General features: G+C 49.6%; 3 protein-coding genes across 4 annotated transcripts; all 3 read right to left on the reverse strand.

The window, feature by feature from the left end:
• Nucleotides 1-2292: 2292 nt before the first annotated feature.
• Nucleotides 2293-15225, reverse strand: Txn2 (thioredoxin 2). Its single transcript, XM_028778907.1, has 4 exons — nt 15140-15225; nt 13816-14078; nt 11190-11313; nt 2293-3107 (listed from the first exon to the last, which is right to left on the reverse strand). The coding sequence occupies exons 2-4, from the start codon at nt 14076-14078 to the stop codon at nt 2994-2996; spliced, it is 501 nt and encodes a 166-aa protein (XP_028634740.1). The 5' UTR covers nt 15140-15225; the 3' UTR covers nt 2293-2993.
• A 14026-nt stretch (nt 15226-29251) lies between these two features.
• On the reverse strand, nt 29252-42390 carry Foxred2 (FAD dependent oxidoreductase domain containing 2). The gene is made up of 8 exons (XM_028778937.1): nt 41891-42390; nt 39948-40199; nt 38936-39202; nt 38608-38774; nt 34912-35077; nt 33546-33787; nt 32160-32330; nt 29252-29647 (listed from the first exon to the last, which is right to left on the reverse strand). Exons 1-8 carry the CDS (start codon nt 42388-42390, stop codon nt 29415-29417), a joined length of 1998 nt encoding a protein of 665 aa, XP_028634770.1. The 3' UTR covers nt 29252-29414.
• A 2845-nt stretch (nt 42391-45235) lies between these two features.
• Nucleotides 45236-57719, reverse strand: Eif3d (eukaryotic translation initiation factor 3 subunit D). 2 transcript variants are annotated; one of them, XM_028778827.1, is made up of 15 exons: nt 57584-57719; nt 55000-55132; nt 54696-54741; nt 53829-53965; nt 53204-53289; nt 52628-52700; nt 51174-51286; nt 50376-50508; nt 49578-49725; nt 48808-48938; nt 48203-48288; nt 47892-48021; nt 46184-46326; nt 45740-46023; nt 45236-45357 (listed from the first exon to the last, which is right to left on the reverse strand). In XM_028778827.1, exons 2-15 carry the CDS (start codon nt 55120-55122, stop codon nt 45344-45346), a joined length of 1647 nt encoding a protein of 548 aa, XP_028634660.1. In that variant the 5' UTR covers nt 55123-55132; nt 57584-57719; the 3' UTR covers nt 45236-45343. The 2 variants fall into 2 exon arrangements, with proteins under 2 accessions (XP_028634660.1, XP_028634661.1); XM_028778828.1 differs by having other exon boundaries at nt 55000-55142; nt 57584-57695.
• Between the last annotated feature and the right edge of the window lie 12308 nt (nt 57720-70027).

The following is a 70027-nucleotide window of genomic DNA, read 5'->3' on the forward strand; positions in this document are numbered from 1 at the left end:
CAGTGACTCAATGGCAGAGCATGTATCACTGAGTGTGTGTGAGGTCCTGGATCCCATGTACAGACACGCAGTAAGAGGAATCTGTTTGTGACCTCTCCAGTGTCACCCCAAATGCCTCTGCTAAACGCCAAGGCTCCCGGTGACTGGCCTTCCCTGTGGAATGCAGTCTCGGCATTTACTGCAGTCCCTCTCTGCTCAGTCTCCTGTGACTAGGAGGCTCCTGCTTGCCTGCAGGGTCTAGTTGAGGGATGTGGGTTAAGGTGCTTCCATCTCTACTTCCGGCCCCCAGGCCAGCCTCAGCAGGACACCACTGGCAGGCAGCCCATGGGTTAGTGTGCAGGGGAGCCTGTGGTCCTGTGTCTCTCTCAGGCTTCCCACCTGGTGATAAAAGGCCTTTAACAACATCAAGCAAGGTGGTATATACTTGTAATTCTAGCACTCAGGAGGCTGAGGCAGGAGGACCATCTTGAGTTCTAGGCTAGATTGGGCTACATCTATCTCAAGTCAGTACGCAAAGTGAGAAGTGACGTGTTTTTCTCCACATTGCAGCGGGGCTGCCCACCCCAGATCCATAGCCCTGAGGCCCCCTGGGGGATCTGAGGCCACTGTGGAACTTCCACACCCCTGGTGAGGTGAGGTCAGCACCCAGAATTAAGTAGATCACCTAGTGCATTTTGTGCTCACAGTCAGTGACTCATGGACACCTAATCATTGGCAGAGGCTGCCAACCTGGGACAGCTGTGTCTCTCGTCCTGGGCTCACCTTGCCTGTGGAAGCACCTTTTAAGGAGGGGGAACTTGGTTCCTGCCCTCTGCCAGGCTCTCCACATCTCTCTAGGAGTCATACTCCCACCTGGGTTTGTATGTGGCAACGTCAGTCAGTCAGTCAGTCAGTCAGTTTTTAGATGTGACCTTGGGCAGGTCCATGTCTCTGAACTGATTCCTTTGCTTGTATATGGAAATGATCCCTTGCCTCATCAGAGTAGAATTAAATGAGGTAATGTATGTTAAAGCGTTTGGTGAATGGTACCTTTTAAGGGGTGGCAGTGGGGTACAGTAGGGCAGACTCTTGAGTTTTGGCCATGCCCCCTTCCTTATGGAGTATCTGAAGTTACTCAGCTGGGTCCTTCTTCTATAAAATAGGCCCACACTCCTTCTTGGCCTGTGACATGAAAGGCACATATTTTATGTAGTGATGGGGGGCTGGGGACGTAGCTCAGTTGGTAGAGTCCTTGCTTATCATGTATGAAGACCTGGGCTCAATCCCCAGCACTGAATAAAACTAGGGGTGGTGGTATATGTCTGTAACCCCAAAACTCCAGAGGGGAAGAGGGGCGATCAGGAGTTCAAGACCATCCTTAGCAAGCAAAAGGCTAGCTGGGTATACATGAGATGGTCTCAAAACCATGAGAGGGCACAGAAGATAAGTGCCTGGCCACTGGTGGGCTTCATGGCCTTGGCCATGCTCTCTAACCTCTGACCCTAATATATTCTTTATGACCACGCCCGGTACCCAGGAGAGGTTCTGACCAAAGGCTGTCATTCATTTACCTTGCTTGTGGTCTCTGCAGAACAGTCACTAGGCCAGTTTTCTTCCAGCCCCGAGGTCTTTTGGACCTCCACCCTCTCCACCATTCTGTTTCAGCAAGGGCAGCCTTCTCGTTTGTCCCCAGGTGGATCTCCCTCTTTCAGTGGGTTGTAATGAAACCACGTATATCATTATGAGAAATGCACACACCTCAGGACACTAAGTTCAGAGGGCATGAGGACCCTCTGTCATCAAGTACTGGTGACTTGCTGAAAACAGGTATCAAGCAACTGTGGTCCCTTAGCCCTGGGAGGGTGATAGGCTGGGCTTTCGTGGTTGGGCAGCCTGGCACTCTTTGTAGGCAAGGGAGCAGGAGAGGGAACAGGATGGGTGGAGGGTCCGGTCCCAAGGACTAGACCTTCCTGTGGGCCTATATAGGAAGAAGTGCCACCCAGCCAGGACTGGTCAGAAGCCAGTCCCGGAAGAAGGCACCAAAAGGCTGAGGGAATCCAGGTTTCTAAGACAACCGCTTTTGGTAGAGCCCAGCCTGCATTCCTTGAGCTCTTGTCTGCATTCTGGGAAACAGCACACCAACCTCTGGACCTTAGAGGGGATGTCTGTGATGGCATGGCCAGACCAAGAGCCATGACGGACAGGAACACAAGTCATGAGAGGGGTAGAGAACCCAAGAGGAACTGGGGACAGTGGTGGGCCCAGGAATACCCATCCATCCTAAGTGCTCAGTACCCACAGAAGAACAGCCAGTGGCAGTGAGAACCTGGTTTTATTGGTCTGACTTGTTTACAGCTCCTCCTCCTGCTCAGGGCACCAGAACCAAGGCCCAGCTAACCCAGGGATGGACAAGGAAGAGAAGGGACAGACACAGGGTATGGGGTGGGCTCTGTTCTTCACAGCAAGAGGTAGAAGGGCCACATAAAGTTCTTTATTATAGACCTACAAAAAAATGAGAGAATTAGACATTACTCTCACTTGTTCAGTGTCTGGTTTCCTTTTCAAGCAGAGGTGGGATGGGAACCGTGCCAGAGGCAAATGCGTGGGTCTGGGGCACAGATCAGAGAGGACCACAGAGATGGGGACCAGGCGACTACCTGTGCGGTCAGGCCACAGGCTGGCCCAGGCTTTTTCCAGCATCTAGGGGAAGAGCGACAGGCCCCAGAAGGAGCACACAGTAAGTGCACAGGAGGAGCACACAGTAGGAGGTGTACAGGATGCCCCCCACACCAGTGGCAGCATTGCTCCTCTCCTGACCACCCTGGCTGAGGGCTGGCTCTGAAGTGCTGGTGGCGTCTACATTTGGAGGTCTGCTGTCAAAGGCAAGACCCACGAGGACAAAACAGAAGGGCAGGGCAGGAAGGATGACAGCTGAGGGCTGGGAGTTCTACTAGGCTCCTCCCCAAACAGGGTTCCAGCAGGCAAGGGCAGTAGTCAGGCCTCTTCCCTGCTTGTCAACCAATCAGCTTCTTCAGGAAAGCTTCTAGCTGGTCCTCGTCCTTGATGCCCACAAACTTGTCCACCACGTCTCCATTCTTGATGGCCAGCACGGTGGGCACAGCTGACACCTGGGTGAGGGAACCACAGTACACATCACTCGGAGGTGAATGGATCTCATGCGCCTTCCCTAAGTCTCTGTTGAGAAGGCCAAAGTTACAGGACGTGCCAAAGGAAATGGGGTCTTTGCTTGGTGCAGGGACTGGAGGAGGCCCACCCACCATTAGAACTTCTTCTACTGCAAACTCCCAGAATCCTCCTCCTCCCTGAACCACAGGACTGACTCATTGGTCCAGAGGTTTGGCTACATTGACGAGATGAAAATAGCCGGTGTGTGTGTGTGTGTGTGTGTGCGCGCGCGTGCGTGTGCGCTGCATGTCAGGGTGCTTTCCAAGCCTCACAGCCTTTCTCTGTGTACTGAGCATTTGTGGCTTACCTTGAATGTTTGAGACAGAACTCAGGGGTCAGGGATGTGAGCTCCAGGGCTGGGTGACCCCACCTCACTCCTATCCTGGGTGAACCTGGTAAGTGTTTTATTGCCTCAAGTCTCGGCTTGTGGAGACACTGATAATACTTTTAGTTGGGCATAGGAATGCCAAGTGACACACGCTAAGACAGTACAGGGTTCAGGGCACACTATGGGTGCTGTGGAGCCTGACCCGCTGAGGACCACATTGGCGGGCTTTGGTTATCAGGGACCAGAAACTCGAAGCCTCTTCCCAACCCGGGTTGGATTGGGTAGTAATATGTGATTGGCGGCTTTTTTTTTTTTTTTTTTTGGTTTGGTTTTTCAAGACAGGGTTTCTCTGTGTAGCCCTGGCTGTCCTGGAACTCACTCTGTAGACCAGGCTGGCCTCGAACTCAGAAATCCGCCTGCCTCTGCCTCCCAAGTGCTGGGATTAAAGGGGCGCGTCACCACTGCCCGGCGATCGATCGGAGGCTTTAGTGAGGGCTGGCAGACGGAAAGGGGGCATTCCTGCTCCATGAGGCACTGCCTCCACAGCGCTGGGGACTCAGACAGATTACATGAACTATGTATGAGGCTGGCTGGCCAAGCATGGCGGACTGCCTGATGCTTGGCATCTGCTGGCACTCGAGAACCTACATAAACGGAGGAAGGTAAACAGGGACCTAGCTTAAGTACCAAGTTAGCTACAAAGCAACAAGAGCCAGGTACAGGAGCCCACTAGGCCTTCACACAGCCTGAGGGCTGCGGGATGAGTCATCTCGGAGGCGGAGGCCAGACTGAGATTGTGATCAAAGAGATCACAAAAGAGATAAGTGAAGGCCACTTGGCCCCATCCTACAGCCTTCATAGGTCATGTGACAGACAGGTCCTAATGGGAAAAGCACTTTAGTACCTCCGGTCCCTTTAAGGATGATCCTGGGGGTGCCATGGGTGGCACAGGGTATGTGCCAGAAACAGGAATTGGGATGACCATGAGTGTCCCCAGTCACAGCCTTCCTGTGGGCTCTTGTCCTTGTCAGACTGGTGGCATTACCAGCCCAGCATCAGGCTTGCACTATCTCCAGGAAAAAGCAGGGACCAGCAAAACAGGCTCCAGGAACCCCCATTAGGTGTGTTCGTGCACCCTCTAGTGGCCAGTGAATGAGCTGCAGCATCCGGAGGCTGGAAACTCAGGGACAACCACTGAAACATTCTGTCCCTTTACAATAAATATTCCAGTTTTAAGATGTGGCTTAGGGTTGAGGGTGTGGCTCAGTGGTAGAGTACTTGCCTAGCAGGCATGAGGCCTGGGTTCCATCCCAACGCAAAAAAAAAACAAAATAAGGAGCTTCTTTTTGTCAAGTCCCTTTGGCCTGTCTAAGCAGGCCTCTCCTCTCCCTTTGAGATACTCAGGGTGAATGGAGTTTCCCTCTTGTACGGTTGTGCTGTGTGTGCAAGCCTCTGTGTGTGCTGGGGCACACAAAGACCAGGCTAGTGTCCATGACAATTGAGGTCTGGCCACTACTGATCAAGGACTTTCTCGTAAGTCTGGGCGGCACGCATATAAACATGCATGCATGTAGCTACTAGCTGCAGGCTCCAGAACACTGTTTCTAGAGGAGTATCTGGGCTGTCCCAGGACTCACAGCTTCTGCTACTCAATTATGGGAAATGGTGCTTAGAGCAGACCATCAACGATAATGCATGGGCCCTTGTACACGGTCTTAGAAAAGTGTTGGGAACGCAGAGCCATGGATAAGGCACACCTCACTTCCAGCAGGACAATAGGAATCGAGGGCTGGGGAAAGGGCATGCTCAGACATGCTGCCTGTCCTGCTCCAAGAACCCACAGGGGCCTCCAAGCCTGGAACGTGAATGTTCATATGGCCTTTCCCAACTGACCTGTGACATCTCGTGTCTCACCCTGACATACCTGCCAGCAACTCTGCTAGGAAACCGTCAAAGGACAGCACAGCAGATACCACAGGAAGCTGGTGATCTCTGTGGCTGAGGAACACACAGTGGGTGGAGGATGCTTTAAATGTCATGGAAGATCCTGGGTGCTTACACAGAAGCAAGCTCACAGAATGCTGATTCCCAGGTTGGTCCATTTTATTAGTTTTTGCATACAGGTGCTGTCACCGAGTGAGCGACATCTTGACTTTCCTTTTAGATATGAGAAGACTGAGCTCAAAGCACCAATTTCAAGATGACTCAGAAAGTTAAGCAGGGATTCCAAACAAGAAACACAGTCTGTTTGGCTCTGCTTCTGCTGCAGAGTGAAGGGTAAGAGCCGGAGAGAATGGGGACCCCAGCAGGGTAAAGGCAATTCAGAGAAGCATTCAACAACACCATGCTCTAAATTAAAAAATGCCAAAGCAAAGGTCTTGTAAAAGTGAATACAAGAGAGTTCTTAGGAAAACCGTTACTGCTAGGCGTGTCGCCTTTAATCCTAGCACTCGGGAGGCTCTGAACTCTCTGCGTTCAAAGCCAGCTTGGTCTATAGAGTGAGTTCCAGGACAGCTAGAGTTACATAGAGAAACACATTGTCTTGAAAAACCCAAACCCATTATTTAACAAACAAAACAGGGTTGGAAAGATGGCTTAGTAGGAAAAGGTACTTGCCACCAGGCTTGAGGACCTGAGTTCAAGCCATTGGACCCACACGGTTGAAAGAGAGAACAGACTCCTGCATGTCAGCCTAAAACCATGCAGACAAGGGGCTGGGGAGATGGCTCTGATGCCATGAAGACCACAGTATGGATCCCAACGCCCACATAATATTGGGTGGGTATGGTGACTGCCTACACTCTCAGCACTCCAGATGCAGAAAATCCTGCAGCATGCAGGCTAGCTGATCCGTGAGCTCTGTACTCAACTGAGAGACCCTGCCTCAATGAATAAAGTGGATCGCGAGCAGGGAGCACACCCAGCAGCGCCTTTAAGGCTGCATGTGCACAGGCACCCAGCACACACACAGCTGTGTGTACACACAGCCATTGAGGAATGACGAAATTACGTCCTTCCTGAGACTCGGGGTCATAATCTGCTTTTTTCTTTCCCTCTCTTCAGGAAGAAACCCAGGGCTTTTGGCATATACCCTCAGTCCTCGAATCTGCTCTTTGAGAATTCCATAAATACCAGGTAGGTGTGGTGGCCTCCCCGTTTGTTGACTCAGCCTCAGAGGGCAGAGACAAAGGAGCCTTACAGCAATCTGGCTAGCAAGCTCTGGGGTTGAGAGACCTTCTTCAATGGATAGGTGATGAAGATGATTCCCAACACCTACCGTGGGCCTCCACATGGACGCACAGGAACGCACACACAGAAGCACAACCATGCATTATGCACGTATGAAACACGGAAAGAAAAAGAACAAATATCCCAGGAGGACTAGAGAGGTCGCTGGGTAGGTAAAAGCACTTGTCACAAAGCCTGCCAACCTGAGTCCAATCACCAAAACCCACATAATGGCAGGAACCAATGGCCATCAGTTGTCCTCTGACCCTACACATACAGGCCACGCTCAGGTTTGAGAGGCACTTATCTCCACATAGGGGAATTAGAAAGGATTAAAACAGCATACATTTTAAACTAGTTAGTGATCTGCCTATTGAGGTATACATACTAAAAAGGAAAACCCACCAAAACAAAAAGACAAAGCAGGCTGCAGACAGACCGGCTGGTAGGATGCTCGCTTAGCAAGCAAAGCCTCAGGCTCATCCCAATTTAAACTGGGAGTACATGCCTTTTAATCCTGGTACTTGGAGGTGGAGGCAGGAAGATTCAAAGCCATCCTCTGCTATATACTGAGTTTGGGTCCAGCCTGGACCACACAAAACATGACAAGCCCTGCCTCCTCATCTCAAAGGAAAAAAAAAAGAAGAAATAAACAAATAAAAGTTCAGACAAGCCGGGCAGTGGTGGCGCATGCCTTTAGTCCCAGCACTTGGGAGGCAGAGGCAGGTGGATTTCTGAGTTCGAGACCAGCCTGGTCTACAGAGTGAGTTCCAGGACAGCCAGGGCTATACAGAGAAACCCTGTCTCGAAAAACCAAAAAGTTCAGACAAGCCACAGGTGCAATCACACCTTCAAATGCAAGGCTGAGGGACAGAGAAGCCTCAGGGGACAGCAGATGGCCCGCTCCTCCCTACTCGCTCCCCAGGAACTGTAGGTCTCAGTGGTCAGGAGAGAGACAGAGGAGTGAAAGCCTTGGGCTCCCCAAGATGAGACTATGCAGAATAGGAGTCGGGGCTGTCAGGGAACCCCCGAAGGCCTCGAGGACTCTCCCTCCCTCTCCTTCAGTGCAGTGGAGTGGAGCCGATAATGGAGGAAGGATTGAGGGGTCAGGAAGGCTTGGGAAGCAGCTGCCTCTGAGAACTGCTTTGAGCAATTCTTCTGACAAGCTTGCCCACATATCTGGAAGAGGGCTTGAGACCTTGTAGGAATTATCCCAGGGGAATGGGGATTGCTTGGTAGCAAATCTCTTCTTGGCTTCTTCTCTTCTCAAAGGCTAGGTGGAAGGAAGGAAGGGCAAGGGGCAGGCAGGATAATCCTGTTGGGATTCACAGGACCTCAGTGTCCCCAGCCCAGGGCTTGATAAAACAAAGAGGTCGAGAGGAGATGCAGGCTGCTGTAGAGGCCTTCTGTGTAATCTGGGCACTGCGTAGATGGTGGGCAGGCGGAGGACAAGAGTCCCAAAGGAGTCCTTCACCTGCCTCATCACGGGCTGTCCACACGCATCCCATCCCAGGCTCCCTGGAATATAGGAGGTGGAGTTATGGTGCTGGGAACTCCAGTCACCCACGGGACCCCTGTTGGTGGAAGTCTGCTTTGTGCATGACTAGTTCCCAAGCTTTGGCATGTGGTTGGTCTGCAGCTTTCTGCCAAACAAATGATGCTGAGGCCAACATGGGAGCACCTGGGGATCCCAGGAGGCAGCCTGGAAGTCGTAGGTTGACCCATGCCTTGTTCCTGTGTGGCTCCAGCACTGCATTCTTACCAGAAGGCCAAAGATTCACACCTGCTAGGACCTTGGGTGGGAATGGGAGGCCCTATCTTCCCAGCATGCATTTCTTCTCTTCTGTCCCAGGCAGCCTTATTTCTTCCCTTTGACTTATCATCCCACTCTTCGTCCAGCTCAAGAGATGGGCAACTTTTCCCACACTGTCCACCCCTGTTTCCCGCCATGGGCTCTGGTCAAAGGATGGGTAACTGTACTCCCGATGCCTTTGGGGAGGTAAACCTGGTTGAGTCTGGGTGTCTGAATACTAAGAAAAAGCTCCCCAACCCTCTCATCTTCTTGCATCCAGAGGGTTGGAAAGGTTCACCCTGGCCTTGAGGTTTCAAGAGAGGTGGATTTTTCAAAGAACAGAACTTTTTTTGGAGAAAAAGTCTTGCTACCTTTCCCAGGCTGACTTGATGTTGGTCTTGGGCTTACAAGCATGTACCACCATGCCTGGCTTGCACAAATCCCAAGTCTTAAATATCAACACCCACTTTTCCCTTTCTTTAAAACACTCTGAGAGCCAGACCAAACATGTCTGTGAAGCAGAGCTAGTCCCTAGGCAGCCAGGTGTGACCTCGGCTCTGTCAGAGTATCAGCGTCGGCACAGCCTCCTGGGAAGGCCCTGCTCCGGTCTGGTCTGCTTTCCCAGCCTCCTGGCCTCCTAACCCTGCTCTTCCTCTCATCCAGCCCTGCGGCCACAAAGGGCCTCTCTCTCTCTCCTCAACTGTGGTCCAGGGCCCACAGGATACTGCCCGTCCCTGCATGGTCTGTGGCCAGCCCAGGGCCTCTGTCAGCCCTGCACAGCGGCCCTTTCCTGAGACAAGCACACTTCACACACTGCTCCATTCAGGTCTCTGCTCTCATGTTACCTCCTCTGAGACCACAGTCCTCTGACAGATGGGATGGCTGGCGTGTGCTTGTGAGCACTGCACTTGGCTCAGAGATGCAAGGTCATTCTTTCCAAGGCCAACCTGTGCTTCATAAGATTCTCTCTCAAAAGGCCAAATCAAAGAACAAAACAAAAAGGGGAACAAAAGCCCTCCCCCCACCCATTTCCTCTCTCCACAGCACCCATCAGAATTTGGACATTTACACAGATGTCATTGGCTGGAGTGTCTCCAAGCCAAAACTTTCAACTCTGAACACTCTGAAAGCCAGAGTGTGTGTCTGTGACAGCCAAGGCCTCTGTACTGGGAGCCCATACTTGAAAGCACTGAGTGGACCATGGCCCTCGGGCCAAATTCCATTGCTGCCCATGGCTGTAAACATTGTGACTGGAACATGCTGTGGCCTTTAGTTTGTCCTGTGGCTGGGGACTTGAGAGAGGGCTGAGCTGCTCTAGAAGTCACTGCTCTGAAGTGTCTCATGTGTTAACCACCTGCCCCATTAGACACTCAAAGTTCTTTTTCAAAAAAAAAAAATTGCAAACTTGTTTTTTTAACTTTGATATTATGTATTTAAATTTTTTTTTTCAACACAGGATTTCCCTGTGTAGCCCTGGCTGTTGCTCTATAGACCTGGTTAGCCTTGAACTCTCAGAGATCCGTCTGCCTCTACCTCTGCCTCTTGAGTACAGAGGTAGAGCTACCACAGTCTGGCTGTATTTGAATGTTTTTATTTATTTATTTATTTAAACTTCAAAAAATTTTATGGGTGTGGGAACTTTGCCAACAAAGGCCAGAAGAGGGCATCTGAGCTACTGGGACTGGAGTGATGGATAGGTGTGCACTGTCATGTGGGTGTTGGGAATTGAACCTATGTCCTCCAGAAGAGCAGTCAGTGCTCTTAAACCACTGCACCATCTCTCCAGCCCCTCAACATTCTTGAATGCTGTTTGGGGAGGTCAGAGTTGTGTTTTGCTTTGAAATTTTTCTCTTTATTTTTCCTTTATGTGGGTGGGGTGTTTTGCCTGCGTGTTATATGTCAAATACACCGTGTGCATGCCATGCCAGCGGAGGCCAGAAGAGAGCCATATCCTCTGGGGCTGGTGTTACCAATGTTTGTGTGCAACCATGTGGGTGCTGGGGATTGAACCAAGGTCCCCTGGACACGAGTCAGTGCTCTTAACTGCTGAACCATCTCTCCAGCCCCAAGCCCAGTGTTGTCTGCTGCCACATTCTGTACATCAGGCAATGGGACCTGTCCCCAGGACTTGTGCTGGAGCAGTATGCCCACACAAATAGGCCAACTCCTTCCTGTCTTTCTTGTTTGTTCCTGTCATCTCGGGGTGGAATGACCATCTTATCGAGCGTTCTCTTCCAACAGAACAAGAGACACCCGGGGACAAGGGTCTCCCCTTATGTCCCTTACCATGATCATACATACATGCCTGGCATGTCAGCCAGGGCTTATAAGCAACAGCTGGATGCAAGTGAGGTGGGTAGGACAGGAAGACTTGAGCCAGACATGGTGGAGACTCCTATAACCCTAATGCTTGAATGGCTGAAGCAGGAGCATCAGGAGTTCTGAGGATGGCTCGAATGATATGAAACCCTATCTCAGAAAACCAATGACAGAGGAGGACCCAGCACTGTGGGCCACACAATACACTTCCTAACGGTGTCAGTGGATTAACAGAGCCCCGTGCGCAAACCCGAGACCTTTGAAGTGAATACTAGGCACGTCACTTACTGGTTCCTGGGTGGTCCCCACAGCGTTCCCACCTTGGCTTCCCCATGGCAACTCTCTGCCAACACATACCTCGTACTCAATGGCAAGGTCTGTGTGGTCGTCAATGTCCACCTTGGCCATCACCACCTTCCCGTGCTGTTTGGCTACCATCTTCTCTAACCGCGGTCCGAGGATCTTGCAGGGGCCACACCACCTCAGAAGGTGAGAAGGGACAGTCAGTCCTGAGTGCCTGCTGCTCCACATTCCTCCCCAGAGCCTCCCTGGGCCCCACGGGACTCCGAAGGCGGAACTGAAGGGACGGAAACCCAGGCGCATCCCCAACGGCCAGCGTTTGTGCTGGAACCTTCTCAGAGCTATGCAGAACCTTCAGAGATGACAGCCCCCAACAGAACCAAGGCCCATGGAGTTCTTGCAGATGACAGGATGGTAAGGTGCATAGCCTGGCAATGGGGTGCAGTCCAGTAGTTCCTGAACTTGGGAGAGGGGTCTCTGGGCATGCCCATGGGGGATTATTTTGATGATGTAAACTGAGGAGGGATAGACCCACCAACTGTGGGTGGGTGGGTGGCACCACTCTCTGAGCTAGGATTCTAGCTAGAGCGTGAGTGTGCCAAGAAGGGTGTCTACTGCTGGGAGCCTACATGGCGGGAAAGAATCAAGTCCAGAGGGCTAACCTCTGATCTCCGTATGAATAACACGGTACCAGCATGCATGTATGCACACACATAATAATGTTTAAAAAAAAGCAGGGGGAGCTGGGGAGTTGAGCACAGCAGCCCTCTTTGCTTCATTATGGATACAATGCGACCAGCTGCCCCAAGCCTCTGCCATATGGTTCCTCCAATGTGATGGACCCTGCTTGGAGCCAGCTGCTTTTCTCTCAAGTTTCTTTTGTCAGGGTATTTTGTCATAGCAACAAAAAAGTAACTAAGACAGGAAGAAAGAGGAACAGGAATTTGAGGCTAGCCTGGGCTACAGAGTGAAGCCCAGTCTTGTTTGATGAAACAAGCAGAGCCAGGATCACCTCAAGGTTGCTAAAAGCATCTTTCCTTTTTGTGGGGAGAAGGGGGAGGAGGGATGACGGTGGTGGTTTGGAACATGGTTTTACTTTGTAGCCCTTGTTGCATTGGAAATTGACTTGTAGACTAAGCTAGCCTCAAACTCAGAGATCCATTTGTCTCTACCTTCTGGGTGCTGGGATTAAAGGTATGCACCACTACTGGAGATACAATCTGTGAGCTACCATATGGGTGGTGGGAATTGAACCCAGGTCTCCTGGAAAAGCAGCCACTGCTCTTAACTGCTGAGCCATGTCTCTGGCCACTAGTTTTTTTTTTTTTCTTTTTTTTTTTTGAAAGAATTATTTATTTATTTTATATCTATGAACACACTATAGGTATCTCCAGACACACCAGAAAAGGGCATCAAATCCCATTACAGATGGTTGTGAGTCACCATGTAGTTGCTGGGAATTGAACTCAGGACCTCTGGAAGAACAGTCAGTGCTCTTAACTGCTAAGCCACCTCCCCAGGATTGTTTTTTAGCAAAATGTCTCTGCGTGACCCTTTCACTCCAGGACTTTCTTCTTATTTTCTGTCAACTGTTGGCAATGGACAGGAGCGAGCCCTCCTTGGCTGAGGTGCAGGAACTCTCCTAGGGCAGACAGCATGCTATCATCTCTGTATGTGGTACCAGACGTGTGCCTGGCACTAAAGGAACAAACGTGAACCATGCAATCAACTACCTTGTAGAGAAAAAAAAAGATGAGCCTACTGACTATTTCTTTCAGAGGCCCTCCACCATAACAGGAAGGGGGAGGTCCCTGGCATCAACTCCTGTTTGCCCTTTCCTCTGAGTTGGCATGTAGCAGTGATCTCATATATAGGAGGTGGAGGCAGGAGGAGGGAAGCTCAAGTCTGACCCAGGCTACACATCGAGACCCTATCTAAAAAGCCAGCCTGCAAGGCCTTATCTCAGATGACAAGGACGCTCACTGGCCTGTCCAAGGCAATGTCGTCAGTCAGAGAAAGGACCAGGAAGAAAACGGAAGAGCACTGACTGTTCTTCCAGAGGTCCTGAGTTCAATTCCCAGCAACTACATGGTGACTCACAACTATCTGTAATGGGATTTGATGCCATTTTCTGGTGTGTCTGAAGATATCTATAGTGTGTTCATAGAGACTTGTCTAGAAAACCTGATGGTAATTGGGCTCTTGGCCTTTTGGTTGAATCAGGTGTAAAGGTTTGGAAATGAAGACCAGGCTAAAGTGCAGGCATTCTTGTATCTCTAAAACACACTCCTACGGTACTGAGAAGACACCTCCTGCCCACCCCAGGCATGCTTGGGAACTACTATGGTGGCACTGATAATGTTTTGCCCAGCTCTGCCCAGTTTTAGTGGGTGGGATGTTAAAATATAATGATGCTATTCTACACTGGAGAAGACGCTGAGCTTTTCAGGCAGTGAGATACAGGGCACAGGCATGAGGCAGCACTTCCCCTAGTATGCTAGGAAGACTGTCAATCTGTCTCCTACCACACTGCATGCTCCTTAAGGGCAGGCACTGGGTCTCAAAAGTCTTCACAATGAGTTTATGTAGGTAAAGCATCAAACATGGTTGAGAGTCATGGTGGGCACTCAATAAATACTTGCTTAAGTAAGACCCTCATCTCTTTACTGCTCCCAGTACTCACTGTGCATGAAAGTCCACAACCACTGGTGTCTCACTGTTCACAACTCTGTCTTGAAAGTCAGGTCCATCTTGGACGTTAAAGGTTGTTGAACAGACTCTGGTGGTGTGTACTGTCCGGGCTGGGCTGGGCACTCCTGTTAGACCACCAGCATTGTACTGAGGGGTCTTCAGGGTCCTAGAGGTGAGGGAAGTCCACCCAGCCTGAGGAGGCTTCCTGGAGATGACTGAGGTCAGGAACCTCCTCAGGAGAAGCCGCTGAGCCATCTGTGGGAGAAAGAGGCAAGAAGAGCTGGGCCATACAACAGGAAGTCAATACACTAGGAAAACAAAGTAATCTGAAATAATAAGGTGTTGGAAACATGCAGAATTGGAAGCAAAATGCATGGAAATACTATATGATTTTTGAGGGCCAGGTGTGGTGGGGTACACCTGTCAATCCTTCACCTGGGAGGCTGAGGCAGGTGGATATAAGTTTGGGCTATACAATAAAACCTGATCCCTAAAACTTCCCCACAACAAATAAGTATCTAGAGGTGAGTGAGGAATGAGAATCACCGAACAGACGTTGAGTCTGAAGGACAGAAAAACTGGGTTGACAACCAAACAGAAATCAAGACTGCCCAGCACTTGGGAGGCAGAGGCAGGTGGATTTCTGAGTTCGAGGCCAGCCTGGTCTACAGAGTGAGTTCCAGGACAGCCAGGGCTATACAGAGAAACCCTGTCTCAAAAAAACAAAAAAAAAAAAAAAAGAAAAAAGAAAAAAAAAGAAAAAAAAAAAAGAAAAGAAATCAAGACTGAGTGGAATTAGAAAAGGTCGATGGAGGGAGGAACAAGACTCAAGTGGGTTATATCATTGGTTCTCCCTGATCAACTCTGAAGAAATGTTATAATACGGTCCACATTCAGGGCAACAGGTAGGTTAAGGGACATGTCCAACGTAGGAAAGCTTTTTAAGTACAGTCAATTGGAACCCAAGGCCGTCTGTAAAACCTTTAATCTATCAGTCATCTTTTATAAAAGTGTTTTCATGGGAAATTAAAGAAAGGGAAGCTGTCGAAGAACGAGCAAAGAAGGCTCCCAGCTACGGAAGGAGGAACTAAGAGGCACAGGAACCAGATATGGGGTACCAAAGTGAAGAGGGTGGCATGTGTACGGAGGGAAGCCCAAAACATGAACACGGGGGGGGGGTAAGCGGGGAGACTGGGAGCACAGGACGTGCAGCTGCCGAGGCCACCTCCTCCCTCTAGGGGCTTCTGCCTGCCGATCGCCTTCCTGCATAGGAGCGCGCCGCCACCGCGGCTCAGCTCACCCCGCAGGGATCCTACCTCCCGGCAGTGTGAGCAGAGTTGCAGAGCCCAGTCGGCCTGCCCGTCAAGGGCACTCCCGCTGTCACTTCCTCAGGGGCGGGTCTAGCGTCATTTCCGGGAAAGACTATCCGGCCGGCGTTTCTCAGCAAGTTGGGGGCGGCTCGGTATTTTTCACCAATGAGGATGACGGAAAATGATACAGCCTAGGGGGCGAGACCGGAAGGAAGGGGATCGTGGAGGAGGGACCGGAAGATGTGTGGGACCAGTGAGGGAGGAGATGGGTGGGAGGGCTTTGGAGCGAGCTCTTGCTGTGTTGCGTCCTCCTGGCATTGCCCACCCTTGGATCTGGGCTCTTGAAAGGGCTGGAAGGCTGTGTTCACTTTAATGCCGAGGAAACTGTTCCCCAGGAGATTTAGTGTTTAAAGGAAGAGATTCCAGGCTGGGGTTATGGCTTAGTTGGGTGACTGCCTAGGACACTGAAGCCTGGGTTCTCAATACCAAGTAAACTGGGTGTGATGGCACACACAGAATTCCAGAATTCCAGAACCCGGAGGGCTCAGGAGTTCACAGTCATCCTTGACTACATAGGAGCTACGTGAGATCCTGTCGTGTGTGTGTGTGTATACACGTGTGATTTTTTTAAAAGAATTATTTATTATGTATATGAGTACATTGTTGTTGTCTTCAGACACACCAGAAGAGGGCATCGGATCCTGTTACAGATGGTTGTGAGCCACCATGTGGTTGCTGGGAATTCAACTCAGGACCTCTGGAAGAATAGTCAGTGCTCTTAACTGCTGAGCCATTTCTTCAACACCCCCCCTTTTTTTTCTTCTGTTTTTCCTCCCTCTCTCCCCCCTTTGTCTTCTTTTTCCCTCCCTCTCTTTCTACTTCCGTTCTCTCTCCATCTTCCCTCCCCCACACCTCTTTTTCTTTTTTTCTTAGATAGTCTCATTTAACCCAGACTAGGTTTTATGTGGTACTGGGACTGAGCTAAGCAAGCACTTTGTCCACTGAGCTCCACCCCCAGATTCAGTCTTTATTTCTCACTCTCTCGGCAGCCCTGAAGTGTGTGGGGTCTCTGCAAACACCACGGCCCAGAGAGTAATGATCAGTGATCTGTGTGAGGGAGGAAGACAGTCTAGTTCAACATGGCTCATTAGCTGGTGCTGGATCACACTTTGAGAGTCCGACTCCAGATGGTTTATTTTAGACATATTTAAGTACAACACAATTTGGGAAAAGTTTGCTGGTGGTAATTAGCTCAGTCCCAGATGCACAATAAAGCTTAAGACATGACTACATTGAAAGTTTTTGTAAAGTACATGCCATGTCTTCCATAAAGATGGGTTTTATAGATTGACTACACGTGACATCTTAAGGGTCTGGGGGGGGATCTGGTGTGGTCTTGATCAGACAGATAGTACAGAGGTCAACACCTCTGTTCCTAACCAGCTCCACTCCCAGCCTTCTAGGTAGAAAACAGGTTATACATCTCTCCCTTTGAAGAGACAACCCTGCATGGTTAACATTCTTGGTTTCTGTATAGCTTATCTGTGAGCACAGAAATGCCTGTGTCTCCCACCCTACAGGGTCTGTCTCCAGTACTTGCCTCAGGGACTGACATCGGGAGGTGCCCAGTGACTCTACGAGGTGCAACAGTGACACAGATTAAGTTCTACCTCCAGATCCATTTTCCTCACCGCATTCCACAGCCCCACTGTACCCTTCCAAAACCCACTGTCATGCTTGCCTCTGGCCCATCTTGGCCACACCCTGTTCTGTTTTGTCCTCTGTCCAATTGGCAGGTCCCAGTGCTGTGCAGGGCTTTTCCTCTAGGACAGAGTGTGGGAAACAAGCAGAGCTGTTGTAGTCAGCCACTGCCATGTCAGCCTTCCACTTAATAGAGGCTCCTGTCCACTGAAGGCAGATGAGGTCACATATGGGCAGAGTGGCCTCTCTACCTTGTCTGACCTCTTGTCTCAGCCTCTGCCCTCATCCAGGATGACAACCTACCCATGGTGGGATACCCGGATCCCTGGCCTTCTGAGGTCAGCCTCCCTTGCTGCAGCTGTTGCTGATAATGCCAGGAGCCATCTGGCCTGGGTGCTCCTGCCCCTCCCACTTCTATATCTGCTTTTCTCTGTCTCCAGCACTTTCTCTTCCTCAGCCACTCACCCATCCTATTCAGCGTTTTCAGAGCTGTTTCTCGAGAGCCAATTTCCTCGCTTGATCCACATTCTGAATTCTAATGCAGGGCCAGTCCTCTTTCTGTCTATTCTGTAGTCACCTCACCTTTGTTGGCCCGGGACTTCTCATCTGAGAACAGTATGACTTCCTCAAAGAGGGGCTGTGAGCTAGCTCAGCAGTGCGCGTCTTTAATCCCAGCACTCAGGAGGCAGAGCCAAGTGTATCTCTGAGTTGGAGGCCAGCCTGGTCTACAGAGAGAGTTCCAGGACAGCCAGGGCTACACAGAGAAACCCTGTCTCAGGAAACAAAAAAAAGGCGGTGACATTTGAAGAATGACAGGATATGGGAACTGGCATGATGTCAGTCCCCTTTCTCCAGCAGGTAGACAGCCTGTGACATAGGTTAGGCTCTCAGCAGGCTGCCAGGCACCCCCTCAGGTGCTTGGTGGTATCCATGTCCAGGGACTGCTGCATTCACCAGTCCAAACAGAGGGAAGGGAATCAGGACAGGCAGCTACAACCATCTTTCAGATTATGAGTTATAAGCATTGGTGAAATCAACACAGTGGTCAGCTTAAAGGTGTTTGTTTGTTTGTTTAGATTTACCATTTACTTTATATGTATGAGGGTTTTGTCTGCATGTATATATGTGCACCACATGCCTTGCAGAGGTCAGAAGAAAGTGCTGGATCTCCTGGAAATGATGTCATGTAGGTGCTGGGAACCGAACCCAGGTCCCTTGTAAGAGCAACAAGTGCTCTTAACTGCTGAGACAGCTCTCCAGCCCTCTGTGATTAGTTTTTAAAAAATCAAAATTAGCAGGGCATGGGGGATCATGCCTTTGGTTCCAGCACTGAGGAGACTGAGGCAGGCAGATCTGTGCATTCAAGGTCAGCCTGGTTTATATAGCAAGTTCCATCTAGCCCAGGCTATTAAGTGAAACCCCGTCTAAGAAAAAAGAAGAAGAAGAAGAAGAAGAAGAAGAAGAAGAAGAAGAAGAAGAAGAAGAAGAAGAAGAGAAAGAAAGAAGGAAGGAAAGAAAGAAGGAAGGAAAGAAAAAGAAAGAAAGATCAGACTAGGGGATTGGGGCTGTGGCTCAGTTGGGTTGGTAGCATGCCTGCCTAGCATACACAAGGTCTGGGGTTTGATTCCCCAGCACTGCATCATGATACTGCATGCCTGTCATCCCACCACTCAGGAGGTGGAGACAGGAGAATCAGAAATTCCAAGTTGTTCTTGGCTACCTTTCAAGTTCCTAGCCAATCTGGGCTACGGGGGGACCTCGTCTGATATGAAAGAAAACAATAAAACGGAGTTGAACATGCCAGAATATACCAGCTGTTGACCAGCCATGCTTCATGTGGCATTTGTTGATGTAGGACATTGCTTTGTGACCAAAAAGAATTATTCTCTCAGGGCAGTGGTGGCGCACGCCTTTAATCCCAGCACTTGGGAGGCAGAGGCAGGCGGATTTCTGAGTTCGAGGCCAGCCTGGTCTACAGAGTGAGTTCCAGGACAGCCAGGGCTACACAGAGAAACCCTGTCTCGAAAAACCAAAAAAAAAAAAAAACAAAAAGAATGGAAAAAAAGAAAGAATTATTCTCAGCGATGCTGAGATGACAGCCTTTAAAGTGCTTCTCTTACTCTGGGTTACGGTCAGAGAGTTCGAAATGTCCCAATACACTGAAGCGTTGTCCTCTTGTAGGCTTAATTTATCCCATCCTGCTACTGTATGAAGCCGGAGCAATTGAAGCCACAGCCTTCCTCCTGGAGGAAGACACGGAGGCATGTGGAAGTCAAGAAGCTTCTTGGGATACAGAGAGAATGGGTGTGTGTGGGGGTGGTATCTCAATGGGGCTGCTCTGCCTCCGGAAGACTCTGTCTTGGCTCTAGAGTACTGCCTCCTCCTCTCCCAGCCCCCAGAGCCCTGCCAGCCAGCACGGGCCATCTGAGGCCAAGCCGGGGAGGGCGATGCTGCCTGGCCTGAAGCACAGTGCTCTTGGCAGCATGCCCTAAGCAAGGCTTCCACACGATGGCGCTGTGGTACTCACGGTTTCCCCTCGGAGAAGCAGGCAGGACGCAGGCTTCCTAAACCCTGCAGGGCTGGACTGCGGAGGACAGGGCTGCAGGACAGTCACAGTTCAGTGACTGGGACACTGGAAGATATCAGGGTATGAAGGAGACACCTTGAGAAAACAGAAGAAGCAAACAAAACTATGGGTGGCCAACCACACCTTCAGGGGTGCCCCTGGAGGACGAATTTGTTTTAATTCTGATTTTTGAGACAAGACTCACTATGTAGTTTTTATTGGCATGGAACTCTCTATGTTGACAAGGCTGGCCTTGAACTCACAGAGATCCTTTTGCCTTTAGAGTGAAGGAATCAAAGGGCCTCTTCTGACCTAGTATCCTTCTTGAGGGTCACCTCTGATGTTTCTAGCTCCACTGCAGAACAATCTAAGTCAGTGTCATGCCAGTTGTGACTCGGGTACTGTTTCCAGCTGTTGCACAGTGTCCCTTCCAGTGCCATGCATGATGGAGGTGGCCTGGGCTCCAGGCTTATTCCAAGTCCTGGTTTCTTGCCTGTTACTCAGGGTCAGGGCTGGTGGCTGGGATTCTGCAGGGGAAGGCAAACCTGCAGCTGTGAGGAGAAGAGAGGGCAGGCTTCTTCCTCTTTGCCAGATGTCGCCTAGCGTGCTCCTCCTCACTGGCCCTCCAGCAGGACGCAGCTGTGGACAGAGAAGCTGTGCTGGAGAACGGGAGCCACTTCCAACCAGGGTTCTTCTCTTTCCCCACTTTAGGGAGTGACTCAAGCCAGCCCAGCAAGCTTCACGACATCAAACCTCTTCTGTAGCAACGCTGCTATCACAGAAAGGTTGGATCTTCAGAGTGAAGACCAACGAGCAGCAGTCTGCGGTCCTCACCTCAGGTCTACTGTCCAGGCACATGACCTATTTTAATGTTTCGTTTGAGACAAGGGTTTACTCTGTACTCCTGGGTATCCTTGAACCTCTGGTAATCCTTCTGCCTCCCAAGTGAGACTTACAGATTATGAATCCTTCTGTGATGAACCACAATGCAAATGTTTTTGGAGACAGAGGTTTGCCAAAGGGTCGCAATCCACAGGTTGAGAGCCACTGCAGTAGGACGAGTCAAGGGAGGCAGAGGGCCTGTTTCTATGATGCTCACTCCTAGGCTGCTGTGGAGCTGGCTGGCAGCTGAGCAGCCACTTCTGTGGGCCTTGCTCTCCATGGGGCTTCCTCACAGGGTAGTGCTTGGTGCCTAGACAGTAGGAGCTGTCAATCACTCAAAGCTGGGCAGGGTAACTGGGACAGCACTGTTTCTACCTCAGTCCTGTGGCCTACCATGATTCCACGTGAGAACGAGGATACATCCTCATAGTGGCCAGATTTTGGACCATGTTTAATCTACTGCAGTACCTTAGATCAAGGGCTTCTGGGCACACTTGTTTCAAACTCTGTGCAGCTGGTGGTAGGGGGTCGTCTCATGCATTTTGTCTGTCACTTTGTTTCAAAACTGCAAGGCCAGATGATACCATGTGCCCAGTGCTCTGAGATATTTCACCATCGTCTTTTCCTGAGGGGTTTTTGCATCCAATTATTTCCTGGTGATTTGAACCATCTCAAGAGACTAGGTTAGCAATGATAGCGGCTCTTAGAGAAATGAAGAAGCCGGTGACAGACTTTTGGAAGATGTTGTGATGAGTCCAATTGGGGCTTCTACCGAAGAGCCAGCAAAGCAGCCTTGTTTATGCAGCCCAGAGGAAGGAGTGAGACAGGGTTGCCGGTTGTTCCTTTCTTCCTTGCTGAAGTACATCTGTTGCGTGCTATTTTTTTATTTCAGGTTGATGGATTGGCCGTATGATGCCCAGGCTGCAGCGTTTCCTACTTGCCCATCAGCTTTGCTCTGTAGCAGATTTACATTCCGTCTGGGATGCCAGATTGAATTAAATGCTTTTTTAAAGCCTGTAGTCTGACAGAGATCTTTATCCAGTCAGCATTTCCCCCATATTTTAAAAATAAGCATTCACAGTGTGAAGATGCCGTCGGCGGCTTTTTTTTTTTTTTGAGAAAAGAATCCAATTTGGCTTGGTGGCTGATGTTCTAATTGGCTGCGGAGCGGAGGGTGCTGAGACCAAAGCCTGCCAAGGACTGATGTTCCGAGTCTGTGGGTCTCTCCTTCCCAGTCACCTACCACATCTTTGTGGACAAGAGGGTTCATTTGGCAACTGCGGTGTAATCAATACCACCCAGTTGTTCCTTCACACCCCCACCCCTGTGGGAACTGTCTGTCTTCTTAGGTTTGAGAATTCTTAAGCTGGCAAGATGGCTCTATGGATAAAGGTGCCTGCTGGTAAATTTGATGCTCTGAGTTCAGTACCTGGGATTCAGCTGGTTGGAGGGGAGAACTGACAGACTCCCTCAAGTTGTCCTGATCCCCACATATCTGCTGCGGTGTGCGTGCCCATACACACAAAATAAATAATAAATAAAATGTAAAAAAAAAAAAAACCCACAAAAACTCCATGGAAGTTGGTGAGAAAAAAGTCATAAATTCAATGAGAGAAACCAGACAAGCATAAAAATATGGCACCAGCCAGGCAGTGGTGGCGCACGCCTTTAATCCCAGTACTCGGGAGGCAGTGGCAGGCAGATTTCTGAGCCTGGTCTACAGAGTGAGTTCCAGGACAGCCAGGGCTACACAGAGAAACCCTGTCTCGAAAAACCAAAACCAAAACCAACCAACCAACCAACCAACCAACCAAACAAACAAAAAACCCCACAAACACAGCATCACACAAAAGGAAAAGGAAGTGTCAGCCAATGTTCACTTGAAGGAAACCCGTGTGGAGGATGGTAAAGACTCAGCTACCATGATAGTAAAACTTCACTGTCAATTTAATTGTATTTGAACTCGTCATCGAAATGTACGAATCTATGAAGGCGTTTCCAGAAAGGTTTAAGGAAGATGGAAGACCTACCCAGAATGTGGTAGCAGTAACTCATGGGCTGGGTTCCTAAACTGAATAAAAAGGGAGAAAGTGAGCCGAGAACCAGCATTTAGTTCTATCGTATTCCTAACTGGGGATGCAATGTGACCCGAGGCCTCCTACTCTACAGGCCATGCCTTCACCACTACGACTGACTGTACCCCCAAACTGTGAGCCAAAACCAAATCCCTCTGAAGCTAGAAAGATGGCAGTTAGGAGAACTGGCTGCCCTTCCAGAGGCCCGAGGTTCAATTCTCAGTACTCACGACTCAGGATGTCTAACTCCAGTTGCAGGGGATTCGATGCCCTCTTCTGGCTTTTATGGGCACACCAGGCACAGTGGTGTACGGATGCCCGTATAGGCCAAACGCCCCCACACATCAATCCAACCCAAACAAAGGAACTTCTTGAACTTACATTGCTTTTGTCACAGCAACAAGAAGAGTGACTGACAGTTGCCATTCTTGAGTGGATTGCCTCTGTCTAGAGGACATTTTCCCAGGGCCCCACCATGGTCGTCCTGTGTGGCTGTTCTCAGCCTTGGTCTCTCTCTGTAGAGTGAGGACAGTCTTCTCTACTGTGTGTGGCTGTGGTGGGAATGGAATCTGTGTGGAATCCTTTAACAGCCTGTCCCCAGGTTTCTGTAATCAGGAACTTGTGGCTTGCCTGGGTAGTTTTAGCTCAGGGCCTCTCCTCAGGCTGTGTTGGGGTGGAGCTGTGGCTTTGGCCATGCATTATGTTTAAAAACGCTTCACATTCCAGGGAACTGGAACCTCACACCTTGCGGTCACTCGCTTGAGTGTCATCCCACTGTGTACTCAGCCTGCTTGTTTAACTTGCCTTTAAGAGAACAACGTTAACAATGTAACTTCCCTTGGATTTCCCGAGTAACCAACCTTTACAACCTAAAGGAATGCACAGCTGTGATCTTAAGTACTCTCCCATGCCCCATGTGGTGCTAGTGTGTTAACCACCCGCTGGAAACAGATAGGAATATAGGAAGAAAGCAGTCTTATAAAAATATCTATAAATGTTGACTGCAATATACAGATATTGCTTGAAAAACAATGCTGTTTGTAGAAGTGTTTGTTTTCTGGGTCATTTGGAACCAGTGACTTAATCCATTGTAAAATTCTGTTATAGGTTTTTGAAACATGCCTCATTCCTTCCCACACAGAACAGCTTTCTGCATTGTTCAATAAAAGACAGAGCAAAGCCCTTTCTTAAAGACACAAGTACAAGGCAGAGACAGACACAGGGCTGGACTCACCAGGCAGCCTTCAAGCGGGCTCAAATTCAGACTCGTACGACAAAGAGAGGGTGGAAAACACAGGGGTCATGAAGCTGAGAGTTGATCTCATTCTTGATTAAATGACACCACGGGGGCAGTGCTCTATTTTCTTAATGCGACACCATTTACTATTGGTGACTTGGAGTTAACTACTAACGCAGATGTTACAATTACATGGTTTGCTTAGGGTAGGGTCCATGTTTAAGGTCACCTGTGGTTGTAGGAAGGTCTCAGTTCTGTGCCACATGGTTTCTTGTGTGTGTGGTTTTGCTGTGGGGTATTCACCAGAGGAGACTGCTCAGACCTGGGGATAAGCCAGTGGGAAGTCTTTACTAGCTGGCCACGGACTACAGTTGGTGTTCAAGATGCTAATGTACCATTGAGCCTTTCTTAGGATGAAGTCTTAAGCACAAAACCCATATTCTGGGTTGACATAGTTGAGTTAACAAGAACAGTTAGCCAGAATTGGAACCACAGAAGCCAAAAAGCAAAGTCAGGACGTTTAGAGACTTTCCCAGAACTATGGACTTTGATGGATTAGGTTTTGTCTTCATTTTGTCTGATGGTACTATCGATGCGCTGAGTTTTACAGCCTGAATGTGCTGCTTCCATTATGGAATCAGTTGGTTTTATTTTTTATTTTTATTATTACTTTTTTTTTTTTTTTGGTTTTTCGAGACAAGGTTTCTCCGTGTAGCCCTGGCTGTCCTGGAACTCACTCTGTAGACCAGGCTGGCCTTGAACTCAAAAATCCACCCACCTCTGCCCAAGTGCTGGGATTAAAGGCGTGCGCCACCACTGCCCGACTTATTTTTACTTTTTAAAAGATTTTATTTATTTATTTTATGTATGAGTACACTGCAGCTGTCTTCAGACACACCAGAAGAGGGCATCAGATCCCATTACAGATGGTTGTGAGCCACCATGTGGTTGATGGCAATTGAAGTCAGGACCTCTGGAAGAGCAGTCAGTGCTCTCAACCACTGAGCCATCTCTCCAGCCCCCTTCCTCCTCCTTTCATTTTGTCTTTTTTTTTTTTTTTTTTTCAGAGCTGAGGACCGAACCCAGGGCCTTGCGCTTGCTAGGCAAGCGCTCTACCACTGAGCTAAATCCCCAACCCCTCCTCCTCCTTTCAACTGGGATTATAGACCTGTAACATTATACCTGGCTCATGAGGGCTTTTTTTTTTTTTTTTTTTTTAGTTATCGTCTGATGTGTTCTAGGTTAGCTTCAAACTCATTGTATAGTTGAGTTTGGCTTTGACTTTTGGATCCTCCTGCTTCTGCCTCCTAAGGGTGCCAGGATTACAGATGTATGCCACCATGCTGGACCACCATGATTCCAGGACTTTACATGTTTTAGGCAAGCATCCTATCACCTGAGCCACATCCCCAGGCCACAGATTTACTTTTTGGCCAGCTGGTTTCCAGGTAGACTTCAGGCACTTTTATCAGAGAGAAGGAATTTGGTGCCATCCAAGGCACTGGAGACGAGCCCAGGGCAGGTGTCTCTCCCACATGAGGAATTTTATCTGTGGTTTCCTATCATTTGAGAGAAGATGCTTCCAAGGATGGCCGTGCTGTGCTGTCTCAGTGAGTTCAGACTCCACATGAGGAACGCATCATCCACTCGCTTCCTTAGCCTGGACAGCCTATTTTATTGTTTTGATTTTTGTTTCTAGACAGGATCTCACTGTATAGCTTGTTGGTGTAGAACTCCTTATGTAGATCAGGCTGGCCTTGAACTCACAGAAACTCGCCTGCTTCTCCTTATGCCTCCCAAGGGCTGGGATTAAAGATGTCTTTTATAGGAGCTGGAGAGATGTCTTTTTTTTTTTTTTTTTTTTTTTTGGTTTTTCGAGACAGGGTTTCTCTGTGTAGCCCTGGCTGTCCTGGAACTCACAGGGTAGTCCAGGCTGGCCTCGAACTCAGAAATCCGCCTGCCTCTGCCTCCCAAGTGCTGGGATTAAAGGCGTGCGCCACCACGGCCCGGCGAGAGATGTCTTTTATAGAGCTTTTATATGGTGGCTCGGTGGTTAAGAGTACTCATTGCTCTTCCGAAAGTCCTAAGTTCAACTCCCAGCACCCACATGGCAGCTCACACCTGCCTGATGCCCTTTTCTGGAGTATAGTTATACCTGCAGACAAAGTACTCATGTGTACAAAGTACAGAAATAAATAAGTCCTTAAGAAAAGATGTCTTGCCGGGCAGTGGTGGCGCACGCCTTTAATCCCAGCACTTAGGAGGCAGAGGCAGGCGGATTTCTGAGTTTGAGGCCAGCCTGGTCTACAGAGTGAGTTCCAGGACAGCCAGTGCTATACAGAGAAACCCTGTCTCGAAAAACCAAAAAAAAAAAAAAGGATGTCTTTTGTATCCCAGGGTGATCTTGAACTGATCCTCCTGCCTCTGCCTCCCACCTCCCAGGTCCCAGGGTTACAAGTGTATCTACGATTGTGCCCCGATGCATTTTGCATGGTGCTCCTTTCCCTCTAATGATTCCTTCTAGACACCCCCACTCTGGCTACCACAGGGACCAGTACAGCAGAGCACAGCCTCTTGCAAGGGCTCCCATGTCTACTCTTTCCCAGCAATCCCAAAATTCAAGAGTAGAAATTGTTTAAAAATAAATGTATTTTTATTTCAGTGGCATATAATCACATTTAAAAAATAAACACAAATTTGATCAAAAGAGGAATAAAGAACCTTGTCCCCCAGCCCCAGCAGAGCCACTGTGGTTTCCCATCGTCACAGATACAAGCAGCTGCTGCCCCTTCTCACCCAGCGCCACATTGTATGCAGTGAGTATGTGTGAGCATACGCACCAGCCCTTCCCTACACCCCGTAAGAGATGATCATGAGAAGTTATATGACTCCTCTTCATGTCTCTCTCACTTATTTCAACCAGTTCCTTCACCATAATTATTCCTGCCCATTGATTGATTGATTGAGAGAGGGTCTCACTATATATGTGTCACCCAGGCTGGCCTTGAATTCTCCACTCTATGCTTTGGACAGGCTTAGATTAAAGGCATATACTACCATGCCCAGTTATTTTTGCCTTTTTAAAATTTCTTTTTTGATGCCGGGCAGTGGTGGCGAACGCCTTTAATCCCAGCACTTGGGAGGCAGAGGCAGGCGGATTTCTGAGTTCGAGGCCAGCCTGGTCTACAGAGTGAGTTCCAGGACAGCCAGGGCTACATAGAGAAACCCTGTCTCAAAAAATCAAAAAAAAATTTTTTTTTCTTTTTTGAGATAAGATCTTTTTAAGTTGCCCATACTGGAACTCTCCATGTAGCCCAGGCTGGCTTTAAACCTCAATTCTACTGCCTTGGCCATCCTAATGCTAGGATATTGGTGTGTGCCACATCTAGCTTGGCTTATTTTTATTATTTTCTTTAAAATAGTTATGTGGAAGGGGTCCCAGAGCAATTGGCTCAGAACTTACTGCTCTTCCAGAGGATTTGAGCTCAGTTCCCAGTCCCCTCCCCACATAGTGGCTCATAACCTCCTGTAACTCCATCTTTAAGGGGGTTCTGACACCCTCTTCTGGGCTCTGGGCACCTGCACTAATGCACGCATACTCACACACAGACACATATGAGTACACATAAGTAAATATAAATCTTTTTTTTTTTTTTTGATTTTTTGAGACAGGGTTTCTCTATGTAGCCCTGGCTGTCCTGGAACTCACTCTGTAGACCAGGCTGGCCTCGAACTCAGAAATCCGCCTGCCTCTGCCTCCCAAGTGCTGGGATCAAAGGCGTGCGCCACCACCGCCTGGCGTAAATATAAATCTTAAAAAAGGTTATATGGGGGGGCTGGAGAGACGGCTCAGTGGTTAAGAGCACTGACTGCGCTTCCAGAGGTCCTGAGTTCAAATCCCAGCAACCACATGGTGGCTCACAACCATCTGTAATGAGATCTGATGCCCTCTTCTGGTGTGTCTGAAGACAGCTACAGTGTACTCATATATAATAAATAAATAAATCTTAAAAAAAAAAAAAGGTTATATGGTTCAAGCTTGTAATCCCAATATTTGAGAGGTCGAGGCAGGAGAATCACCATGAGTCCAGTGCAGGCTGGGCTATTTAATGAGTACCAGGCCAGGACATGGAATCCCTATGGGGCAAGGGAAGTAGAAGACATCTCTAGCCAACTGAGCAAGAACAGAAGACTCCGTGTTAAAAACAAATAAGGCTGCCTGATATTCTGATGGAATCAACAATTTGGCAGATGACAGGAAGCAGCAGATGTCTATACAAGGGTGTCAGCCAGCTACTTGCTAAGGCACCAAACAAGTGGCTCAGCCACCCTCGATGACTGGAGGGCGAGATGTAAGGGGTAAGATTCGATTTCGTAGTGCTAAATCAAAGACTTGTTTGAAAATGCTTTGGAGAAGAGGGTGGGATGGCAAGGGTCCAAGTTTGGCTTGCCAATCACTCAGTGTGAAATATGGCTACACTGACATCCTGGGTTCGGATGATGACTTAGTTAGAAGGTTTGGCGCTATGCAAACTACCCCAAGTAGGTACAGGGGTACACAGTTCCTCCTGGTGACACAACGCTGTTGAATTGTCCTGTTAGGACCTGGTAGGCTAGAAAGGAAGACGGCTGCAGGCAGGTCGGGTGGCTAAGAGGACTTGGACCCAGTCAAGACTCTCCCATGGAGAAGAGGATGATCCCAGGAAGGGGCTTTGGGGTCATCATGTTCCTGGACATTTGAGTGGCCTCCATGAAGATTGACAGAGCCCTGGTGACAAATAGTACCTGCACTCTGGGGCTACGGGAAATCACGAGATCACCATGCTGCCCAGGTGGGCCATGCTTTCCTCAGGGCTTCTTTGCTAATCTGTCGGCTGAGCGTGGGCTTGGGAGGGAAGACAAGGAAGAGGAGAGGAGCATTGGGGCAGCCTGGAGCAGCCCAGAGCTGGGCAAGTGTCAACATTTCCATGCCCAAGGCAGCAGGCACAACATCACCTTAAACCTGCCCAGGCAGGAGTCAGGGAAGACATGGCTCAGGGTGCCAGGCAGTGAGGTGGGAGAGGGACACACAGGCTGCTGACTCCTGGGAGTGTGATCTTGAGCACAGAGCAGCACTGAGGTGCTCTGCTCCTGAGAAGCCAGTTGGACAGAAGACCTTGTAGGAGTTTTCTGTCTCTGCCCTATACCAGCCATCTGGGCCTGTGATGCCCAGCCTGATTAGAGTTCTCCTGAGAGCCAGTGCCAGGGAAGGCGACACAGTGTGGAAAGAAAGGGTGGCAATAGGGGCAGGCCTCCTGGATGAGAATACTAGGAGATATCTGATGCTTCTGAATTGGAGTCCACATCTGTACTGGGAAGCAGAGATCCCAACGGTTTACTCCACTGCTGAAGACTCCAAGCCTTCACTCCAATACGCCCACTATGGAAATGAGGGGCCTTCAGCTTTGAGACATTCCCTAGGTAGAGCCAAGCCCATCTGCAGAGTGAACCAGAAGGAAAAGGCGATTGGTTGATCTAGAAGCAGACACAGAGCAGCATGGTGCTTACTTAGCGATGGTCCAAGCTGGACACAAGCTGGATGTGGAAGGCATCTCATACCTGACAGAAGGTACCCTCCTCTTGACCTTGCATCTAGCACCAGGGGCCAGCACAGGAAGGGACACCACTATGTGACCTTATCCCAGCCTTCTGCACTCTACAGGCTGTCCTGTTGCCTGTTATCTCTGTGATGGTCCTGAGCAGCCTGAAAGGTGAGAGGGAGGTTTCCCTGGCATAGGTTTCCTGGAGAGGTGCCAGCCATCATAGTCTGGGAGAGGATGCTCAAAGCTCCTCTCTGTTGCTGTCAAGGGATTGAGTCAGAGGCCCTGGAGCTGAGGAGTGGTCACCAAGCCACCTGCTGCTGTTCTCCGTGGCCATGTAGTCCTGCAGGAGCCTGCTTTCCACACCATGCTGCCGAAGGCTCTTGGTGCTTGAGAGCCCCTGCATCCTCAGGTATCCCTGCTGGCAAAAGGGCGGCAGCCTCTGGCGAGTGAGAGTGAACAGGAAACAGGACTCTATATAAGGATAAAAGAAGGTGTCAGGCCAGGCTGGGAGAGAAGACAGAGAGAGCATGCCAGTGCTGGGGACCCTGGTATCCACCTAATATATACTTTCTACCACTTTCTACTTAGTGTCATCATGGTTTTCATATTGTATATGCTACTCTATACTACTCACACTCAGTAGCCATCAGTATCAGCAGGACCATCACAATGGCATAACCTACCTAAGCTGGGTAACTCTTCTGTGCTGATTAGCTTTTTGTCAGCTAGACACAGGGTAGGGTCATCTGGGAAGAGGGCCCCATTTTATTTTGTTTTGTTTTTAAGACAGGATCTCTCGCCGGGCAGTGGTGGTGCACACCTTTAATCCCAGCACTTGGGAGGCAGAGGCAGGCGGATTTCTGAGTTCGAGGCCAGCCTGATCTACAGAATGAGTTCCAGGACAGCCAGGGCTACACAGAGAAACCCTATCTCGAAAAACCAGAAAAAAAAAAAAAAAGACAGGGTCTCTCTACATAGCCTTGGTTACCCTGGAACCCACAGTGTAAACTAGGCTGGCCTCAAATTCAAGCTCTGCCTTCCTCTGCCTCCCTACTGCTGAGATTAAAGGCGTGCTGGCTGAAGAGGGAACCTTAGTTGCTGGGTTGCCTCCATCTGATTTATGGTAGGCAAGTCTGCGGGGGCATTTTCTTGGTTAGAGATTGGTGCAGGAGTGCCCAGCTCACTGTGGTTGGTGCATCTCTGGGCAGGCCCTGGGTTGCATAAGAAAGCTGTTGGAGCAAGCTACAGGGGGCACAGGCTAGCAAGGGTGCTCCTTCATTACCCTTGCTTCAGTTCCTGCTGCCAGGTTCCCGCCTTCCATTCACAATGAACTGTGACCTGGAAGTGTAAGAGGGAGGAACAAACTTTTTCTCCCCACACTGTTGGTCATGATGTTTTATCACAGCAATGGAAAGCAAACTAGGATATCTTACCTTACCTCGTTTAGTAATGACGTAAAAGCTTATGAAGAAGATGCAACAATGTAGCAAAGCCAAGGGGAAGCCGTAAAGGATTTCCTTTAAGTGAGAAAGTGCTAGTTCTATTCAGAATAAGGAAACAAAACAAAACAAAACAAAACAAAAACCCGCCTTGTATGCTGCTGCTAAATGCTGTGGTAAACAGCATCTTCCATTTGGCAACTCATGAGAGGGAAAAAGAAATCCATGTGGCAATGATAAATATCACATAAAACAAACAGACGTTAAATCTGTGGAGGAAAACGTAACACACATGGACACACATTCATATTCTGACATCAAACAGTGTTGTGCCAGCAATCACCAAATCTAGTTGATATTTCATTATGGGATTCCCCCAAAGTGAGTGACCTCAAGCCCCTGGCTGTAAGTATGAGATGTGGTTATATTCACTCAGGCATTCACCGGGGGTCTTTAACCACACACTGCATGGTCTGGATAGGAAACACATCACCCAGCTCAGGGCACCAAACAAAGGCTGGGAGGACACATCACTGGGATCTATGTACGGCTCGGGGTGGGAATATGCAATGGACTTTTGTGGACTCTTGAAGTCTTGGAGACTGAGCAGGCAGGTTGAAGCTGGGGGCTCTCTTTTCTAGGCATTTCGGGGGTCCATATGATCAAGGTTGGCTACTCACAGACTGTAGAAACTGCAAAGGCAGTCAGCTTTGCCTCTGCTCTATGGGTTAACCAAGGTAGGAAGATCCTTGGGTGACTAGGGCTGGGGTGTCACACAGCAGCAAGCCAGCTCCCAAACCATCACCTCAAAGGAGACTCAGGATAAAGCAGGATACTCTGACTGGCTAGAGGCAGTCTCTAACTTGACTTGGAATGAATGGTGTCACACATTTGACAGCTGTTTGACATGTTCTCTCAACGATAGAAAAAGCACTGGTTTCAAAACATCCAGGGGATTCTCTTTTCTTTCCTTCTTTCTTTCTTTCTTTCTTTCTTTCTTTCTTTCTTTCTTTCTTTCTTTCTTTTTCAAGACAGGGTATCTCTGTGTAGCCCTGGCTGTCCTGGAACTCACTCTGTAGATCAGGCTGGCCACGAACTCAGAAATCTGCCTGCCTCTGCCTCCCAAGTGCTGGGATTAAAGGCATGCACCACCACTGCCCAGCACATCCAGGGGTTTCAAAGGACAAAAATATTGGCTTGTTTCTGTCACTTTCTCTTCTAGATCATTTGAGCTCTTGCCCTAGGTCCCTCTTTGTACTTGGCCGTCAGGTCTGCCTTCCAACTCACCAGTTCCCTCTTTACCTCTGTCTAATCCATCAACTCCGTACATCGACCTTCTCATTTCAAGCATATTTAATTTCCATTAGTTTTATCTGCATCGTTTTCAAAATTGTCTAATTTTGGTAGTCTCTAGCTCTTCATTACTTTTCTCCAGCCTTCTTTTACCCTTTCCTTTTCCTGTACTAGGCCTCAAACTCATGCGTGCTAGTACTCTAACATTAGGGCAGACACCCCACCATCTGCCCTCTTGGGAACTTGGTTACCTGCATAAAAGCTACGCAGATCTGTGTCCAGACAGTTTTCCAGGAAGCGCCTCAATGGGAGGATGTGTCCCACTGGGGCTGTCCAGTCAGTCAAGAAGTCCTCCACGATGTGGTGGATGGCCGTAGGCCGAGGCAGGGGCCACTGTGCAGGACGGAACCGCATGTCTTGCTCTGTGGGAGGAGGGAGGCATCAGGGCCAGCCCTTGATGCTGGCACATCCCCCTACTCTCATGATTGCCTTCCTGTGGTGTTTCTGCCAGGCTGTGGTCAGCTTGGCCACCAGCCACCTTCATGTAGCTGGAGGAAGGGGAACTAGAGCTGCTGCCTGTGGTTTCTGAGTGCTCACATGGACCAGTGAGCACATAGGGCGATCTAGACTCACCCTGCTCGCTAAGGGCCCAGCCCATAGGCCATTGGTCCAACACTGGAAACCATAGTCTAGGAGGAGACCAATCCCAGTTGGCCAGTGTTTGGGCTGCCGACTACAGAGTTGCACTCCCCATTCCCTGTCTTCTGAAGCTGCCTCTGCCCTTGGGAATAATCCCCAGTGGGGCTACCTCTTTCTTTTTTTGGGACAGGGTCTCAAGTAGCCCTGTTTCCCAGATGCTGAGATTATAGAGGGGTGTCTCACTCACTCAGCTCTGAGATGGTAGCTCACTAGATAGCCTAGGCTGGCCTTGAGCTAGCTCATGGTAAACCTGCCCCAGCCTCCTTAGCTCTGTCTGGAGCACTTTCTTCAACCTGAGGCCTTTCAAGCTCTGAATTGAAAGGCATGGTACCTAGGCCGTGCCCTTGGGCTGCTGGCAAATCGTGTATATCCTCCTGCAGTCCTGTACGAACTGCATCATCATCCCGTTTTGTAGACCAGGAAGCAAGGCTCGGCGAAGTTAAGTAAAATGGCCAAGGTCCAACTTCTGTGAGTGTAGAACTGTGAATTTGGCCTGGCTTTTCTGTACTGTGTCCATGTCTGGTTTATTATTACATTGTTTGTGTGGGCACACACGTCACAGAGCCTGTGTGGAGTCAGAGGACAAATCTGTGCAGTCGGTTCCCTTCTTCCACCTTTACATGGGTCCCAGGGATTGAACCCAGGTCTCCAGGCTTCTACGGTAAGTGCCTCTACCCACTCAGTCATCTTACCCGCCCTCATTCATTTTTCTTAATACTCACCTGCAGCACCTCCCCATCTTTTGAGACATCACACCATGACAGTTCCCCTTTCACTATGTCCCCAGAGACCATGTGTGGCTTACTCAGGTCCCCTGGGTGCCCTCTGTCAGCTGCAGAAGTTCTGAATGGCCTTGTGGTGACTGCTTTTTTAGACAGAGGTGGTCCAAGAAGAGCCCTCTGAAGAGGCTGGGCTCAGGGAGGGGGACGATAGCTCACCGGTGGGGAGGTGTCTGTAGTAATAGATGACAGGGTGAAGGAAGTTAGACATCCAGGCATCTTCTATGTGTGCCACGGAACGGTCATAATAGAAGACATCCTTCTCAGGCCCAGAGAAGTTTTTGCCATATTCCATGTTGATGACAAAGAGCCCGTGGCGTGCTGTCCTCCCTGTGAGCATCTCCAGCTGGGCCAGCATCTGCATAGGGAACTCCTCCAGGTACTCAAATGCTGTAGCGTTCCTGTGGGTAGGATCAGGGGGCACTCAGGACCAGGGAGCGGTGCAGGTCCACCACGGGTGCAGTGCTGTGGACTGACCAGGAATCTCCCACCCTATAATACCACTGTGGCAGCCGTGCCTTCTGGAATATCTGGGGCAGGTTCCAGAGAGCTCTGTACAACCTGAGAGCATGTTAGGGGCAAGGGTATTCCAGGATGAGGGAAAGTGGGGGACAAGCTGATCTCTGTAGGTAGAGATGACAGTAATGGAGTCAGGGAGGTCATTGGGCTTGAGTAAAGGAAGAATGGGGTGAATGTACACTTAAGAGGATGGAGAAGGGGAGCTGTTGGCCCCAGGGGAGTGGGGGGCAGGGACAACAGTATGACTATCCTTTTCAAAGGATAGCTGGCGGCTACTGAGGGCAGAGTGAGTTAGTTGAGAGACAACTGGGCCACCGGGTGATGGGACTAGGATGCTGAGTAAGCCTGGGTCCTGGCAAGAGCACCTGATCTAGACAGCTCTGGCACTCACAGAAGGGGTGCTGAGAACGAGGCAAGGTGGTGTGCTAGACTCCTGGCCTCCTCGTGTCCTGAACTTGGTGTTGAGCAGCCAGGGCTTTGGATCAAGGGGTGTCCTCTGACTTAGGAGTCTTCCTGTGTCTCACCTGCCTGTCTTCTGAACCCACAACACCCATGCCTACCAAAGTCAGAGCTGTCCCTCCCTTGCTCCCTCCTGACACGTCCTGCACTATATCCTCAGGCTCTGTGCGTCCTGTGATTTGCCAGTAATCACTCTGATCTAAAAGAGCCAAGCAGGTCCTTGCCTGAGGGGACTCTCATCTTCACCCTTCAATGCTGCGAGGGAATTATGCTCATTTTGTAGATGAGGCAAGAAAGCACACAGCTTAGACAATTCCCCCAAACCATACAGTAAGAAGTCTACAGTCTGGGGTCTCCACGTGGGCTGTCTCTGAGACCTTGTAGTATTTACCTCACCGACTTCCTTGTCAGGATATATTAGCCTCTGCAGGCCTCCTTTGGACAGGAAACAACTGGGCCACTTAGCATACAGAATCGTACAGAAGCAAGGGGCAGGGTGTTTGGGTAAAGCAGGGTTGGGGGAGAGGAAGTGGGAAGGACTACTCACTCCTTCAACAGGACGATGTCAGCCAGCACGCTGAACATCTGGTACAGCCCAGAAGCCTCATTTACACGCCGAATGATGGAGCTGGTCAGCTGTGTGATGGGGTGCTCTGTGGATGGCCAGGCGATACCATGGTGCCGATGTTCCAGCAGCCGGTGGACAGCACGCACTGAAATGGCCAGAGGGAGGAAGAGTGGAGATTTTATCTTGGCTCAGTGGAGAGAGGCCCAGGCCTGGGAACAGTGGCAGTGAGAGCTAAAAGTATAAGTCTATGTAGAGTATATACAGAGGAAAAGTATATACAAAGTATATGTAGAGTATATACAGAGTATACACAGAATATATACAGAGTATACACAGAGTATACACAGAGTATACAAAGAGTATACATAGAGTATACACAGAGTATACATAGAGTATACACAGAGTATACATAGAGTATACACAGAATATACATAGAGTATACACAGAATATACATAGAGTATACACAGAGTATACATAGAGTATACACAGAGTATACATAGAGTATACACAGAGTATACATAGATATACACAGAGTATACATAGAGTATACACAGAATATACATAGAGTATACACAGAGTATACATAGAGTATACATAGAGTATATGTAGAATGTATACAGAGTATATGTAGACTATATATAAAAGTATATAAAGAGTATACAAGGCCAGATGGCAAATATTCCTTTTTCATAGTCACATACAATCAGGGACTCTGCTCCATTCTGCCTCTTGGGTATCAGGTTGAGTATGGGTTGGATGGATTTGCTTGAGGCTATCTGTACATGGAAATTTCCCTGCCAACAGTTATCCCTTATGCTGGTCAAATCCAACCCTGATACAGAACTTTCCATCCTCCTTGGAGGTCATCTCTAAGGCTTCATGGACATTCTGGCTACTTCTTTCTCAGCCCCAATCTACCTGTCCCTGTCTTGTTCTGAGATCTCTTGTAGAAGTCAACTGTTGCCCAAACCAGCAGTGAGGTGGTTTACTTTCCACCTAGGGCTGGTCTACTCCACCAGGGAATGCGCCGACACAATTTCTTGTTCTACCAAAGTTAATAAAACACCCCAATGCAATGAGGCTGGGCTACAAACCAGCTGCTCATAAGAAAGGAGACAGCGACCAAGCTGAGCTTACAATGTTGTAGGAGCTGAACCTAGAGGGGCCTGGGATGGAGAACAAGCCTGGCACCTCAAGAATGCAAGACCTTTGCAGAGCAGGTGACAGCATCCTGAGGCAAGGGGGTGGAAGAGAAACCATGAAAGAACAAACTCAGAAAATGGTGAGATTTCCTCATTGCCTTTGGTACTGTGGAAGGAAGCTGGGGTCTTGTACATGTTAGACAAGTGCTCTGTCCCTAAGCTACACGCTATCCCTTTTCTTACTTTGAGACGGGTCTAAGTTGCCCAGGCTGGCCTTGGACTCATTATGTAGCTTTCCCTGCCAGCTGGAGAGGGTACTGAAGTGTAAACCCTGGGTCTGAGGTGACACAAACCATCAGATTAAATGGAAACAGGAGGATATGGACTCAAGGCCCTTAGGGGTTGGTTATGACCCACATAGCAGTAGCCAGACTCTACAGCACTCACTCTATGGGCAAAGGGGCTTCTCTAGATACCACCACTTAAGGAGATGTGAGCCTACTAGGATCTCCCAGGAACACCTTTTTGTTTCCAAAGACACAGACTAGGGGACTGACAGCTGATCTCCAGGGTTGATTAGATGAGTTCACCTGCCAGGAGATATACCTGCCAAGGACGGTATTCTCAAGCATCAGCCAGCAGAGGCAGCTGCATCATCCCCAGAGTGCCCACTCTAACCCGGAAGCAGGGCCAAGATCTCCCCATACAGAAGGGCATGAGGACTGTCAGTCTGTCAGTCTATGCTAAGTTTGCTACTCCCTCTCACTTCTTATGCTACAAAGAAACTCATCGGGCTGGCAAGATGGATTGGCAGGTAGGCAGGCTTCAGCGGCCACCAAGCCTGAGTTCAGTCCCCAGGTCCCACATTGTAGAAAAAGAAAACTGACTCCCAAAGGCTGTCTGTCCTCTGACCTTGACACATATGCCATGGCACATGTGTGACACCAATAAGTGATAACAGATTTTGTGCTGTTTTGTATTTTTCAACATTTCTACAATATGCACATAATTTTTTGCATCAAGATCTGTGCAGGGGCCCCTCCTCTGATCTCCATGTTGTCTGTCTTACTGTCTTCATGAAGAAAACATGCACAAACCAGGTGTGGTAGTGTACATCTATAATCTCAGAACCAGGGAGGCTGAGGCAGGAGGATTGGGAGTTGGAAGCTAGCCTGGGCTATCACAGCCTGGTCTGAACACAAACATTTTACTACTGTTACCTCTCATGGTCATTTTTCTCCCTGACCTCCCTCAGCACTGTGGACCCTGGACTGGGATTGAGGATACACAGAGCAACAACGTTCAGGCCCCTGAGTGAAAGCTTTCCCTGGATTCCTGAGAACAAGGATAGACTTGATTCTCCATCCACTGAATGCAAAGCAATCCCGGCAAGCAAACTCCATACCAAGCTGATGGCATCTGACCCCCCAAAAATGTGGGTGACAGCTAAACAGCCTACTCAGCTGCTTTGGTCCACTGCTTCCTCCATAGAGGGGAGAAAAGGGCAGGAGAGGCTGCCTTCTAAAAACCAGAAACCAAATCAAATGCAAGCAAATCTCTCTGGCTCTCAGCTGTTTCCTCAGGAAAAAACACAGGCTGGGCTGGGCAGAGGGCTCAGTGGGTCAAAGCACTTGCTATGTATGCAAGCTGAAAAATGTGAGTTTGAACCCCAGAACTCATGGTGGAAGGAGGATTCGACTCCTGCAAGCTGTCTTCTGACCTCCATATGCACGCCATGGTACCTGCTCTGTGCACATGTGCGAGTGTGCATGGACACACATGAGCACGCGCGTGCATACACACACGTGTACACACACACACACACACACACACACACACACACACACACACATTATTATAATAAAAAAGAGAAAAGAAAAGGCTTCCTAGCCACCACATGGTGCTGGCTGTTCTTTAGGGATGCATTTGTTCAGCCTCTAGAAGATACTCAACATGCAGCAACCTATTTCCTTCACTTTCTGTTTCTGTTTTTCCTTGACATCACAAAGTATCAGTTTCTGGTTGGGGATTATTCTCATGTAATTATCAAACTGTCGCCATCATTGTCATCATCATCATCATCATCATCTTGATACTTGAACACAGGGCTTCAGGCACACTAAAAGCTCTACCACTGTGCTGAGTCCTCAGCCCTCAAATTACTTAATTTTTTTTTTTATTATATAGGTAAACATTAAGACAGTGACATTTTTACTCCTGAAAGTCTTGCTCGAAGAATAATCAATTAGAACTTTCACTGAGGCGTTCCCACACCCTGGGTGTAGGAGCTGCTTCCTGGGTACACACATTGAAGGGTACTACCTTGTTGAGTCCCGAGACTGGCCCAGCTTAGACTACTCATCCCCTTGAACACACTTTAATTTAACTGCATGAGACAGAGCATGTCACAGCTACCCTTAGAGGTATCCACTATCAGGCTTCTTCTAGGTGGATCTCCAGACCATGAAAACATCCCTTTGATGCCTCTGGAAGTCAGGAGCCCTGGGACAGTGGTCCTTTAGCCAGGCTTACCCGTGTATCGGAATCCATGGATGAAGCCGCCAGCGGATTTCCGGTAGTCCACTGAGTGGCTGGCAGTCCCTAGGATAAAGAGACCCCGGCTTCCTTTGGATTCATAGCTGGCTTTGATCAGTGGGTACTTCTTGCCGAACTCAGTCCCTGAGGAGAGTCTGAGGGACCTGCCAGTGAGAAGAGTTGTTAGAAACAAGAGCTGCCGGGGACAAGGTCCCTGGCACCCTCCTCCTGCATTTCTGAGGTGCTCTCCTGAAGCCTACCATGTCCCCAGGGAGGTCTGAAGGTGTCACTGAGGGGTCTCCACACCCACCCCACTTAGACTCACTGGTTGAAAATGGAGAAGTCAAACTTCCAGCCCAGACAGCGGATAACACGGTCGTAGGCCACCCGCATGGCAAAGTTGTCATTGTCATCCTGCGGGAGGAGAATGGAGTCGGCACTCTGGTTGCTGTTATCCTCCAGGAGGAACTTCAGGGTGATGTGGAACTTGCCCTCGCTGTCCTTCACGAGAGCCAGGTGCTCCAGGTCTGACTCCAGGAGCCCATCTAGTGATTTCAGCTGGTAGGTGTCCAGTAGGCCATTGTTGATGGCTCTGGGGCCCCACAAGCAGGCAAGAGAAGAAAGAGGATCAGGAGGGCTGTCTGGTGCAGGTGAGGATGGGGAAGCTCCCCCAACTGAGGCTGTCTAACCCAAGGGAAGGTTCATCCCCACAGAGGTAACACCAGGAGGTTGTGAACATCTCTTTTCTTTCTGTTCCGTTTTTTCTTTTTTTTGGTAAAGATAAGGTCCTAATGAGGTCTAAGCTGGCCTCAAATTCACTAAGTAGCCAAGGATGACTTTGGACTCTGATCCTCAAGCCTCTACCATCTGAGTGCTGTGCAGAGACTACAGGTGTGTGTCAGCTCCTCTTGCTTATGTGGAGCAGGGGACTGAACCCAGGGCTTTAGTACATGGGAGTCAAGCACTCACGGGGCCCCAGTGGTAGATCCTTAAGAGGTGAATCTTAGTGGCAGATCACTGGGTAATGCCCTTGGAAACGGAAGAGACTAAGGCAGTTCTGTTGGGACCTCCTGTAAGTTCCAGGTAGAGGTTTGCTATAGAAGGGAGCCCGACCTCCCCCTCGTTCTGTCTTCCCATCCTGCATGCAACCTTACTGTCTGACATACGTGCCTGCTGCTGTGAGAGCATCTGCTATGGGGTGCTGGTGAGAGAGCAACAGACTGCTAGACTTAGCCTCTGAAATCACGAACTCAGCCGCTGGCATTTTCTTATAGTATCAAGAAACAGATTAGTGCAGGATGTATGGTACAGAACACGTAAGCAGGGATGTAGCATACCTGACGTCTCCGACGTAGTGGGTGGCCCAGGAGAGCCGGACCCGGGATCGGCTCAGCATGTGGACAAAGTTAGTGACACCCAAGATGTTTTCTGCTGTCTCGAAGGCTGAATTCCCATGGCCTAGGATCAACACGCTCTGACCCACAAAGTCTTCAGGATCCACGGACACAGACTCGTACCCCTCCACATACTCAGAGCCAGGGAAGTCAACCAGTTTGGGGACTGCCAAACCAGTGGCTACAAGCAGGACGCTGCAGGTGGGGACACAGAGAGTGGACTCAGTTTTTCAGTTGTACAGTCACTCAGTGGGCATCTCCTTGCCTCATCCTGACTCCAGGCTCCTCAAAGACACGTCCATTCAGATGTTTTACCCATTCACTCTTCTATTTACTGACCCATGCCAGTGTGCCTCTCTCCAAGCTAGCCACAGCCCTTCATGCCTTACCGGAAGGATACCATACCTAGGGATTGAGATCAGTTTTCCCCAGAGGGATGCACTCTACCCTGGCATTCGGGTTCCTCTTGTGACTGGTAAGCCAGGCACACGCATCTACCCACACTGTGCTGGGGCATTTATCTTATCTATTCCTCAATCTTCCCACTCCCCAGCTGGTATCCCCTGGCCTGTTTCATGGAGGAGGAGCCATGGGGCCCTGTGGGTCCGGGCATCAGAACTCTTCAAAGCAGGAGAGCGACAATCTGAGCACAGAAAGGTCAAAGTCCCATTGAGACGTGAGCTTGATATGTATCTTGGGCTAGCCTTAGATCTGGCAATCCTCTTGCCTCAGTCTCCCTAGCGCTGGGGTTACGGGCATGTGTGCTAATATGCCTAGGTCTTTATGCTGGTGATTTTTATAATGGGGCGGATTTTGCAGGCTGCAGAATGGTTTGGCCACAAGGGATGCATACAGCAAACACACCTTTGTTTTTCGACCCCTTTCCTCTCTGCTCCCCACTGCCTTTTACTCCAGTGAAGCTACCTAAATTCCAAGAGTCCCAGTCAAGACAATCCCTTTTTTTCTGAGCTATAGGAACAGACTAATGATAGTTATACACCTGTCTGGAGCCAGGAGTGAAGCTGACAGCCAAGAAGGGAGAATGGAGTAGCAGATAGAATACAGGCTTAGGTGTTACCAAAATTCTAGCCCAATTTAGTCCCACTATGTTAGTGGTAAGGCATGGCTTGTTGATCAAAGTCTTCAGAGCAGAGCATCAGATCTGTGCCTGCTAAATGAGTATTGGGGAACATCTTCCCTAGGTTTCTTGTGAGGACTGAACAAGTTTGAGGTGCTCACATAATGTCTCCCAAACCAAAGCAAGGTACCATCCGAAGCTGGAAGCCATGCTTGTTGGGCCGCTTGCTCTGGTTCTGTTTTGACATCCTACTGGCTAGTGTCTAATGTTGCCTGGACAGTTCACCCTGCTTGTCTTAGCATGGGTTTTGGGGATACTTATTTTAGGAAACTATCAGATGTGTCCCACCCGTGGTCTCTGGGCCATACGGGATCCAGGTTAGCTATGATTATGGCCCAACAAAACTTACAAACGTACTTAAAATATGAGCTTTGTGTATATGTGTGTTTCATAGCTTGATGACACGGTTTTAGAACTTGAATCCTGTGGATGAGAATGTAGTGTAGTAGTGTTAGAAGGCTGGACCTGCCTGCAAGGGTTGTCGGGTACAAGCTATGTTCACATACAGTACCCAACACCAGAGGATCATGGTGAAGGCGATAGAGCCTGGCAAATCCTAGAGGATACATTGCTAGATTTTTCCAAACATACTCAGCCACAGCTTTGTAAGGACGCACCTTTAAAAAGTTCTGGCTGTACCAAACCTTGGCACTGAGCCCCATCGGGAGTAAGGAGTATAACTGGTAGCCCCTTTCTCCCAATCTTTCCAATCTCGAGGCCAATCCAGCTGTGTCCTGAGATTCCTTACCTGCACTGGTAAACCTGGTCCTTCTGGTTCGTCAGAATGAAGTAATGGCCGTTCCAGGCTTGTGGATCCTTGTCCAGAGTCACATGGGTGATGTTTGTGTTGTATAACACATGGAGCCCCAGGCGCTGCGCGAAGTCACCCAGGTAGCGCACCATGTCGCTGGCGTCGGGGAAGTAAGCTTGCGAGTAGTGTCTGAAGAGCAGGTGTGGGTCGTCGCTGAGCAGAGAGTTCCAGTCGTGGCGGAGATTGAACTCGGCGTTGGCCTTGCCCGTGTACCGCTTGTTGATGCTGATGAGCTTGCGGTGGCGCGGATAGCGAGTGAAGAAGCTGCCAGGTGCGGACTCGCGTTCGAATACCTCGTAGTCCCTGCCGGCTCGATGCAGGAGGGCGGCCATCTGTAGGCCGGCAGGACCGGCGCCCAGCACGCAGTAGTCCCGGTGCGGACGGGAGCACATTGCCAGGTGTAAGGCTAGGGCCACCAGTAGCCCCAAGGGACCCATCCTGCGGCACAGGAGAGGAGAGGCCTCGCACCTCGTGGCTGGCAGCTGATGACAGCCGGCTTTCCCCAGGAACAAGAAACCAGGCGCTTGTGCCTCCCAGGGATCTGGAGCGGGGCCAAGACTGAACCCCAGGACCTAAGGGCTCATCTATCCCGTCTCCATCCCTTCCAGGTAGGATCAAGGGCCCACAGGAATTCGGAACCCCCCAGCTCGTCTCCACAGTCCTCTTTCCCAGGGCGTCAGACTCCCTTATTGTCATGGTAACTTCCACCCCAAGGGAGAGGCAGTTTCCCCAATTTCCACGCATTCTGGATGTGCCCTGCATTTTGGGAGGGGATCTTCCCAAGTGGACCCTTCAGAGGCTCTGGTCTGTCTACCCAATGGGGGGAACCTGAAGGAGGTGTGGTCTTAAGGCCCCGCCCCAGCCCCCCGGATCACGTGAGGATGCCCCAGCACACCTGCGGTGGTCTCCGCTATCCCGCACTGCTTCTGGCGCGTGCGCGGTGCCCAGGCTGAGCTTCCGACCCTCCCGCTGCCGCCGCCGGTGGCCCAGTGATGCTCCCACCGCAGGCTGCAGTGGAGGGAAGCTTGGGCTGACTCGCGCCACAGCGGCCACGCCCCTCCCCACTCAGGGCCAATAGCAGGGGGCGGGTCACGTGTGCCACGCGCAGCACGCTGGGACTGGTGGGGCAGCCGGGCGCGAGTGGCGCGCACGTGCTGTGAGCGCTGTTTCTGAGGGTAGAGGTGCCCCGGGGAACAGCAGGTCCATGATGGGACGGACACCCGGGGCTTCCTTTTGATTTGTACTAACCCTTGTGCCAGAGATGAGAGGTTTTTGGAGAAAATCTTGGCATTTATATCCCTTTATTACTGTAGAAGACTGAAACTAATTGGTCAGTCAGTTTTGTGGGACTGAGAAGAGTATGAGACCAAGACAGATGAATCAATTATTTGTCTTAGTTCAGTTGTCCGAAGAGTGGGCACGGGAAGCGTTTCCTAGCACCTTGTAACTGACTGGTCAATAAAAAGTGACAACGTTTGCATAAACAAAGATAAACTAAGTGGATTTTGAGACAACATAGTGGCTCACTCTTGTAAGCGCAGCAATCGTGAGACTGAGGCAAAAGGACTGTGAGATCCTGCTTCAAAATCCTCAAACCAGCGGTTCAAATTGTAACCCTGTGTGGGAAGGAGGATTTCCAAGGAGGCTGGCTCCTTGGGAAGAGTTACTCACCTGGTTAGAATACTATGTGCCTGTTGGAGGGAAGGACTGCGACCTTCACAAGGCGATGCAGAAGCCGAGGATTCTTAGGAAAAACATCTGGGAAGGACTTTTCCAGCTTTGCGTGGCTGGAGCTGCTTTCCATTGAAAGGGAGCCTTGCTTCTGGAAGCCTATTTGGAACCCCGCCCACTTACAGTTTCCCTCACTTGCCCTTAGAAATTTACACCTTACTGATTGTCCTGGTGAAAGAAACCACACCCAGGAATGCTGGTGTTTTCTTTAGAGCCCGCACCAAAACAAACAAACAAACAAAACAAAACAACAACAAAAAACCACTCCCCCCCCCACCCCGGGGCCAGACATAAACTTTCATTTGTCACTAGGGAGACCTCAGCCCACAGGAGGTTTAGTCTGAAGCTATCCTGTCTAGACAAGGTATCTCACCAAACATAAAGCAGAGCATTTCATACTGTGGAGAAGACGGTCAGGTATCAAATGGAACTAGAAAGTTGGTCTGCCTTTGGTGATGTAAAGGGAATGCTGGTCAGGAACCCTAAGCCTGGCTGAGATGCTGCAGGGTTCCCAACCATTTACCTACAGCCCGCAGCCCAGAGCCCCAGGAGCTTTTTAGGTGGATTGGACCAATGGTCCTGCAAGAGACCTGGATTCTGGTCCAGTCCTGAAGCTGAAGACATTTGTCATACTTATGTTCTTTCCACTCTTTGAGATTCTTAGAAACTCCCAAGGTTTCTGCTCAGCTTTTCAACACCCAAGGATGAAGCTTAGCATCCTTTGCTGGCTTTAAGCTCAACTGTTGCTGAAACGTGGCTCTTTAGGAAGGTAATCCCAACTGTTTCTTTGTCTACACAGCTCTGCTTCTACTTACACTCCAGTGAAGGGGCAGGTGAGAATGCCCGGGGCAATTACCTGGGCAGGACGATTACTGAAGTGTTTAGAAGGCACTCAGTCCACACACCTTTAAACACACTGCTTTGTGCAGACTGCCTTGAGGCTTTCTCCATCCCAAGTCAACCTTGTAAGCCACTAGAATCTCGACCCAGCAGACACTCTGAAGAAGTCTTCCTCAAGGGCCACCTCCCAATCACACCCTGCCCTTGGAGACAGCATTGAAAGCACACCCAGGTCATGCTAGGGAAAGCATGGTTCAAACTTTCTAAGGCTGGAGCACTTTATACAGTTACTCATGCTGTGGTGACCCCAACTGAAATGATTTCATTGCCACTTTGTAACTGTGTTTGTTACTGCTGTGAATCACACTGTAAACATGTTTCCCATGGTCTTTGGCAACTTCTGTGAAAGTCATTAAACCCCCAAAGAGGTCACAACCCACAGGTTGAGAACCACTGGGTAACAGGACTTCTTGTGAGGGCTCTCCTTCCTAAGGCATCTCAAAGTGCATGAAAGGGCCTGTCATGGGGTCCTGAAGCTAACATCAAGGCCTTCACTCTCCATAGAGTGCAGTTCTAAGTGCTCCAGCAGTGACAGAACCAGTCATCAGTAGCCACAAGACCACACAAACTGCTGGCTCTGATATCTCTCTCCCAGGGGCTGCTGGGAGAAGGAAGGGCTGTAGATCACTATGGGAGCACAGGACGAAGGAAGAAACCAAAAGGATTTAAATTTTATTTCATCTGCTAGAGAACAGGAGCTGGACACACGCTGCCCAAGCACAGCTGGGTGCAACACACGCAGGCACCAGGCCGCCTCATTTAAGTTTCTTCCTCTGAAAGAAAAACAATGAAGAAAAATGAGCCTCACCCCATGATGTGACTTATCCTTCCCTTCTGGACCTTCAAGAAACCCGAGTGCGGAAGGCCTCCTCTGCTGAGCCCTCCTAACCTCTGTAGGGCTCAGTAACTTTCTGTAGCCACCAGAGAGGCTTTCAGGTGGTCTAACTGACCATATGGCCTTGGTTCTTCTCAAAGCCACCCATGCCTTCTATTGACATTCTCCTTGGCACCCTTTGCTGATCTGAGTGCCACTCATCCCACATGAAGTTCTAGGGAGTTCTCTATGTGCTGCCAAGGTGAAGGTGACTGCAGAGCTAGCCTGGCTTCCTCACCAGCCCTAAAACCACCCCAGGCTTAGAGGCCTGCTCTTCTTACCTTCCTCTTCCTCCTCTTCTTCCTCCTCATCCTCTTCATCCTCCTCAGAGCTGAAGGTGCCATCAGGCAGGCTGTAAACTCGGATGACCTGCTTGTTGGGGTCCTTGAGGATGAGGTACTTGCCCTCCTCCAGCTTCATGCAGATATCAATGACACAGCGCAGGATGCCCCAGGCATTCTCCACGCTCAGGTTGATCTGGCTGGCAAACTCATTGGGCTTGAACTGCTGGGTGCCTAGGATGACATGGCGTGAGGAATCCTTTACGTGGTACCGGGACACATACCTGTTTGGGAGAAGGATGGGTGGTCATATTAGGCCATACAAAAAGATGGAAAAGCCTGGGGTCAGTACCAGGGTAATGCCTGGTCTGCTCTTCTCCCAAAGCAGAGGGGTTGAGCAGCCTTGGATCCAGGCCCACCCCAGCACCTGCACAGGAGTCTCACCCGAGCTTCAAGTACTCAGATCCAGCCAGCAAAGCACAGCAGGTCCACCGTGCCAACTTGTAGCTGTTGTTCTTCAGTTCAGTGGCGATGACAGCCCCACGCTGAGAGTCCAGCTTCTGACGCCAGTCAACACCATTACAATGCTGCACAAGAAAGCTGGTTACTGGTGATGGTAGCACCTCCCATGGGTCCCCAGGGCCTCCTATGAAAGACAGGGACCACCAGGCAGGGCAGAGTACGTCTGAGTCAGAGGTAGACTGGTGACCCAAGAACAAAGACACAGCCGTCTTTGTACAGCAGCCCCTCAACCAATGGTGACGAGTGACACAGTACAACTCAGTGGCACGGGTGCTGTGCGGTGAAAAGGGGCTTCACATTGTGACATGGCAAACATAGAAGGATGGTCTGACTCTCGAGGGCAGGTAGGCCGGCCTGAGGTGGGGCCAAGGTAAGAAGGCAGGGAGTCCCCAGCATTCCAAGAACAGCAGCTAACAGATTCTGTTTCCCTTAAAATTTGCTAGAGTACTGTGACACTGAAGAGCCCTGACACCATCTTGGGAACAATTACACGCAGAGAGAACTGAACAGGGTAGACAGCGGTCAGACAGAAGATAGATACTAAATAACAGGCACAGGAAGAGAGACTCCCTTAGCAGACTCCCAAATGGAGTAAGAAGATAATGAAAAAGCCCCAGAGTGAGACGGGAACTGCCTGGATTCCTGGACTGCAGTGAGCAGGAGCTAAAAGGTAACAGTGGGGATGGACTGGGGGCGAAGGGGTGTTTGAAAACTGGCAAGGAATGGGGACTTCAGCTGGACCTCCGCAAGGACCTGACTTCTGCAACGTCCAGAATGAACTGCCAACAGACTTTCTTCTGGAACACACTCTATTCTATAGACATGCTGGACATCTGCCCACTGAAGCCCAGTTGTAGGTGCTGTTTGAAGCTATTAAGTTTCTTGTCATGTGTTTGTGAGACATGAGAACACTGAAAAAATACTCTGGGACATGAGCTGCATGGGGGACTTACCCTAAGGGTCCACCAGGGCAAACCCCATTCATGATAGGGGCGGGGATGTGAGGAAACACAGATGTCACAATACAAGAAGTACTAGAAGGCCACTGGCCCCAAGACAATGGCTCCCTAAGCTATATCTTGATAGCAAGCCAATTATCACAGGCTGCCTGGGCTGCAGAGCTGTCCTTACCAGTATTCTTTATCCTGGGCAGGGGCAACAGCTACCTCTGTGCCCTCCGCTTTAATACAGGGCGCCACACACAAAGCCAGGGAGAAAGGATGGCGCCTGACCCGACGGTCCTGCCACACTGGAAATGGACAATGGGAAGAGGACTGTGTGTGCGTGTTTGTCCAGATCTTAGTCTTTGGAGGTCAGCAGTGACAGAGCTGGATGAAGATCATAAGGTGGCAGTGAGGCTGAGTAAAGAAAGAGGTCAGAGTGACTGTGATTCCAAAGACGAGGTGAGCTCAAGATCAGATGTGCAGACTGCAGGAGCCAATAGGAGCCAGAATGAATAGAAAGCACTGAAGACAGAAGTAGCCACCTTAGACTGCTGCACTCTGTCAGCACTGAAACTTGAGCTATCCCTGCACCCACAATGGTTGTGTGAGTACCCAACAGGAATGAGCCAGCTTACTCCAGCCACCCCACTACACACTGCAGGAACACAGCTGTGAGGGTGCCTCACCCTGGAGTCCCATTCATTGAGCGTCTTGATGTTGATGAAGGACACTTCCCCGTTGGCCCCAGTCATGACGCCATCATGTTCACAGCGGACAATAAGGTCAATGTCCTCTCCGAGCTTCCACCTGCGGTAACTACAAGGACAGCAAGGCTCACTAACTACAAGACCCATCTTTTGATGGACCACCACAGATAGCACAGGACAGGGTCTGCGCTCCAATCCTGGCCACACCCTCAGAGCCTAGACGACTGGTTTCCAATCCTGGTCACACTGCACCCCCCCTCCCCGCCCTGTTCCCCCCCAAGTCGACATACCGGTAAGCAACCGAGGCAATCTCATTCTTATCCATGTCGTCCTCCACAAATGGGTTTGGGTTGGGGAAATTGTATCTTTCTCTCCCCTACAGAAGTGACAAAGCTTTCAGGAGCTGGGGTTGATTTCAAGTCAGCAGACCCGGCATTACTTTTGATGGCCCTGGCTAGGTGCTTCTGTCCTTGAGGGTGGAGGCTCACTGTGTATTAAGGATCAAGCCCAACACACTCCACTAAGCCATCATGCCACTCCTCACTTCCTTTCTTGCCACAGGTAGATTGCTGAGCTAACAGAACAGCAAGCAACGACCTTCCTCCTTCTTCCCCCATCATGGTAAAAGGTGGAACTACTGTTCAATGCCACATCCTCAAGGCAAGGAACAGCGTTTTATCCAAAGACATTCCACAGTCCCTCTGTGACACAGGCATTACTAGTTCCTCCACAGAGAGGAAATATGCCCGAGCACACAGACTTTTTCGTGGCTCAGATCCCTGCTATCAGGAGGGGGCGTGCCTGGCCAACCTAACACCACCATCTAGTGCAGAGCAGAGGTTCAGCAGCAGGGACCTAACCTAGCAAGGGGTGCCATCTGCTCCTGTGTCCTCACCATTCTCAGGCACTGCTGGGAGAAGTTGTGGTTGATGTAGGTGGCCTCCATGGCCAGATTCCGGGGTGAGTTGAAGGAATTGCCTTCATCTTGAGGGGGCTCGTTGGCAGTCTCACTCACAGTCAGGAGGTCTGGAAAAGCCCAAGGATGAATGTCACATGCTCACGCAGCCAAGAGCCACTACTGGCAGTGCCCACAGCAGCATGGGGAGATGTATGGACCTAGATTATAGGGACCCATCTTCAAAGAACTGCCTTCTGCTGACAGAGGACTCCCCCAGGGTGTGGCATGCACAGGGAGGTGGGCGGCTCATGGAAAACCTTAGGTGTGACCCAAAAACACCAGTCACATAGTAAGAAAGCCAGTTGTTCCTTCTCATTCTTTCCGGATTCCTCAAGAGAATGTGTCTCTCTTGGCATTTTAACAAATGAGGCTGGATACTCAAACAGAATCAGACTGCTTTGCTTTCAAGCTGCAATTCTGTGAGTGACTCATTGACAGTGTGTATATTATATACACATGTCATAAAATATATGCACACACATTTTTCTTTATAGTTCATAACTGGGAAGCGGAAGAGGAAGAAGAGAGGAAGTAAGAAGACAGTTCTATGCATGTAACACACAGCCACAGTGGTGGTATGAGGGCTCAGAGCTGAAGTCCACAGAAGCACTGCAGTGGTCTCTTTGACTGGCCTCTAGAGGACGGGAGGGATCAACACACTGCTCATCCTTAAGTAATTACTCTGAACCGACAACATTCATGCCTACCAAAGTCAGAGTTGTCCCTCTTGTCAAAGAAGAGTTTAGAGCCGACTCTCTGGACGACGATGTCCCAGGAGTACACGGAGCGGGTGCAGCTCATCAGTGTGGCCAGGATGGCATCTGTGGCAAACACATTGCCCTGTGTTTTTGCCAGCTGAAAGGAGGGAGAGAGACAAGAGAGTGAACTGAGGACGCTGAGGTCACTTGGGAAGGAAGACACACGCTGGTCGCCTGAGGAGGCTGCTCAGTCACTGCAGCAGGCTGTGGAGGAAGCAGGGCCACTCACTAGTTTCCAGCCGAGCCATCCCTCTGCCTTTGCAGGTAGGAAAGCTGAGGCTCCAGGGCAGCAGGGCTCTGGCAGAGCTAGAATCTGGGCATGCCCCACTTAAACACACTTAAGCTTCCATCAAATCCTAAGTATGGTCCTCATCTACGGGCTGGGTCTGTGGGGACTCACCAGCCAAGTCACCACGTGTTCAGGGGGAGAATGTGTCTGATAAACATGTACACCTTCTCTTTGCCAGGTTCCTCAAACGACAGTGTAACAACTGCTTATGCGGTAGTATCCAGTGTCTTAGGTGTTGTGAACAATCCGAAGGATCCGAGGGAAGGATCCAAAACATGGAAGCTTGCTAGGGCTGACAGGTAAGTCACATCACCGGTACTGGAACACTCATGGCTTTTGGTATCCATGTGGTGGTCCTGAATCAAACCCTGTGAATACTGAGGGACACCTGCACATCTCATGTCCTGTTCTTTCTGAGGCCTCAGCAACATTCCCAAGAGTGGGCAAAGGGTGCACACCTTCCGGATGACAGGGTCGTCTGTGGTGGTGACGGTGTGGAAGATGCGCTTGATGCTCCGCAGCGGCTTCTCACTCCTTGTGGTGATGCGGTCAAAGGCTTTGTCATAATACTCCAGGGCTCCGCAGCACTCGCTGAGGGGAGAGGGGAAATCAGAGACCTGCCCTACCTCTGCCAGGGATCACAAGTTGTGTCTATTGGGCGTGCCTGGCATTGCAAGGTGCATGTCTATAATCCCAGGATTAGGGAGGCAGATGCAGGAGGATGGCAAGTTTAAATCTCAGCTACACAGGAAGGCATTAGTGTCTCTGAAAAAGAGACAGATCTTTAGTGCTAGTTTAGTTTCCTGTCTTTGTAGCTCCCAATGTTCCTCTGCAGAACACAGGAAAAGACCTTATACAGTGACCCATCCCTAGGAAACTGCCCACTATACAGGCACCCAGATGGGTGGACTTCTGGGCTGAAGCTCAATGACTTAGCTCTATGACCTTGCCCTCTGGTGTACATGGTTGCACAAAATGGAGTCTCCTAACATCTGTCATGCCTCTCCTGCTCCAAGAGCTTAGTCACTAACCTACTGTGTTTTTTTTCGGATGCCAAGAGTAGAAAGAAACTGGGACTTTTTGTAAACTTAATGCATCTTTTTAGTGGGTCTTGATTTTTCAAAAACATACCCACTAGTCCAGAGCACTCTAAGTGGCTTCAAATCTGCTTTGGAGTTGCTAGGACTTAAGGAGACACTGATCCCCAGCAGGGAGACATGTTCAAGGGTGTGGGTACCACTGAAGAAGCTACTCACATGTCTTGAGGCTCTGACACTTCTAAGTAGCGCATCTTCATCAGCTGAGGGAAGTCCATCTCCTCCTTCACCTCCCAGTCACTGCGAACTTCAACGGAGGAGTCTCGAGGTTTCTGCAGAGGAAACAGAGGGAGATCTTCATATCCTATGCAAACAGCAAACGACAGAGTCACATGGGGAGGGCATTCACGCAATCATCATGGTCCTGGCTGGTTTTTTTTTTTTATTTTTGTTTACTGTATTTATTTTATGTATGAGTGCTCTGATGCATGTACATCTGCATACCAGATGAGGACATCAGATCATGAACCACCACATGGGTGCCGGGAATTGAACTCAGGACCTTTGGAAGAGCAGCCAGCGCTCTTAAAAGCTGTGCCATCTCTCCAGCCTGGTCCTGGCTGTTCTTAAGCTGGGTGTGTGACCTGTGGCAGCTCAGAGAAGGAAGCAGAAACTCAGCATGGGGCTTCTCAGGGTGTCAAGCACATGCCTGACACAACAAGCAGCTAATTCAAAGGCACCTTCACCGTTTTATCACCCCTACAGCACCCAGGAGGAAGCTGGGTTTCTGTGCATGAAAGAAAGGCAGCTGCTTTGCTGCTGGCAATACTCCTAGCCCCAACTCCACCTTTGCTCATGTCTGTTATGCTCAGAGCTCCCACAAAGATGGCAGTGTTATTCCTAACTGCCAAAGTGGAAAGGAAATGTGGCAATCCATACAAGGAACCATCTTGGGCAAAAGGGTGTCAGTATAGTCGACTCCATGTCTGCAAATTTTACACCTGAGGTCTGTATCCAGTCACATGTAAATGGAGAATTCTGGGAAGCTCGGCGTGCTGAAAACCCTGCTTACCAGGTGCCTGACAGAGCTTAAAAATGATACTTTCAACCCATAAAAGCAATCCAGAGGCGAGTTACAGCCCATGAAGGGACACACGTAAGACGCATGCAGACAAAGTCAGTGCACACAAATCTTCATCTCTAACGGTGTCTGGATCCAATCCTTAACAAACATGAAGAAAAAGTGAAGAGACTGTACTAACACAGGCCACGATAGGGACAGATCTTAAAAGTGGCACAGTAAACAAAGGGCACACATTAAGACTCCATTCTACATGAAATGCGTGCATCAGAGAAATCTGGAGACAGCAAAGAGCAGCGTTGGCTAGGACTGCGTGGGGATTACAGGACACACCTACGGTCTCATATATGTATGCATATGGTGTTGGCTAGGACTGCGTGGGGATTACAGGACACACCTACGGTCTCATATATGTATGCATATGGTGTTGGCTAGGACTGCATGGGGATTACAGGACACACCTACGGTCTCATATATGTATGCATATGGTGACTGAGAGACCACGCAACTGTACAGCATGACTCCTATCTCTAAGGGTAAAAGAAAACAAACCCACCCAATTCCCAACAGAGTCCCAGTATGGACACACTACCTGAGACTTCTGGTCCCATTTTTGCCTCACTCCAAATTGCTTCTGGAATTTTTTCTGCAAGCGAATTCGTTCTCTGAAAAGACAGACAAAATGCTGTGCCTTCAGTGTCGGCTTCTGGCTGAATCGCAGTATCCTTCCTGGCTACTACCAGGATAAAACATGGGGGCTTAGATGCAGAGACCATGCAGGGATACATGGGGTTGTGAGCAGAGGCAGACTACTGGTACCAACCAGTACTCAGCCCAGTTACTCTCAAGGCAGCCCAGGCTAGGGTGTGGTGACTGGTGTGCTCAGCCCCACGGGCCCATGGGATACAGCACACACTGTGCTGCCTGGAACCAGGCACCCAGAATCTAGAGGCCCCAGAGCCACCTCAATTTTATCTATGGCTTTACAGCATAAATGTCCGCCTCAGCCACCTTCTGCCTGTCTGCCATTACTCAGTCTTGGACAGCGATAGGTTAGGAGGTTTATTGTGCAATAGTGACAGACAGCCAATCCCTGCCCCGTCTCTGTGATTTCTGAATACAGCCCATTTGGGAACATGACTTTACCCTGGTAGGAAGGGACACTCACCTCTCTTTCTGCTTGGCACTCTTGGGCAGTGTCTGTAGGTTGAACTGCACCATGTTCCTCCGATCTTTGTCTCTGCGGAGGTTCCGCTAGGGAGCAGGAAGAGACCCACATTAACCCCTTGGAGACAAGCTTTATGGTATCTTGAGAGTAAGTTCAGGATGTGAAGTTCTAAGTTTCACATCTCTTCACTTTTACTCTATAGCATCTACAGATTTTGGGCTAAGAGGAGAAGGACTTGTGTTAGCTTGGACTCTCATTCCCACTTTAATGTGGGTTTACTAGTTTTATTGGCGTTGCTAAATTTGCAACTTTAAGTAGCAGGAGGCACCCTACCAAACCCTCTAATTAACAAAGGCTGTATGTGGCAATTCAGCAAGATAATGGGTCGTCCCCAGCACAGCTGTGTGATGTCTGAATACTGTGAACAAAAATTTAAACTCCTTCACCGAATCCCTGGACCCATTACAAGTTATTCTGATACGACTGGTCACTGAACTGCCACTTGGGATTGGCCAAAGGCCTGTAAGACCCTCCTTTCTAATCATCAGTATTCCCAAGACGGCTGCTGAGCAGCAGAAATTCCCACAGCAGAGCTCCAGGGTGCAGGCTGCCAGCCGAGGCCCACCTGCGCGAATCTCATCCGGTTCCGTTGGTAGGCAGTCTTCTGTGTGCGTGCTGTGTCCACCAGCTGGAAGCTTGTCTCATCTTCCTCGTGGAAATACGCATACTGACTTCCCCCGCCGAACTGAGAGGAATACTTGTCTGTAGGCAAAGGTGACAGTGTGCGCTAAGTGCTGCCTACAGACTGCTCACGGTGCACGACAGGCTTGGACTCTGTTCTCTGAAGTGTGGTTCTGATCTGAAGTCCTGGCCAGAAGCTTGTGAGATAGGTAGACTTACCAACCCTGCCCAGACCCAGATGGGAACCTGTATTTAAACAGGATCTCAGGTGATTCACGCTCACATTTAAGGTTTACGAGCTTGGGTCTAAAGAATTTACCAAAAGAGCCCAAGAATCTTACTAACTCACTTCACCTCTGTGTGGTCATGTAAGAATCTGAGCTGTACCACCATCTCCAACCATCACCCAGAGCCATGGACACGACCATCACCTACCACAGACTTTCTTTCTGACCTCATCCACCTTAACTTGGTACTCTAGGCAGCCACTTCAAACATCTAACTGGCACCAAGAAAAGTGCTGTCCCTTACCAGAACCTTAAAGCCAAGAGTCCATGGACTGATAGCTCCAGAAAGTCCAAAGCAATAGAATGCAAATGGTAGCACTTAGGAGTCTCTGGCTGTCCTGGGACTACTTAAAAAACCATGGTTTGTGCACACTGTATTCCAGAATATACTCCCAGTAACTACCACTACTATTTTTTTTTTTTTTGCTTTCTAAAAACTGTCATGTGGGGGTTACTGGAGAAAAAAAAAAAAGTACTGCCCTTCCCAAGGCCTAGATGTGGGCTGCCCACTGAGGGACACTTACTTGTGTACCTCTTGTCCTGGTATGTGGCCCCCGTCCAGTCTGCAACCTGTTAGGGGCAATGAAGACAAGGAAGACAACAGATCAGGCAAGTAGGCTTCTGCTGACCCAGAAACCCCAGACACCGATGGCAACAAAAGGCATCAGCATCACCTCTGATGCTCTGCATGTGGCTACCCTGCCTCTCACTCATTCTGGAGGTCAGGGCCTTCCTTAGCTGGTATCCCCACAGAAAGTATATCCATGAAGAGAATAGACAGGAAATGGGGAGCTGGGGAGTAGCTGCCCAGCTGAAGGGACTCAATACCTTCCCTAGCCGATCTCCTTTGCTGAATGGCTGGTAAGGCATATCCCGAAACTGCTCAGGAACGGCACAGGGACCCCAACCTGAGGGGTTGTCCTGGATGACAGGTGTCATGAACTTCGCCATCTTCTAAAACCTGTAAAACACTAGCACCGTGAGAAGCTTTAGAAGGAAGGCAGGCAAGTCGCAAACACTCCAGTCCTCACTGAAGCTGCATTACAGAGGTGCACACAGAGCAGAGACCTCTCTCTCAAGCACCATGGACAGGGTTTTCCTGTCACCTGTCAAGAGCAGCGACATTTTCCTATGTCTCACTAATTCTAGGACAGGTTCTTTTTTGGTGAACATCTCTGAAAATGAAGGTGCGCCTTCCGCTTGATGGGGTGGCATGTCTTTTCTTTTCCTTTTTTTTTTTTAGAGACAGGGTTTCTCTGTGTAGCCCTGGCTGTCCTGCAACTCACTCTGTAGACCGGGCTGGCCTCGAACTCAGAAATCCGCCTGTCTCTGCTTCTCAAGTGCTGAGATTAAAGGCGTGCGCCACCACTGCCCGGCTGGCATGTCTTTTCTTAGCAAAGCAAATGATATATGTGTCTCCAATTATTAAAGATGGTAAAAATGTGATGAATTCCCCCAGAAACACCTTCACCAAAGCATCCAACAGCAAATGTCTCTAAGCCCAGTCTCTAAAATAAGAACAGTCTACATCAGAGAGCTGTTGTCAAAGTCCTGATAGCTGTCACACCACACAATTACCACTCAGCTACACAAAGACACTGGCCTTGAGTGTTTTAAAGATCCCTGGGCTGCTGAGATGGCGCCACAGGTAAAGGTGGAACCAAAGTGGAAGGTGAGAACTGATCCCCAAACGTGGCCTTCTGACCCCCAGAGCTGGATGCCACGGCACACACATGCTCGCATTCACACCAAGCTCCCACTCACGCGCATACACGGCAACAAAAACTCCTAAGAAACAAAGGACTAAAAACAAACAAAACCATCCTCCCCCCCCTCGAAACCCTCGACTAGACCCTGTTCTTCCAATCTTCTATCAGCAAAAAATCCTATACAGTGCATTCGGCCAGACAAAAGGACCACTGGTGACCAAGGTTACCGTAAACCGTAGAGCAAAAGCAGCAGGATAAGAGCCAGTGAGATGGCTCAGTGGGTAAAGGCTGCAAAAGGGACCAAGAAGTCCACAAGCAGGAGCACCAGGACACTGCTGACAGCTTACAGCACACACGCTCACTAAACCCTTCAGACAACCCCGTGGGGGCAGAAGCTAGTTCTGTCCCCATTTTCTGGGTGAAAATATAAAGGCACAGCAAAATAAAAGTCACAGTGCTGGATGATTAGAAATTTGAACACAGGCAGTGTAGCTTTGGCCCCGTAGTCCGTATATAGTATACTGCCAACATTACAGCTCATTTTAGAGTCATAAAAACTGATAGCTGCATAATCCAGGGGCTTGCTGGACACTTCCCATCAAAAACTAAACCAAACAACAAAGGGAAAAAAAAAAAACCACGCACAAGAAACCCTCTGACACTGTCCAGAGAAAAAGTCATCACACTAGCTCTTGAAGGCTGGAAAGCAACTGCAGAACACCAGGAGAGAGCTCAGTAACCTCTCCTCCTTCTCTGACACAGGGAGGCTGATGATAGTTAGGTGACAGGGACAAGGAATAAACCCGGGAGCTGCACCCTCCAAATGTGAACTTATGCTAAGCTGTAGAAAGAGTACAGCGTGGGGGTGGGGGCAGGGGGGTGGTGTGTGGTGGCCTCCCAACAGCTGACATGAAGAGCCCCCAGGATGTCAGGGTGCTGTGCCGGACACTTTACCACCGCTGACTACTCTCTCACACCCCGTTTTGAGACACAAAGTTAGCTCTGCTTAACTTAAGGAGTCCATCTGCCCATCACTTCAAAACCAGTTTCCAAGGTTGTCTACTTAAGCCTGACCTTCTTCTGGTTATACTGTAGCTAGCTAGCTGGCAGCCTGACCATCTGGGGCTTTAAGCCATACCCAATAAGTTGCCCCACAAGCAGCTGTAAACTTGAGTTGTCACAAGTTGAAGATGGCTCAAGGCTTGACGTGCTCAATCTAAACCCTGGATGGGCAGGGTTTGGTCCTTCAGCTACTGCACATGTGAACCAGAAAGAAACTGGTAGGGGAAAACGAAAACGATGCGACAGCTGTATTGGCCATAATATAGTGTGGATCACTGTCGACACTACAGCGAGGCCATCAACTCCTGGGCTCCGCTTCAGACCAGAGCTAGAACTTACTCCTCTCAGTCACCCATTTCGGAGCACAGAAAGAATGTTCGAACCACTAGAGGAGGCTACATCGCCCCCCAACCCACCCCACGGCGCTGAGCAAAGCATCGGGAGAGGGATCCACACACAATGTCCGGTGTCTTGTACTGAGTGTCGTGCCTGGGACCACCGGAGGCCGGTTCCCGCCCCGCCCAGCGGAGGGGCACAGACGACAGGAGAGGACGTAAAGGCTCTTCCGGGAGCCCCAGAAGCCACGCCTAGCCCAGGCTGGCTCGCTAGGTCCGCAGGGCCCTACGAAACAAGCCGCTCACCTGCAACGGCCTCCGCGGGCCCGGATGGCGACAGATGGCCCGGTAAGAAAGTTGCGATAGCCACGGAGGAACCAAGACCAGGAGGGAAGATGCGCGCGCAGGGGCCGGTGCCGTAAACCGCGACCAGCGCTGTCGTAAATGGCACTACCACTTCCTTCTTAGTCAGCGGAAAAACGTCAAGCCGTAAAGTGAAACACAACCGGAAGTCTGTCACAGCTCTTGGCTGAAAATCCACGCTCGCCTCTGAGGTGCCAGACACAAGTGAGGTGATTGCGTCAGCGGCATCTAGGGACGCCCAGAGCGGTTCAGAACTGAAACGTGGTCATGCTCGGTGCGAGAGAAGCTGGGGCGGGGAGTTGGAGCTCTCCCCGCGGTGTCCCACAATGCTTCGCGTCTCGACTCCTCTGCCTCCCACAATGCCCCGCCGCTCTCGCTTGCTCCAGCCTGGTTGTTGGTCAGGTTGAATCTTATCTGGAGGGTGGCCCAGCGCATGACTTGTGCTAGTTACCTGTGGCACCAAAGCAGGGTGGCAAATGACCTGCCTGGTCCGAGCTGCTAGAGCTTCAGCGTGCCCGCCAGGACCCAAACCTTTGTTCCACAGATCTCAAGCGTCTTTCGACGGAGATTTCTGGTCATTAATTTTTTTTTTTTTTTAAAAAGCAGTTTTAGAGTGTCTCGCTCTAAGTCGATATTCAAGTAGGAGCTATCCAAGCTGCACTCCAGGAATCTGCGTCTTAATTGATAGTCACAATTCACATGGTGCGGTTCAGTGTGACCTCTTGGCTTCTTCCACCCCCTGCAGCCGCAGAATGCTAGGCAGTTGTGAAACCTAGAAAGAGACTCATGATGGACTTTTATTTAAAGCTGATCCCTTCTGCTTGGTTGTCTAGGTTTCCTTGATAGTTTCCCAGCCGATCTCCTTTATTAGAAAATACAGCTTAGACACACACATGTGATGTCCAGGTTCAGCTAAGTTTAGCTTTATGGCCTACATTTCTCTCTCTTCTTTTAATGTAAACTGGAAATGTTAGGTTATAAGGGGTAAAATAAATGGTTGTCAAGGTACATTCCACTTTCTAGTCCTTACCGTGGATACCACTTTTTTTTTTTTTTTTTTGGTTTTTCGAGACAGGGTTTCTCTATGTAGCCCTGGCTGCCCTGGAACTCACTCTGGAGACCAGGCTGGCCTCGAACTCAGAAATCCGCCTGCCTCTGCCTCCCAAGTGCTGGGATTAAAGGCATGCGCCACTACTGCCTGGCCGTGGATACCACTTGAATGAACTTGATCACGTGATGTGGCTTCTACGTGTGCTGAAAATGGTAGTGTTGATGGGATTACTCATTTCATTAACTTACCAATGAGCTTGCCTTCCAGTTTACCCAGTTTTTGTTCCCGAGATTTGGTGGATCCTGCCTGGTCCTTGTCATTAACTTCCCTTCGTTTTCACACCACATTCATGAGTAGCCTGTCTGTACTGTAACTTCAACCATATCTGAGTGCTGTCCCCCCTCACGGCACCATCTCCCCTCACTGCTTGAGCCATTCATACTCCTAGTGGGTTTGCACCTCAGCATGCTCAAAGCTTTTCCCACGCTTCCTAGCTTGGCATGAAGCAGGACTAGGTTCCTGTGGGAAGACATCCCTGGCTGCGTTTTCACCCTCTTGCTTCTGGTCCAACATCTCCCTGACATCCTGCACAACCTTTGCTCTGGCCACCATGACCTGTTCTCATTCCTCTCTCAGCAGGTCCTACACTTGCTGTTCTTTCTGCCCTGGGGATTTACTGTCACTGACTGCCTGTCATGTGTATGTCTTTAAGGGTTGGTGTCTAGACAGGTTTGGCAGCATGTTGTGGGATCCCTTTACTCTGAAACTGAGGGGCATCCTAATCTCAGACAGGAGCTAATGAAGTTGGAGATGGTGAGAAAAGGCACTTGCTTTGAAAACCAAGCCATCCTGTGGACTCTAAAACAGTTGTTAAAAGGGGGCTGGAGAGATGGCTCAGCAGTTAAGAACACTGCTCTTCCAGAGGTCCTGAGTTCAATTCCCAGCAACCATATGGTGGCTCACAACCATCTGTAATGGGATCTGATGCTCTCTTCTGCTGTGTCTGAAGACAGCAACAGTGTACTCACATATATAAAAAATAAATAAATCTAAAACAGCTGTTAAATAGTTGAAACAAGTTCTCACTGAGTTGCCCAGGCTGATCCTGAGCTCCCAGCACCTGAAAACCTGAGACAGAAGGATTGCTGCAAACCAGAGGCCAGCCTGGGCAGACCAGAAGCTAGCCTGGGTTCCATAGCAAGACCCCAGATCAACAGAAATCGAAATGCCGTAAAATATAAAGAGGCATGTATCTTTGCTGAACTGTTCCCATCATGCCTCTCTCCTTTTGCTGTGGCTCCCAGAGGCCATCTGCTGTTGCCTCTATGTTGACAGATTTAGTCATCTTTCCCCTGTTCTGGCCCGCTGTTCTCTCTCAGATGGAGAGCGATTTGGAGGGTCCTATTTCATTCTCAGCTCACCATGCAGCTTGTTCTCTCACGAGGGTCCCTGCCATACATCCTCCAGGCTGTGATTCTGCAGTTCTGTATCACTCTTGTGTGGTGGCGTTGTTCTAGAGTGTGCCCAAGAAGTGTGTTGTGGAACTAAGGCCGTTAGAATCTGCTTTTAGAGACAGGAAATAAAACAAAGACTCCCCTATATCTCTTAAGGCCCTGGGTTTGATCCTCAGCATTCTGTAAGACAGGTATTTGGTACATACCTGTAATCTCAGCACCCGGGGAAGTAGAGAGGAAAATCAGAAAATTAAGGTAATTTCAGCCTGAAGTTCAAGGCCAGCCTGGACTATGTAAGACCCTGTCTCAAGCCAAATTTTACATTCTTGTCAGAAAGTATGAAGTTGGGAACTGGGGCATTTTTAGTAAAAGAGTTTGCACACACTGTCTAGTTTGGAAAGGCACAGAACGTTGAGTAATTGAGCAAAGAACCCATTATGGCTCATAATGGCTAAGATTAGCATAGGAATTTATGTTTCAAAGCCTTGTGTATTATGATTACAATATTCTATTTATTTATTTTGAGGCAGGGTCTCAATTCGTATCTTTGGCTAGCCCAGATTTTGCTATGTAGAACAAAATGGCTTCCTACTCTTGGAGATTCACCTCCCTGTGCCTCCCGGGTAATGGGTCACATGTGCCATACAACCAGTACAGCTTACAGATTTTAATATACACTTTACACATGGCCAAAAGGTATGAGAGGCAGATAGTCCCTGCACCTGCTCCATCAGGGTTTCTTCTAGCAAATGAGAGAGGTATTCTCCATCCCGTTGAGGTGTTCTCTGTGATGTGAAAGGGAGGCTGGGGTGGAAGGGACGGTGTCTCCTGAGAAGTGACATTTGGGGGTCAGAGAAATGGCTCAGCTTCTGTTTCTGAGTACCCAGATTTGGTTCTCAGTACCCACACGGTGGCTAATAACCAGTTCTAGGGGTTCCAATGATCTTTTCTGGCTTTTTGGATACCACACATGCAAGTGGTGCAGAAACATACGTACAGGCAAAGCATCTATAAATATTAAAAAATAATTTTAAAAAGTGACATGTGACCAAGTGCTGAAAACAAGCAAGCAAGGCAGGTGCCTACTCTTGAGACTGTCCCCAAGTGTCCCTCGTCTTTTTGACGTTTGTATTACCTGAGTACTTACTTAATTCATGTTTCTGGCAGAACATGGAGCCTTAGGCACAGAGTGTGCGCTTAATAAGGATTTGTTGACTAAGAAAAGAAACGAAAGGACTGGAGTCAGTAGGCAAGGAGGTAGTCTCTGCATGGCTAAGAGCGTCCCCTTGCATTAGGATCTCCTGTTTAATGATGGACAGAGCTGCTTCTTGTTTCAGAGAACTCCCATGCTGATGGAAGTAACCAGAAGAGCCTGCCAGGCCCGCCTGTGTGTCTCCACCAGTCACATCTGGAAGTGAGAGGCCCCAACCTGTGCCACACTGTTCTGTTCCGATAAAACATCTGTCTAGATAAGGGAAGTGCGTGTTCTGGTGGAACCTACAGTGCCATAGGGAGGGATATAACATTTACTGAGTGCTGACTGTATGCCAGTCCAGGTGCTAAATGCTTTCCACAAATGACTTTTAAAATGACCACTCTATGAGCTTTCTAATCGACGGGAAGGAGGCTTTGAGCATTTGGGTAGATGGCTCACAGAGCAGGCAGCAGAAGCAGGATTAGACAGTGGTTTTATGGTCTCTAAATCTCCCAGGTGGTGTGGTGGAGGAGGCCTTTCCTGAGTGACATGGATTCTCCCTCCCACACACCGATTGTGAACAATTCCGGTGACTTCCTATGGGCTGGGCTCAGGGGCTGCAATTCAATGGGAAGGGGACTCTGGGTTCCAGTGGGAGTGTCCTATGGGTGTCACGCATGTGCAGTGAGTGGAAGAAGATATTCTGGACATGTTTAGGGGCTTATTCAACTCCTGTAGTCCAGGCTGGCCTTGAACTTGTAATCCTCTTGCCTCAAGGCTCCGGAGTGCTGAGATGATGTGTGTGAGCTCTCATGCCTGGCTCTCGCTTTGAAATTTGCATTTAAAATGTTAATTAGTACTTGTCTAACTGTGTCCTTTATCATGACATCTCGACACATGCACACGAGCACGCATGGATCATATTCATTCCTGATGCTCTTTTTTATCACCCTCCTTCCTCCCTCTTGCCCCCCACCCCAGCATCTTGAACATACAGAGTTCAAGAAACCAGAGCTCAGTTTGGGAATAGAGGAATGCTGACAGACTTCTGGGAATACATGGTGGTGAGTGGGAGATGCAGTTTCCAGCTCTGAAGTTGCCAGGTCAGGAGAGCCCTGACCACTCAAAGCCACCGTATAGTGCGGAAGCCCGGGCTGCCCATATGGACTCATCACATAGGTGGATTGCAGAGCATCAATTTCTTGAATTCTCTGTGTTTGCCCTATGTCCTGTATTCTGTCATTCCATGTTGTGAGGGGAATGGCTTGGCCTAATGAAGGATGACCATGTAATTTACCCAAATTAGAACACGTTGAGGAGAATATCTCATGATCATATCACTGATCATATCATATAAAAAAGATGTCCAGGTTGGGAAGTGATGGTGTAAAGTGCTGTTTTCTGAGCATCAGAGCAGCCATGACTACTTGCAAGAGACCTATGATATCCAGTCTGTTACCTGTGGAGGTGGAGGTAGGGGCCTTCACCTGAGGTTCCAGCTGCTCTCTCTGATACCTGGAGAGTAGGTGATTCTGCCCCTAAGTGTATGTGGCCTCATGGACTCAGCTGATGCTAGGTCATATAAGGCTGCTAGAAGGAGTGGGGGTGGGCTCCATCTATGCAGCTATATGGAAGTCGTCATCCATGTTGGTGTGAGGCCACTTTGGGGTTGCCCATGGTCTATGAGGAAGCCTAGCAAACTCATTGGTTCCTCAGGATGGACTTTGGTGGAATTAAACCTTGTTTGCTATTGAGGCCTCAACATGGCGTCCGGGGGTGGTCAGACCACTTATGTGGGCACTGGTGGCTTCAAAGCCAGAAGCTACATCACCCACCTTCTGCCATGTAGCTTCTGAAGTTACTCGGCTTCTCAAAGTCACAAGTGGGTCAAAAGCTTTTCCAGAGTCAAAGAAAAGGGATGGAGATTGGTGCCGTGAAGGCAGTGTTAACTGTCAGCTTGGTGCAATCTAGTCACCTGGGAGATGGGCTTCTGACATGCCTGTGGTGGATTATTTGATTATACTAACAGCTGTGGAAAGGCCCATCTTAATAAGGAGTGGGACTGTACCCCAGGCCGAGTATACCAGACAGTATAACATAGAGAGCACTGAACATTAGCATGGGCGCGTTCCCTGGCCTCTTCTGATTGTGGATATGCTGTGTCCAGCTCTCTCAAGCCCATGAGGCCTTGAATTCCCCTACATGATAGACTGTAACTCGAGACTGTGAACTAAAGTAAGTCCTTTCTCCCTGGAGTGACTTTTGCCAGAGTCTTTTATCGTAGGAAAAGAGACTAAGGTGTCATGTTGGGTAGGTATGAGGCTCTGGAGGGCAGGTGGAGCAGGAGGTGTTGTTTGGGGTTATGTAATATGGCTTTTCCTAAGACTCATCAGTTTGGTTGTCTGCAAATGCATGACTGAGTGGTTTGGAACACAGTAGATTATCAGGAGCTCCTCTCAGGGAGGAGCCTGGACTGAGATCAGGGCACATCCAGGGAGCCTTGGTCACTGAGATGGAATCCTCTTTAGAGAAAGCATGTGTTGTGGTTAGTACTGATGTCAGCTTGACAGGATCTAGAGACTCGGTGTTTTGGGTGTGTCTGTCGGGGACTTATTAGATTGGGGTAACTGAGATGGGAAGCCACATTGTAAACATGTAGGATAAACACACACACACACACACACACACACACACACACACACGCACACACACACTTAGGCTGGAGGCCTGGTGTCAATAAAAAGGAGAATCGAGTGGAGTATCACCATTTCTCTCTCTCTGCTTTCTGGTTGTGGATGCAGTGTACAAGCTGCCTTAAACTCCTGCCCACGAGGACTCCCCCACCCCAAGGTGGACTGTGCCTAGGAACTGTGAACCGTAAGTGGCTTTCGTCAGGTATTTTATTATACCAGTGGGAAGAGCAACCCAGTGTGAATAAGGTGTCCCTCAGTATCAGGAATACGGGAGGGGACAGTCATGGAGCCATCTGCCATTGTCTAGGACATGAGCTTAGATGGCTCTAGCATCCTGGGCATGGCCGTGCCTCTGGAGGGGGTAGGGCACACGCTGGTCTGTAGACAAACACTTCCTGGGCTGAAGCTTCTACTCAATTTGATCTCTCCTGCCAATCAGCCCCATGAGCCTGGGGACCTCCTAGCTCTTTAGGTGTCTTGGTACTTGGACTAGTCAGGGTGACAAAGTGTCTCAGCTGGCCTGTGGCTAGAGTTTTTTTCTTCATTACTGACAGATCTTGTATTTATGTGCCAGCCTTATCCGCTTGATTGAAAGGCTCAGCCTCCCATGCAGACAGGCCAGGTTCTCCAGACTCACCGATGTGTCATGGGACTGCTGATATGGGCAGCCCCGCTTCTAGAGAGCCAACCTGCGTCTCCTCTGCTCTTCCTAAAACCACAGGGAGGGTTTTCAGTCAATGAGAAAACGGGGGCTCTAAGAGGAGGGCCTTGCTCAAGGCCAGCTGGTCAAGGTGATTTAGAAACTGACCCCAGGCCACTAGGACTGAGGTGTTTCTCATTTGCAGCATTAAAGTTCCCAGACTCTGAAGCTAGGAGTTCTTCACAAGGCTGGGTGAGCATTTGGTTATGCCCCGAGGTGAAGTGGATAGTGGTTAGAGTCTATGTCAAATCCCACACAGTGTGACTGTTTATATATTTTGCTGAAGACCCAAGACTTATGGAGTTCTTCATGGGACTCACTGAGAGTTCATTGGCAATGAGGTCAGCTCACTCGAAAATGTTCTGCCACCCAAAGACTTGAGAACTCTAGGGCTGGCTATTGTGGCTCTGTAGGTTAAGGTGCTTGCTGCCAAGTCTGATGACCTGAATTTTATGGTGTTTGATTCCACATGGTTGAAGGAGAGAACTGAGTCCTAACAAGTTGTCCTCTAACTTCCACATGCATACTGCAGGGTGCACACATACACACACACATACACACACACACACACACCCCTATACACCCACACACACCTTAAAAATGAATTTAAATATTTAAAGCAAATTGGGCCACAAGGACTTCAGTGGAGAGACTCTGTTTCCCCCTCTCCCCCAGCACACTCTTTCTGTCCCTCTGAGGCAAAGTTCAGAACTCTGTCCTGCTCTGTCCTTACAGAAGACTCGGGGCTAAGGACACAGTGCCCAGGCAGACAGCCCAGACATCTGCAGCACTCATTCTTTCTGTGGGAGGAGGCATGCAGGCAAGGAGATGCTTTCAGTTCACCAGCCCACCTCAGCCTCAGGGTGGGCGGACTGCCCCAGCAAAACAGCCAGCGTTGCCAATGCAAAAGGATGCAAGCCTTGGAGCACACTCCTCGTCCTCAGAAGAAAGGGAGGCTGCTGGCCGTTCACGCCGGTGACGGGTATTGAAAGTTATTTTTTATTTCAGCTGGATGTACACTCACCCATCACAGGACCGTGCTCAGAATAGAGAGGCACCTGTTGGGCTGCCCTCCCCATTTCCTGCCGTTTGGGCGTCTCTCCAAGTGCTGAGCCATCCACTTCTCTGCTATGCCCAAGATATATCAGGATGCTGAGCCCTGACGACAGGGGACAAAATAGATCCCCATTTCCTTCAGAACTATTTAGCTCCGTTACAGAGTTGGACTGTCTCAGTGGGATGAGCAACAACCAGGCCTCCCACAGTTTTCTCTGTTGGAAGCAGGGTTCAGGGTCCTGAGGCCAAATGCAAACCATGGTTGGCTTTTCTGGCTGTGTTATGTTGGGTTAGGAGGGCCCCCTCTCTGGGCCGTATTCCTGCTTTGAGCAGCACAAGGCTGGTCTCATCTCTGTTATGGTGTGTAACCTGGTTCCCACTGTCCCGACAGATGTGTGCGGAGCCTAGTCACGAAGGCCAAGTGACTACAAGGCCTTACTTAGGATCTTCTCAGGCAATGCCTGCAGATGTGTGTGGGGCTCAGACTGACTTTGGACTGGGGTTTCGGGTAACCATGTGACCTTGGGCAAATGACACGGTCCTCAGAACCTTGTCTATAGAATGCAAGAAATCAAAATGCTTCTCTCTTAGGGAGGGGTGAGAATCTTCTCAGAGGATGGTGACTTTGTTTAAGACAGTCCGGGTCAATGGGTTGACTGGAGCCTGGGTAGAACTTGGCCTAGGGCACACTCTTGAAAAGAGATTCTAAAAGCAATCACTGGCGTCTGTGTCCGCCAGCAACTTAGTTCAAACTCTTGAGCAGCCCAGAGTCTAGGGAGGAAGATGTGCCTCATGCTGGGGGTGTGATACTTAAAGAGGTGCTTCCTGAAATACATTTTATAACTTATAAACGTATTTGTTTATTTTGTGGTACAGGGGATTGAACCCAGGATCTTGTGCACGAGAGGCAGATGATCTCCTGCTAAGCCATGTTCCTAGCTAGGAAATACACTCCGAGTTTACATTTAAATTCTGTATTTCACACACAAATCAGATTTTGGCATCTTCTCTCTGTCTCTCTCCTTTGTTTTGGAGATAGGGTTTCTCTACATAGCCCTGGTTGTCCCCAACTCACTATGTAGACCAGGTTGGCCTGGTCTTTCAGAGATTCGCCTTCCTCTGCCTCCTGAGATTGGAGATTAAAGATGTGCACCACCACCTCCTGGTAGGGATTCCTTTAGAATCTGGCCAGACTACTCCATCCTTCCTGATATCTGAAGAGGACCTGTCCCCTCAGCCTGGGGGCTTACAAATTGGCTGCAGTCCCCACCACCTCCTATCCAGTCCCAGGCTTCACCGCATGCTCTCACCGTGGTCCTCTGGGGATTAGCAGATAAATTGCAGTGCTATGCCGTGGGTGCTAGGAAAGGGGCAGTAACTCAGCCAGGGCGGTCAGAAAAAAGCTCCTCAAGGGAGAGCAGCCACAGCTGCTGCGCCGCAAAACCTGCAGATACGGCTGAATGCCCTCCTCTTTATGGCTCAAGGAGAGGGACCAAGGACACAAAGTCGGAGATGGCAGGGACATCTGCACAGAGAGCTGAGGCCAATGGCTTGCTTGTGGCCTCCCAGCCTTCTGCAGGCTGGAACTGGAGCAGCCAGGGCCCTGCCTCCCTGGCTCCGGGTTTCTTAGAGATTGGAAGGTCTAGAGGCCTGGACACGAGGCTTGTGCCTGTTACTCACTCGCAGTGTGACCTCTGATTAGCCATTTCCTCTCCTTGAACCAGTGTCTCCCTGTGCCAACAGGACTTGGGAGTCTGACGATTTGACAGGACAAGGGCCAAACACTGACAAAGTGGCTTGTGGACACTACAGACATTTGAGGGTCACTATGACAGTTGGAAAAGAGCCACCTTCTCCAGCAGACTTGGTGCCATCTGTTTTACAGAGGCCTTGAAAGGGCCCCACCTCCACATCTGCCCGACTAGTCCCTCTTAGGGCACACAGGGCCTTTTTTAGACTTGGACCTTGGAAAGCTTGTTTGATCCTCTGGGCTTGGCTGTGAGCTGAGCTGTGGATGCAGAGGCCAAGGGCTCCCTCTTCTAGAAGGTGTCAAGGTCAGAGGCTGTGCTGGGGGCTGTGAGGAAGCAAGGCGCCGATGCACAGAGGAGTGAAGCCACGCTACACTCTCCAGTCTGTATACTCACCATGCATCCCACAATAGCTTTGAACTTGAATTCAGCCTCCTGCCTCAGCCTCCTGGGTGTCAAGACTATAGGCACTATCCATTTCTGTGTGCCAGACTCTCATCAAGTCCCCGCTTCGGTAGAGCGTGATGTAAGATCAGAAGTCTGGGTGCAGTGATGCCCATTTGTAATTCCAGCACTTGGGGGTGGTGGGGGTGGAGGCAGGAGGATCATGATAATCACGTAGTAAGTCCAGCCTGGGCTACACGAGACCCTGTCTCAAGAAGAAACCAAACAAAACAACAAAAGTCAAGGTCCAAGTGCCATGGCACTCAAGGTCACACAGTGTGCAAGTGCCAGAGGTAAGTTCAAGTCTTCTTAGGTGGAGAATGAACAGCACTTTCTTTAGGGTCTGGCTAGACCTGAGCATGCTGTTGGGCTGCCCCTTGGGTGCTGTTTCTCTCTTAAACTATGTAGAAAAACATTCTCAATATTGCTTCAAACTCCTATGACACATACTTATATCCTGACAAAAACTGTCTCCAGGGGTGAAGAGGTCTCTCCTTGTTCTGTGGTGCCACACTGACCCCTACCCCCCTATTTGTTCTATTGGAATCTCAGAGGCTTCTCTTCCGGGTATCTCAGGGTTGTCCATCAGAAGGCTTTGTATTCTACAATGTGGCCACAGGATGGCGCTGCTGCTCAATTCAGGAAAAGAGCCAGCTTCAGGGCTGCAATCGAGAGCATCAGATACCCTTTCACTGATTCCCTGGCTGCTTATGACTGCCGTGTTAACACATATGAATAATCTGAGCAAGAGCATCAGCACTGGAACAGGGCTTCCTGCGTTATCAGCTCGCCTGCGTAGCTGGTTCCATCGGCTGCTCAGTCCAAGCCTGTTAGATGAGGCTTTTCTCAGTGATTGCTCTTTGAGCGGACAGTGAGGCACAGAGGAGACAGGGCACCCGGACAGGGCACACGGTTCTCAGCCAATGAATCAGCCTGGCAGAGTACTTCTCCACTTCTCTGTGTATGCCTTGGGACACAGGACAAGGACTGTCACCACTCCTAGCCCAGTTCCTGGTCAAAGACTTTGGAGGACCTCCATGGCAGGGGTGGGAAGATTCAGGCTCCCTGATGGGTGCTCAGCCTTCCTGGGCTTCAGTGTGAGACGTAAATGCAGCCTCTGCTGGCTTGGAAGGTTCTTTGGCTGGGAAAAGCAGACTCTGGGATGCAGCTGGTGGAAAAGTCTGCAAAGAGGAGGTCATTCTGTTCTCCACGTGGCATTTACAGGGCATTGGTGACTCACCAGAATCGAGTCCCCAAGGCTGCCAGTGGTAGAGTGTCCAGGAATGAATGAATCTGAATGGATCATTGATTCATTCAGATTCGCTCATTCATTCATGCAACCAGCATTCTCCATGAACTGCTCCATGGTAAGCCGTAGGAATATAGTGGTCTAAACACAGCCTAGTGCTCTGTAGCTTCCTGGATAAAGGGCAAGCTAGCTGAGTACAGTTTAGGACAAACTGTTCATGTTCTAAGTGCCTTGAGCAGGAGGGAGCTGCACAAGGAAAGGCCAGGTGAGTTCCCAAAACACTAGGTGAAGAGAGGAGCCTGGGGCGGCAGAGGAGAAGCGTGTGCCCGGTGAAGAGTGCTCAAAGCCTGTCCACCATACATCTGAGGGCCAACACGCAAGTATTGACCCCGTGTCCCTTTTGTAGATTGGCTAGCTGAGGTGGGAGTTGTCCAAAGTTCTAAAAGTTTGCACTAGTGGAGTTGGGACAGAGAAAGGAGAGATAGATAGATAGATGATAGATAGATAGATGATAGATAGATAGATAGATAGATGATAGATAGATAGATGATAGATGATAGATAGATGATAGATAGATAGATAGATAGATAGATAGACAGATGATAGAAGACAGATGATAGGTAGATGGATAGGTGATAGATGGATGGATAGATAGACAGACAGAGACATACATACATAATACAGACAGACAGACAGACAGACAGACAGACAGACAGACATAGACAGATGGATGGACAGACAGAGATCTACTGGGGATGGAGCCTAGCAGACAGAACATATTAGGCAAGGGCTATACC

This window comes from Grammomys surdaster, unplaced genomic scaffold (genome assembly GCF_004785775.1).
Source record: "Grammomys surdaster isolate TR1022 unplaced genomic scaffold, NIH_TR_1.0 342, whole genome shotgun sequence".
NCBI lineage: Eukaryota > Metazoa > Chordata > Mammalia > Rodentia > Muridae > Grammomys > Grammomys surdaster.

Coding starts and splice junctions, on each gene's coding strand:
- Txn2 (XM_028778907.1), bottom strand. CDS start 14,078: ATGGCTCAGCGGCTTCTCCTGAGGAGGTTCCTGACCTCAGTCATCTCC. Junction 11,314..13,815: donor GTTGTGGACTTTCATGCACA/GTGAGTACTGGG, acceptor TCACCTTCTGAG/GTGGTGTGGCCCCTGCAAGA. Junction 3,108..11,189: donor ACCTTGCCATTGAGTACGAG/GTATGTGTTGGC, acceptor TCCCTCACCCAG/GTGTCAGCTGTGCCCACCGT.
- Foxred2 (XM_028778937.1), bottom strand. CDS start 42,390: ATGGGTCCCTTGGGGCTACTGGTGGCCCTAGCCTTACACCTGGCAATG. Junction 40,200..41,890: donor GACCAGGTTTACCAGTGCAG/GTAAGGAATCTC, acceptor CCCCACCTGCAG/CGTCCTGCTTGTAGCCACTG. Junction 32,331..33,545: donor CTACAGACACCTCCCCACCG/GTGAGCTATCGT, acceptor CTCCTCCCACAG/AGCAAGACATGCGGTTCCGT.
- Eif3d (XM_028778827.1), bottom strand. CDS start 55,122: ATGGCGAAGTTCATGACACCTGTCATCCAGGACAACCCCTCAGGTTGG. Junction 50,509..51,173: donor GTGTCAGAGCCTCAAGACAT/GTGAGTAGCTTC, acceptor CTCTCCCCTCAG/CGAGTGCTGCGGAGCCCTGG. Junction 49,726..50,375: donor ACGACCCTGTCATCCGGAAG/GTGTGCACCCTT, acceptor CCCTCCTTTCAG/CTGGCAAAAACACAGGGCAA.